Genomic DNA, 62,465 nt, shown 5'->3' on the forward strand with positions numbered 1-62,465 from the left:
TTCAATTAATTAATAATATTAATATGATATTTTTCTTGTAATCACTTGACCGATTTATTACACACATCACTGTCCCCATCACCACTTGAAGTAAGTCTACTTTGCATATGCTGCTTCGGAGTGGAAGATGTGTTCCGTCGAAGCTAGTCAGCTATAGATAGGGACAGTAGTAGCCTAAGGACAATTTATTTTCAAGTGGTATCTTAGAAACTCATGACATTTGTAGCTGCAATTCAGATATTAGTTGTAGTATTTCACCTTTTTAAAGATCTGGATGTAATTGATGTAGGTCTTATTAAATGGATTATAAAACTAAGAAAATAGATGTGCAGGATTTCCCCTCGGCTCCTGAGTGCATTACCGTCATGTGGTCGGCTGTGCTAGGATTCCCTCTCTGCAGATTTTGTTTTCTTCTCTCATCTTCCTTTTAATCTCTCACTGGACATGAACACGGATAGAAGGTACAGTCCCATGTCCTTGAACCTATCCACAAGGAAGGCTCACGTATGTAACAGAATTTTTATGAAATATTACATAATTAATCATTCTAATATTAAATCATGTGATGGGATCACTTCACGTATCACAGAAACTTTACAAAAAGTGAAAACACAGACTCCTTCTGCCTCCCTGGAAGTCTTACCATTTGGAATACCTCACGTAGCACTGCAATCTTTCAACATATAAATGGCTGTCTTTGTTCAAGTCTATCAAAGTATAATCTACATACAACAGAATCCATCCATTTAAAATGTACATTTCAATGAGCGTTGACAAATGTATACTTAAACCTGTGGTTTCTTGTGTTGTTAATTGTAGCCATTCTGATTATTGTAGCCATGAGGGGGTGTCTCATCGTGGTTTTGATTTGTATTTCCCTGATGGTGAGCGACATTGTCTTTTCATGTGTCTGTTAGCCGTATGAATTCCTTCTTTGGAAAATGGTCTATTCATGTCTTGTGTCCATTATCTTGACTGGATCATTAGGTTTTCTGGGGGTCGAGTTTAATAAGTTCTCTATAGATTTTGGATACTAACCCTTTATCAGATATGTCATTTGCAAATATCTTCTATTCGCTAGGCTGCCTTTTAGTTGTGTTGATTGTTTCCTCCACTGTGCAGAAGCTTTTTATCTTGATGAAGTACCAATAGTTTATTTTTGCTTTTGTTTCCCTTGCCTGTGGTGACGTGTCTAGTGAGAAGTTGCTGCAGTCGAGGTCACAGAGGTTGCTGCCTGTGTTTTCCTCTAGGATTTTGATGGATTCCTATCTCACATGAAGGTCTTTGCTGCATTTTGAGTTTATCTTTGTGTAAGGTGTAAGAAAGTGGTCCAGGGGCGCCTGGGTGGCTCGGTCGTTAAGCGTCTGCCTTCGGCTCAGGGCATGATCCTGGAGTTCTGGGATCGACCCCATGTCAGGCTCTTCCGCTGGGAGCCTGCTTCTTCCTCTCCCACTCCTCCTGCTGTGTTCCCTCCCTCACTGGCTGTCTCTCTCTGTCAAATAAATAAATAAAATCTTAAAAAAAGAAAAGAAGGGGGGCGCCTGGGTGGCACAGCGGTTGAGCGTCTGCCTTCGGCTCAGGGCGTGATCCCAGCGTTATGGGATCGAGCCCCACATCAGGCTCCTCCGCTATGAGCCTGCTTCTTCCTCTCCCACTCCCCCTGCTTGTGTTCCCTCTCTCGCTGGCTGTCTCTGTCTCTGTCAAATAAATAAATAAAATCTTTAAAAAAAAAAAAAAAAAAAAAAAGAAAAGAAGGAAAAAAAAGAGAAAGTGGTCCAGTTTCATTCTTCTGCATGTTACTGCCCAGTTTTCCCAACACCGTTTGCTGAAGAGACTGTCAGTTTTCCATTGGCTATTCTTTCCTGCTTTGTTGAAGATGAGTTGACCATAAAGTTGTGGGTCCATTTCTGGGTTGTGTGTTCTGTGCCACTGTTCTACGTGTCTGTTTTTGTGCCAGTACTACACTGTCTTGATCACTACAGCGAACCGTGATGCCTCCAGTTCTGTTTTTCTTTTTCAAGGTTGCTTTGGCTATTTGGGATCTTTTCTGGTTCCATAAATATTTTAGGATTGCTTGTTTTAGTTCTGTGAAAACTGCTGGTGGTGTTTTGGTAGAGATTGCATGAAATGTGCAGATTGCTGTGGGTAGTAGAAACATTGTAACCATGTTTGTTCTTCCAATCCATGAGCACGTAATGTTTTCCTATTTGATTGTGTCCACTTCAGTTTCGTTCATAAGTGTTGTATAATTTTCAGAGTACAGAACTTTTATCTCTTTGGATAGGTTTATTCCTATGAATGTTATCGTTTTTGATGCAATTGCAAATGGGATTGATTCCCCAGTTTAATTTTCTGCTTCTTCATTATTGGTGTATAGAACTGCAACAGATTTCTGCACATTGATTTTATATCCTGCAACTTTGCTGAATTCATATATTAGTTCTAGGAATTTTTTGGTGGAGTTTTTGGGTTTTCTACATAGAGTATCTTGTCATCTGCAAACATGAACGTTTGACTTCTTCTTGCTGATTTGGAGGCCTTTTATTTCTCTGTGTTGTTTGATTGCTGAGGCTAAGATTTCCAGTTATATATTAAATAGTCACGGCGAGAGTGGAAATCCTTGCCTTGTTTTTGACAAGGAAAGACTCTCAGCTTTTCACCATTGAAGGCGATATTCGCTGTGGATCAGAAATGATTGATATAGAGTAAAAAACAAATGAATGAAAAGAGATTAACGAAACTAAAAGCTCATTCTTTGAAAGAATTAATAAAATTGATAAACCCCTAGCCCGACTCATCAAAAAGAAAAGAGAAAGGACTTTTACTTTTTAATGGTGTCTTTCAAAGCATAAGTTTTTAACCTTAATGAAATACAATGTGTTATTTCTACAAAGAAGCCTGCTGACATTTTGAGTGGGATTGCATTGAATTCATAGACCAGTTTGGGAAGAAGTGACATCTTGGCAATATTGAGAATTCTGATCCATGAACATAGAATATATATTTCCAATCTTTTACATCTTAATTTCTCTCAGAAGCGTTTGAAGTTTGTATCATGTAGATCTTGTACGTATTTTGGTAAATTCATCCCTGGTTTTGGATGCCATTGTGATGAGGTCGTAGAATATAAGTGAGGTTTGGTGGGGTGGAGTCTGGAGCCGACGACCAAGAAAGAATTCTTGAGGTGTCTTTGGTCAAAATGGTTTATTAAAGCACAGGGACAGGACCCGTGGGCAGAAAGAGCTGCTGCCCCGGGTTGTGAGGGGGGCTGATTATATACTATGGGGTTGGGGAAGGTGAGGAAAAAGGGAGGCTGGGAAAGCACTTTCATATGTCAAAGAAGACTCGCAGGACACTGGAGGCCTGGCCATTGTCAAGTTAAGGTCGTTGACCCCTTTAGAAGGTGTTAATAGTAACATAGTTGGGAGCTTCCCTGGAAAATGTTACTTTCCTCCTATCACGTGTCCTTATCAATGGGCTGCAGGTCCAAAAGAAATTCTGTTTTATTTACATTTCCTTCTGCCTCAGCTTCCCTCAATTTTACGGAGGGGATGGTAACGTTAGGGCTTCAGGAAACTGAATTGTGGGTCTCTGGAAGTTCGGCTTTGATAAGGAAGCTTCTCCCTTGTGCGTCACTAGGACAGGTGTAAACTGAGGGAGACCCAGGCCTCCCAGGATTGTGATCTCTGTCAGTTAATCATTTGTTTTTCTTTTCCTTAGCTTTAGGGCAGCCAGGGCTTCCTGAGGAATGTCACGTACATCCCATGGTGGGGGGGGGGGGTTGCGGGGTGTCAGTTTCTGCTTGTCTTCAGCCCGCCTTCTGTTCCCTCATCAGTTGTATCCAAATGCCATTACAAATAGCATACAAATAAAATTGAGGGTTTTTAATAACGGCCCTATATCCTATGAGTGTGCTACCGTACAGTTTGTTTGGGGAGCTTTTAAATCAACTACTTCGGATTTTCTGTGTACATGATTATGTCATCCACAAAGACAGACTTTTAGTTCTACTTCTCCAATTGTTATGCCTTTTATTCCCTGTCTTGCCCTGTTGCACGGGCTATGAACTCCAGGTTACAAACAAATGTAAGAATTGGGAAGAGAAATTCTTGTCTTGTTTGCGGTCTCAAGGGAAAAGTATTGAGTCTTTACCAATAATTCTGTTATTAGCTGTATTTTATTCATGTCCTCTATCAAGTTCTATCCTTGGCTTGGTGAGAGCGTTTATCATGAAAGTGTGTGAAATTTTGTCCACTGCTTTTTCTGCATTTCTTGAGCTGACCTGATGGTTTTTCTTCTTTATTCTATTAAATGGTGACATTCACTGATTGATTTTCATAAGTTAAACTAACTTTGCCTCCTGGGAAAAGAAAATCCAACTTGATCATGTCTTCACCGTCCTTTTCGCCTCATGCTAGGTTTCATTTGCTGATCTTTCAGTAAGAATTTTTTCATCTATAATCACTAGTGATGTTAAATCGTATTTTTTTTTCTCATGACGCCCTTGTCTAGGTCTGTACAAATTTAATGCTGGCTTCCTTACATGACGTGGGAAGAATTCCTTTCTCTATTTTCTGAAAGGGTTTATTTAGCGTTGATATTGTGTCTTCTTCAAAATTTAATAGAATTCACCGGTGTAGACATATGGCCCTATAGTTTTCTTTGTGGGAGCATTTTAAATTAAAAATTAAGCTACTTCCATTGGTATCAAAGTATTAACATTTTACATTTCTTTTTGAATATGTTTTCATTATTGATATCTTTCAAAGGATCTCCCAATTTCACCTTAGCTGTCAAATTTATTGTTGATAATATTTCGCTACTATCCTCTTAATCTCTGTAAGATCTATACTGACCCCCTTCATTCTGATCTAGTAGTTTGTATTTCCTCGTCTTAGTTCTTAGTTAGCCTAGCTAGAGATTGTCGGTGCTTCGATCTTTTCTAAGTACCAACTTGTGGTTTCATATGTTATTTTTTAACAGTTTTGTTCTGTATCTCATAGATCTGCTTTTATATTTATTATTCCCTTTATTCTGTATTTCATTTAATCTTATCTTTCTTCTTTAGCCTTTTAAGGTAGAACCTGAGACTACTGATATTAGACATTTCCCTTTTTCAAAAAGCATGAGCGTTTAATGCTAAAAATTTCTGCATCTCACACACGTTGACATTTTTCATTGTCATTTTTATTTTGTTTCAAATATTTTCTCATTTGTGATTTCTTCTTTGGCTGAAGGCCGTGGCACACTGGGTATTGTCATGAAAGACTAATCAGGAACACAGATACGGGGAAATAAGATTCCAGCTGAGCTGATAACTTTACATGAATCTAGAAACACTTCACTGTCGTACATCGTGTCTATCTTCTCTGTAGCTTTTCTATCATTCACACAAACTCAGAGAATTTGTCTTGAGATCAGAGTTTAAACAGAAAAATCTGGTGTTTATGGTAAAGGCAGATTTTTATACGTGCAAGTCATTGCAATTTCCTGAACTAGAGTCCCTTACTGATTGGTGGGTTATTTAGAGTCCCTGGAAGTCGGTCAGGGACAGCCAGCTCAGGAATTCTATGCCTCTTGTAATGGATACACATGCCATCACCTACCCCATTAAGAGCCTTTTATTTGGTCAGTCCTAGAACTGTCTTCACCATTTTAAATCTGGTGAGATATATATATAGTGCATGGATTTTAAAAAAAACAGGCACCTACCCCTTCTCAAGCTTAATCTTCATAGACACCTTTACATCCTTTTTTCTCAATGTATTGATGAGGGTATTGACACTGAGGGTGAGGATTACATAGAAGAGAATAAGGACTCTGCCTGATCTTGGCAATGGAAGTATGTTGTTGGAGAGAGATCTTTGTCTATAATCTGCTCTATTGCTATCTATCTATCTGTCTATCTATCTATCATCTATCATTATCTATCATTTATCATCTATCTAACATCATTATCAATCTACCATTATTTATCACCTCTCAATCACTATCTATATATTTATCATCTACCTACCATTGTTGTCCATCAATCATTGTCTACTGCCTACCATCTATCAATCATCTATCATGTTGTGGTAGCACAGGAGAGACACACGGTAGGGAAATATAAACATTAAAGGTTTTCTTTCCTCTCGCAGCTGTTATAATGAAAGGTCAAGTTACCACATGCCAGCGTACCTATAGGAGATGAGGGTTAGAAGAAGGGGCACAAGGGTAATAAGTGTTGTGAAGACAAAAGCCCCAAGGGCCATAGTGTTCACCAGGAGGACAGTGTCTGGGTCAAGGGCATCCATGAAAGAGCACGGCCAAACATATGGGCATGTGGGGCCAAGTAGTGCAGTGTTTTGCAGCCTGCAGCATAGTTGTCTAGACAGCCACTAGGATTCACCTCCCCCGTTCCATTGCCCAGGAAATATAGTGCTGGATGGCAACCCCAGACAGATGTGGTCTTACCTGCACCCCAGATGAGATTATACAACAATGGAAGGGTGGAGCCTATGGTGAAACTCACATCTGGCAATGAAAAGGTGACTCCCAGAAACCATGTTGATATGAGGAGTAGAAAATCTAGAAATGAAAGCAAGAAAATATTCCTACTTCTCAGGAGGAAACAGGTAAAAGTAGGAAAATCACAAAGGGAATTAGCTCTTGAACCGAAATAGCCATAGAAACTTAGGAGGATAAAGCTTTCTAAGGTCTGATATTGTTCCTTTTCATTTCCTGTAGCCTTGCTTTCCCTCTTGGAGGAAGACAAGTGTCTGTGACAAGGACATAACTGCAGAGTCCAAAATGGAATGACCCTGGGGGAGAAGCGGTTATTTGCCTAGAATATCAGCAAAGGCACATCAAGCAATTGTGAGATCTGAGATGCATAACATTTTGGGGAGGTGATTCTTTGGATAATATGGACATTTTAACAATAATTGTTTTTCCAATTCATGAACATGGAATGTCTTTCCATTTCTTTGTGTCATCTTCATTTTCTTACATCAAAGTTTATAGTTTTCAGACTACAGATCTTTCACCTAAAGAGGCTAGGTTTATTCCTACTTATCTTATTATTTTTGGTGTAACTGTAAATGGGATTGTTTTCTTAATTTCTCTTTCTGCTGTCATTGTGGCTTTGGTTAGCATTTCTCTAAATGATGAGTGATGTTGAGCATCTTTTCTTAAGGATTTTATTAATTAATTAATTAATTTGAGAGACAGAGAGAGAGAGCGCACAAGCAGGGGAAAAGGCAGAGGGAGAGGGAGAAGCAGGCTTCCTGCTGAGCAGGCTGCCAGATGCGGGGCTGGATCCCAGGACCCTGACCTGAGCCAAAGGCAGATGCTTGACCGACTGAGTCACCCAGGTACCCCATTATGACATTTTAAAAAATGTTGAGCTTCTTTTCATGTGTCTGTCAGCCATCCATATGTCTTATTTGGACAAATGCCTGTTCATGTCTTTTAAGTTGGATTATTTGATTTGGGGGAATTGAGTTGCATAAGTTCTTTATGTATTTTGGATATTAACCCTTTATTGAATATATCATTTGCAAATATCTTCTCCCATTCAGTAGGTTGCTGTCTGTTTTGTTGATTCATTCCTTTGCTGTGCAAGCTTTTTAGTGCGATGCGGTCCCGAAGGTTTACTTTTTCCCTTTCATTTCCTTTGCCTCAGGAGATATATCTAGAAACATTTTGCTATGGGCACTGTCAGAGACGTTACTGCCTGTACGATCTTCTAGGATTTTTGTGATTTGGGGCCTCACGTTTACGTCCTTAATCCATTTTGAGTTTACTTTTGTGTATGGCTTAAGAAAGCGGTCCAGTTTCATTCTTTTGCATGTAGCTGTCCAGTTCTCCCCACACCATTTGTTGAAGAGATTCGTCTTTTTCCCATCGTGCGTTCTTGCTTTCCTTGTCAAAGATTAATTTGATCATATAATTGTGGGTTTATTTCTGGGCTTTCTATTCTGTTCCAATGATCGCTGTGTCTATTTCTGTGCCAGCACCATGCTGTTTTGATTACTAATGCTTTGTAGAGTAAGTTGAAATCTGGCATTGTGTTACCTCCAGTTTTGTTTTTCTTTTTAAAGATTGCTTCAGCTATTTTTGCTCTTTGTGGTTCCATACAAGTTTAAAATTGCTTTTTCTCATTCTGTGAAAAATATTGCTCGTTTTGATAGGGATTGCATTAAACGCAGATTGATTTGGGTAGTGTGGACATTTTAACAACATTTGTTTTTCCAATCCATGAACGTGGAATTTCTTTCCATTTTTTTGTGTCATCTTCAATTTCTTTCATCCTGTTTTTTTAAATAGTTTTCAGAGTACAGGTCTTTCATCTCCTTGGTTAAGTTTCCTCCTAGGTATCTTGTAGGATTTGGTGCAGTTGTAAATGGGATTGTTTCCTTAATTTCTCTTCCTGCTGCTTTATCATTAGTGCGTAGAAATGCAACAGATTTCTGTACATTGATTTTGTATTCTGCAACCCTTCTGAATTTATTTATCAGTTCTAGGAGTGTTTTGGTGGAGTCTTTCATGTTTCCTCTATATAAGATCCTTTCATCTGCAAATAATGTAAGTTTTACTACTTCCTCACCAGTTTGGATGCCTTTTTTTTTTCCTTTTTGTTGTCTGATTGCTGTGGCTAGATCTTTCAGTGCTATGTTAAATAAAAGTGGTGAGAGTGGACATCTTTGTCTTGTTCCTGACCTTGGGAGAAAACTGCCCATTTTCCCCCATTGAGTATGATGTTAGCTGTGGGTTTTTCATCTGTGGCCTTTGTTATTTTGAGGTACATTCCCTTCAGACCTACTTTGTTGAGAGTTTTATCATGACAGATGTTGTACTTTGTCAAACGCTTTGTCTTCCTGTTGAAAGGACCACGTGGTTTTTATTCTTTCCCTCATTGATATGACGTATCATGTTGATTGCTTTGTGAACATTGAGCCACCCTTGCATCTCAGGAATAAATCCCACTTGACTGTGGCGAATGACTTTTTAAATGTACTGCTGGACTTGGTTTGCTTATATTTTGTTGAGGATTTTTGCATCTATATGCATCAGAGATATTGGCTGTGGTTCTCTTTTTGGGTAGTGCCGTTATCTGGTTCTGGAATCAGGGTAATGCTGGCCTCGTAGAATGAATTTGGAAGACTCCCTTCCTCTTCTGTTTTTGGGAATAGTTTGAGAAGAATAAGTATTAGGTCTTCTTTAAATGTTTGGTAGAAGTCATCTGTGAAGTCATCTGGACTTTTGTTTTGGGGGAGTGTTTTGATTACTGATTTAATTTATTTAATAAATTTAATTTATTCACTGGTACTCAGTCTGCTCAAATTTTCTCTTTCTTCCTGTTTCAGTTTTTCTCCCGTCTCTGTGCCCGTGGCATCCCTCCCTCCCACAGGCAGTCCTGTGGGTCTGGTTAGCTCTCAACTGTGTCTCTGCCCTCTCCTACCCTCTTTGATTCAGCTTCTTCTCCACATTTCGTTGTTGAGTTTGTTCCACCGGTCTTCAGGTCTTTTTCTGGCTTATTTACACTGATGTAAATGTTATCTAGTTGTATCTGTGGGACAAGGTGAGCTGAAGGGCCTCCTTCCCTGGCATCTTCCCAGAAGCCTAATGATCAACTTCAATAAACAATTTATTTTTGTCAACTTGAAGGATGTACCTATCAAATGTCAACCTAGTAAGCTAGTAAGTGACCAGGCAAGACCTTAGAAAGCAGGCAATGGGATAATTTTTGATATAGCCTTCTAATTTTCATCTGTTTTTCTCTCCCTTTATGTTAACATTTATCCTGGTGAGATGAGAGTGAACAGCCTGTGGCACCCCAGTGACCCCAAGTTGTATTCTATCCCAGCCTCAGTTGTGTTGCTATACCTTACATTGCTGGTGTGTGTTCTTGCCTTTGGTGTGTGTTGTTTTCCTCACACCTATCAAAGTTGAAGGGAAGGAAATCATATCAACAATAAATAAACACCACCGCCTGGAGCCCAGCTACAGCTGACATTCCATCCCTGATGGTACACACTTTATGATCTGTGCTAATTCACATTCTTCTTAAATAAAACACTCCATTGATCAGAATCCTACAGAGAGGAATTAATATCACTTGTCCCTAAAGGGTCTTATTCTTGTGCCCTGTGGTCTACAGTGGTTTTACAATTAAAATGTTTTCCATGGGTTTCTTATCCTTGAGGGTGAGTATGGAGTCAGAACCCATATTTCTGCCAGAAGTTACTTTGAAAGTCACATATGGCTAGTACGTTTCTTCTCTCAAGTGTGTTGAAGGAAAACCAGAAAGTTGAGAACTGCTGCTTTAGAAGTAATTTCCTGTGATTAAGTCGTTTTATAGCAATCATGTTTTCCCAACGAGCTCATAATATTTCACACAAAAGCTTTAAAATCTGATAGAGCCAAGTAGATTGGCAGAGGCAAAAAATTCTGCTACGAATCTGTTGCCTAAGCATGAAGAATAGTGGAGCATGGTGCAGTGTTTTCCCAGGTTTTGGTGACTGAGTGAATTGTGCTAGTACAGGATCACTGTTGAATTCTCCAGTAAAGGAGAGAAAATAAAATATAAGTATGTAACTAGTTAATAATATTGTATATTTAAGTATTTATTATTTAATTTTAATATATATTAAAGTGAGCCCCAATTACACAGGCCAAGCTCCTGACAGTGGTTAATCCTGATGAGAATTGGATGAGATCTCAAGCTACGGTGACATTTGGGCAGAGATAGGCTTAATTTGAATGAGATCATACGAGATTTGGACTCTCATGAGATTTGGAATGAGATCTGAAGAAATTTGGCTAGAAGTCTCGCAAGGTTTGTTGAGATCTAACAGGATTTGGACGGAGATGTGGTGAGGTTTGGACTGAGATCTGGTAGGTCTGAAAGAGATCTCATGAGATTTGGACTGAGAGCTGCTGAGATTCAAAGAGATCTCACAAGATTTGGATGAGTTTTCTTGAGGTTTGTACAGATATTGGTGAGATTTGGATGTGATCTCATGAGATTTGGACTGTGATCTCACGAGATTTCGCTAAAAATCTCTTGAGATGTGTGGGCAATCTCAGGAGAGTTGGGCCCAATTCTCAGGAAAATTGGGCAGAAATCTTGCGAGATGTTCCTGAGATCTCAAGAGATTTGGACAGAGTTCTGAGGAGATTTGGGTAGAAATCTCAGGAGATGTGCATGAGGTTTCATGAGATTTGGACTGAGATCTGGTGAGATTTGTATGAGATTTAATGAGGTTTGGACTGAGTTCTCACGAGATTTGGACTTGGACCTGGCAAGATTTGGACTAAGATCTCACGAGATTTGGGCAGAAATCTCGCTAGATGTGCGTGAGTTCTCACAAGATTTGGATGTAGATCTGGCAGGATTTGGACGAGATCTCATGCGATTTGGTCTGCGTTCTCACCATCTTTGGACTGAGATCTCATGAGATTTGGACTGAGGTCTCAATAGATTTGGCTAGAAATCTCATGAGATATGTGTGAGATCTCATGAGATTTGTACTGAAATGTGGCAAGATTTGGATAAGATCTCACGAGATTTCAAGATTTGGACAGAGATTGGCTTGATCTGAATGAGATCATATGAGATTTGGACTGAGAACTCACGAGATTTTTCTAGAAATCTCAGGAGATGTTCCTGAGATCTCAAGAGATTTGGACAGAGTTCTCACGTGGTTAGAAATCTCACGAGATATGCATGAGTTCTCATGATTTGTATTGAAATCTGGTGAGATTTGGATGAGAGCTCATGAGATCTCAAGATCTGGATAGGAACTGGCTTGATTTGAATGAGATCATAGGAGATTTGGTCTGAGATCTCATGAGATTTTACTAGAAATCTCACAAGATGTTCCTGAGATCTCAAGAGATTTGGACAGAGCTCTCAGGAGATTTTGCTAGAAATCTCAGGAGATGTGCATGAGTTCTCCAGATTTGGACTGAGTTCTCATGAGATTTGGACTGAGAGCTCATGAGATTTGGCTAGAAATCTCGAGAGATTTGCATGAGAGCTCACTGATTTGCACTGAAATCTGGTGAGATTCGGATGAGATCTCACAAGGTCTGGAGATTTGGGCAGAGATTGGCTTGATTTGAATGAGACCATATGAAATTTGGACTGAGATCTCATGAGATTTGGGTAGAAATCTCAGGAGATGTGCATGAGGTCTCACAAGATTTGGACTGAGTTCTGGCAAGATTTGGATGACATCTCACGAGATTTGGACTGAGATCTCATGAGACTTGGACTATGATATCAGAGATTTGAGTAGAAATCTCGTAAGATGTGTGTGAGGTCTCACGAGATTTGGTCTATGATCTCATGAGATTTGGTTGAGATCTCATGACATATGGAGATGTGGACAGAGATTGGCTTGATTTGAATGAGATCATAGGAGATTTGGACTGAGTCTGGCAAGATTTAGAATGAGATCTGACAAGATTTGGCTAGAAATCTCATGATATGTGTGTGAGATCTCATGAGATTTGGAAGAGATCTCATGAAATTTGGACTGAGCTCTCCTGAGATATCGACTGAGATCTGATGGACTTGGAAGAGATCTCACGAGATTTACGTAGAGTTCTCATGAGATTTGGACTGGGATCTGGCGAACTTTGGACTAAGATCTGTTGACATTTGGGTAGAAATCTCCTGAGATGTGCATGAGTTCTCATGAGAATTGGACGTAGACCTGACCAGATTTGGAAGACTGCTCACGAGAAATTTAAACTGTATGTATTTAAGTAGTTAATAATAATTTATATTTAACTATTGATTATTCAACTAATTTTAATGTATGTTAAAGTGAGCTCAAATTATACACGCCAAGCTCATCATACTGGTTATATCTGGGTTGGGTGTCTGGTTAGAGAATGGGAATTAAAGAGGATATGGGGTTTATCTGTGATATTTTCTCTGTTAAAATGTTAGAAATAAATATGGTAAAAGTAATAGTTGGTGATTCTGAGTTGTGGGAATGCAGGTCTCTTGTTTTTAATACATTTAATATCTAAAATAAAGAAAAACAAAGAAATAATGTAGAACTGTTTAAAATATCAATTCAAATTAAAATTCAACGTGACGGCAAGAGCAGCTTACATGTATTGACTGATTATGTATTAGCCCTGTGGGAAATGTTTATGTATTTTTATTATTGAGTTCTCACAATAATTTAGGCCACTGAAACATATACAATTTAAGAAACTTAATTTTGGGGCGCCTGGGTGGCTCAAATGATCTTAAGGTCCTGGACTGAGCCCCACATCAGGCTCTCTGCTCAGCAGAGAGTCAGCTTCTCCCTCCCCTTCTGACTCTCCCCCTGCTTTTACACTCCCTCCCTCTCTTTCTCTCTCTCTCTCTCAATGAATAATTTTAAAAAAATCTTTAAAAGAATAAAAATAAATTCATTTTATCACAACACATGATTTTCATACCAAGATTTTCTTTGGTACAAATGGAATATACTAGCTAGAAACAATATAAAATTCAAAAATATTCATTAATCTATTAACTCATGATATAATTCATTAATCTATTAACTCATGATATAAAATATATAATCTATAACTCATGATATAATCTATTAACTCATGATATAACTCATGATATAATAGCTAGAAACAATATAAAATTCAAAAATATTCATTAATCTATTAACTCATGATATAATTTTGGTATAGTTTTTATGTATTACATTTAAAAAAATGTTTCAAAAACCAAAGCTGGTGGCATCACAATTCTGGACTTCAAGCTCTATTACAAAGCTGTAATCATCAAGACTGAATGGTACTGGCAGAAAAACAGACACATAGGTCAACGGAACAGAATACACAACCCAGAAATAGACCCTCACTCTGTGGTCAACTACTCTTTGATAAAGCAGAAGAGAATATCCAAAGGAAAAAAGACAGTCTCTTCAACATATGGTGTTGGGAAAATTGGGCAGCCCCATGCAGAAGATTGAAACTGGACCACTTTCAAAAACCATACAGACACACAAAAAAATTCAAAATGGATGAAAAACCTCTTTGTGAGACAGGAATCCATCAAAATACTAGAGGAAACGAAGGCAGCAACCTCTCTGACCTTGGCTCCAGCAACTTCTTGATACACATGTCTCCAACAGCAAGGGAACTAGGGCAAAAATGAACTATTATAACTTCATCATGATAAAAAGCTTTTGCACAGCAAAGGAAAGAGTCAACAAAACCAAAAGACAACCGACAGCACGGGAGAAGATTTTTGCAAATGTCTTATCAGACAAAGGGCTAGTATCCAAAATCTATAAAGAACTTATCAAACTACATACCCAAAGAACAGATAATCCAGTGAAGACATGGGCAAAAGACATGAACAGATATTTTTCCAAAGAAGACATCCAAATGGCCAAAAGACACATGAAGGAATGATCCACATCACTTGGCATCAGGGAAATAAAATAAAAACCACAATGAGATACCACTTCACACCAGTCAGAATGGCTACAATTAACAAATCAGGAAATGGCAGATATTGGCGAGGATGTGCAAAAAGGGAAACCTCTCACACTTGGTGGGAATGCAAGCTGCTATAGCCATTCTGGAAAACAGTATGGTGTTCACTCAAGAAGTTAAAAATAAAGCTACTGTATGACCCAGCGATTGCACTCCTATGTATTTAGCCCAAAGATACCAATGTAGTGATCCAAAGGGCCACCTGTACCCCAATGTTTATAGCAGCGATGTCCACAATAGCCAAACTATGGAAAGAGCCCAGATGCCCGTTGACAGATTAATGGATAGGGAAGATGAGGTATATATGTGCAATGGAATATTACTCAGCCATCCAAAAAACCCCGAAATATTGCCATTAGCAACATCATGGATGGAACTGGAGGGTATTATGCAAAGTGATATAAGTCAGTCAGAGAAAGACAATTATCATATGATCTCACTGATATGTGGAATTTAAGAAACAAAACAAAGGATCCCAGAGAAAGAGAGGAAAAAATGAAACAAGAGGAAACCAGAGAAGGATATAAACCATAAGAGACTCTTAATCACAGGAAACAAACTGGGTTGCTGGAGGCAAGAGGGGTGGAGAGATGGGGTAACTGGGTGATGGATATGAAGGAGGGCATGTGATGAAATGAGCACCAGGTATTATATAAGACAGATGAATCACAGACCCGTACCTCTGAAACCAATAATACATTATATGTTAATTAATTGATTTAAAAAATTTTTTAAATGTTAAAAAAAAAGAAACAGGAAAAAAATTGAATTTGAAAACAATGACCTCTTACCAGTTGCAATGATGTGGATGGAATTAGAGGGTATTATGCTAAGTGAAATAAGTCGATCAGAGAAAGACAATTACATGATTTCACTCATGTGAGATTTAAGAAACAAGACAGAGGAGCATAGGGAAGGGAGGGAAAAATAAAAGAGAATGAAATCAGAGAGGGAGACAAACCATAAGACAAACCATTAACTCTAGGAACCAGACTGAAGGTTGCTGGAGGGGAGGTGGGTGGCTGGATGGGGTAACTGGGAGATGGGCACTAAGGAGGGCACGTGATGTCATGAGCACTGGGTGTTATAGGCAACTGATGAATCACTGAACTCTACCTCCAAAACTAAGAATACACTATATGTTAATTAATTGAATTTAAATAAAAACAAATGAATAAAAATTAAGAAAAAATGTTTCAAACTTCCCTTCCTTCCCCAAATTCGACTACCTCTGACAAATGATCCCTCAGGTTTTGCCCTCAGCATAATGAGGTGTTGGAGAAGAAATTTCAGGTAATTCAGGACAGCCCATTCCCTTCCCTCTAAATGCAGATTAAAGCATTTCTATCAGTGATGGGTGCTTTGTAGATTTGTCTTTACCTTAAGTACAACAGTGCGGTATCATGTTAAAGAGATCCCTCAGAAGCTGTTCTAACCAGGACAGCTCCTGGAAGAACATTAATTGCTTCTCTGGGATTTACCCTCCCAATGGCCCCAGTCAGGAGAAGCAAGTCATATTCTTTTGTTTTCATAAAGGCTCCAGTTGCTCTAGGAAAAGGGTCTATCCCTCGGTACGCTGAAGGCTCTAATCAGTTCTTCCTTCAGCTAAAACGAAACCTGTATGGTAAACGCAGGACTCTTTTATAGCAATGATAATCACAGTAATTTCCAGACTCCGTTTGCCTAATATGATATAGTGGATTAGAGCATGTGGTGTGGTCGGCCATCTGTGTTGGCAGTTTCATGGAGGTGAACGCCGAAGGTCAGATAGGTCCACAGGGAAGGCGGGCATAGATCATGAAGACAGATGCAGGGAATGTGGACACACGCAGGAGGGACAAGTAGTATTTAAGCAGTAGCTAAGAGCATAAAAAGACTCACCTAAGAAAAAAGTAAGCTGGCCAGTGATTTGCACATGTGCAAAGACTTGTGTCCACCATTTTCCCTCCGTAGTGCCTTAGTTCAAAAAAAGAGAGGAGAGGAGATATTTCATCCCATAGCCTACAGAAGCAACTAGTGGTGAAGCCTTTCTCTCTCTTCCAGTAGGAAGAAAATTAAATGATAAAGTTCCTACCGTTTCTCTCGTTATGCCTGGTGTCCTTTGGTCCCTCACGTCCTACCGCTTTCTAACTTCTGTAGAATGCTAAGGGCGAGCGAGGCGATACATAAAGACACCTCACAGCTCCACTTTCAGTTAATGCACCAAGTTGTTCGGGTACCTGTGTAAAGAAGAAGAACATTATATCTGCATTGGGAGGAGCAATGGCAGTGGGATCGTGTTTCTCATGATGTATTATCGCCCATTCTAGGGAGGTTGAAAGAGAATCTCAGCATTTTTCCATCATCCCTCGAATGGAAGTGACCTGAAAGTGAAATAATCTTCATGGTTTCCTGTCCGTTGCTGTTGCTTGGTTCAGCCAGATCAGGCTTCTTCACCCAGCGGGCTGCAGCCACTCCTGCTTCGGTGAGGTCTGACCCTCAGCCGTGGAGAGGGAGCCCCCCTTCCAGGTTTGGATTCTCTTGGGTACTGTCCCTTGGCCCAAGATATCCTTTACAGCTCTATTTCCATCCTTATCCTCTCCTTCCATGGTTTAATAATTCTCTGTATTAAACTTGTGTTTAATTACCAGAGAATTTCTTTTTAAGCCTTGCACTTGTGTGATTATCCTGGATGGTTTCGGAGCTATAGAACATGGTCTAGATTCACATAACCGCTAGTTACTGGTGAAGAGTGATAAAGCCTGCATAAGTCCTACAGCCTTGGGCCAAACTGTTTATCACTTTCCTGCTGAAACTCAATCAGGTAGCTATTTCTAATATCTTATAGAAAGAGCTGCATTTGTAGAAGGTAAGCAATTGGTGGCTCTGCTGTGGCTCCTTTCTTTCTTTCTCTTTTTATTGTATGTGATTATTCTCTTTGAATTTTAATTTAAATTCAATTTAATTAACATATAGTGTATTACTCCTTTCAGAGGTAGAGTTTAGGGATTCATCAGTTGGCTACGACACCCAGTGTTCATTACATCAAGTGCCTTCCTGAATGCCTATCACCCAGTTACCCCATCCCCCCCCCAGCAACCCTCAGTTTGTTTCCTAGAGTTAAGAGTCTCTTATGGTTTGTCTCCCTCTCTGCTTTCTTCTTTCTTTCTTCTTTCTTTCTTTCTTTCTTTCTTTCTTTCTTTCTTTCTTTCTTTCTTTCTTTCTTTCTTTCTTTCTTTCTTTCTTTCTTTCTTTCTTTGCTGTAGCTTATTAGGAAGTGTGAGGGAGAATCAGCTATGAGAGGGGGGAAGGGAACTGCAAAGCTGAATGAGGCAGAACCTTGTCATACCAACCACGGAACAAAAGGTAACATCAAGTCTCTCCTATGAACGACTGAAAACCCACAAGAGAAAAAGGATCACCTAAGAGATATAGAATTGTTGTGATGTACTTAATTCTTTAACCAAAAAGGTAAGATTCACTGGGCACAGTATATAAATGATAGCTATTCAGTAGTTTCAATAAATATTCAGAATGCTTCTTGAAGTTAGAGAATAAAAATACATGTAGAAATTATAAATTATGGCCAGAATTCAAATACTGCCTCAGTTACTGTCCTGGACCGGAGGGAATAATGTGGACACCTTCCTCAGGCCTGTGACAGACACACATTCAGCTTCAAGCCCTACAGTCAGGGTGCTTTCTATTTCCCTCTGTCCTCATGCTCGTCCTCCTTTGCTCTTTGAAAAAATGTATATCTTCCTTTCCTAGAAATCCCTCTTTTCAAATTCAGTTCCATTTACAGGTCCTCTGTGAAGCATTCTGTCTCTTTCTCCCCGCTCCATGTCACAGGTCTGTTCATAGGAACTAAGTATTCCAGCTTTGTTCATGTCGTGAGTTGATGTATGTCCGTGTGTCTTTTTTGTGTCTCTGTTGGTACCTTAGTTTTCAGCTTAGAAACAAGCTCTTAGTGCAAGCAAACCATCAGAAGATACAGTTGTTTCTACAAGAATATTTAACTGGAACTCTGGACTTTTCACCCTGTGTACCTAGCGCCCTTATCCGAGGTTTCACGTTTTGCAGTTTCCGTGACCCTGTGATCAACCGTGGCCTTAGAAGCAGGTGGTCCCAGTGACCTTCATCAGAAGGTCACCGGCAGCCCAAAGCTACTTCACATGCCTGCGTCATTCATGTCACTTCATCTCATCAGGTGGACATTTCATCATCTCACAGCATCACAAGGAGGAGAAGGGTGAGTTCTGCACAATATTTGAGGAGACACCACACTCACATAACTCTTACAGTGCATTGTTATCATTGTTGTATTACTAGCTATTGTTAACCTCCACTGAGCCTAATTTATAAATTAAACTTTATCATGGGCGTGTATATGTAGGAAAACATAGTGTATATGGGGCTTCAGGCATCCACTGGGGGTCTTGGAACATACCGCCTGCAGATACGGGGGTTTACAGAAAACAGTTTGAAATCAATATTGTTCATCCTGGGGTTTTAACCCTGAGAGATCATGGGGATTACAATTGTTCTGTGTGTTTTAATTATTATTATGTTATGTTAGTCACCATACAGTACATCATTAGTTTTTGATGTAAAGTTCCATGATTCATTATTTGCATATAACACCCAGGGCTCCATGCAATACATGCCCTCCTTAATACCCATCACCAGCTTATCCCATTCCCCCACCCCCCCTGAAACCCTCAGTTTGTTTTCCAGAGTCCATAGTCTCTCGTGGTTCATGGAAATAGACTGAAAATGTTGAAAGAGAACTGAAACAATTCATCTAAAAAAGATAATTTCTTCCATGGGAATTTTCTTCTGTTAGGAATGTTAGGAGTTTTCAAATTACTATTTACCCAGATGTCACCCTAGGATGGAATGAGTCTTTGAGTTAAAAAGCTATTTTTCCATTACATGGTAAATATCTTGATAAAATATAAATGTGAGAAAATTTTATTTTATATTTATTTTTGTAATTTTAATTCTGGTGAAATTTCAAATTTACATAGGAATTGCAAACTAGGTACAAAGAACTACTATAAACCCTAACCAGATCCAGCAATAGTGTATTTTGTACCTAAAAAGATGTTTTTTGTCCATGTACCTACCTACCTGCCTACTTACCTATCATCATCTTTTCTGCTGGACCGTCTGGGAGGAAGTTGAAGATGTCGTGTTTGCTCAATGTTTATTTCCTAACCACAGGGACTTTATTTTACATAACCACTGTAGAGTTGAGAAAACAGAAAATACAATATGGATACAATATTGCAATCTAATTCATAGTTCATTGTCATATTTCTCCATAGCTCTCAGTAATGTTAATAGCTGTTTTCCCAGTCCAGGGCCACACACTTAGATAACATGTCTCTTTGGTTTCCTTGAATGCGGACCAGTTCCTCAGCCTTTATTTATGTTCATTTAACTGAACATGTTTGAAGAGTACAGGCGAGCTATTTTGTCCAACTTGCCTCAATTTGAGTTTGGCTTATGCATATTCGTTATTAGAATCAGGCTGTAAATTTTGGCAGGAATGTCACTGAAGTGACATTATGTCCTGCTCAGAGCATCATGTCGGTAGGTACCTCATGTTGCTTTGTCTCAACCCTGGTGATGTAAACATTGAGTAGTCTTGGCTATGATCATGTACACCACCATTTTCTATTATAAAGTTTACTATGTCTTATTTTGTAATTAATGAGCAATTAGGAAGAAGGTATTTTAGGCCATAGAAATATCCTGTTTCTCAAGACATTTTCATTCACTAGTTTTTAGCATCTATTTATCTTCTTTAATCTACCATTCCTTCTACACATACTATTAGGATCCTACTGACAGGAATAATTTTTTTCTCCACTAATTAATTAACTTACATATTTTTGATATCTCACTATGAGCTTGTGGATTCTTTTTTTTTTCTTTCAATTCATTAGTATCATGGTTAATGTCAAACTCTCCCAGAGTTGAACAGTGGTAGGCCTTTCAAACTGGCTTCTGATTCTTTTTCTAGCGTGCCTGTGATACTTGGGGCATTTTCTTACCTTTTTGGATGAATGTGTTTCTTTCCTCAGGTAACAAGAAATGAATGATGATGGGAAAAATGCAAGTTCTGAACGCTACTTGGTTCTACTGGGTTTTTCCAAGTGGCCTCATCTGGAAGTAGCTCTCTTTGTGGTTATCTTGATGTTCTACTTGATGACATTGATAGGCAACCTGTCCATCATTACCTTGTCGTACCTGGACGCCCATCTCCACACTCCCATGTACTTCTTCCTCTCAAACCTCTCTTTTCTGGATCTCTGCTACACCACCAGCTCCATCCCTCAGATGCTGGCCAACCTCTGGGGCCCAGAAAAGACCATCTCCTACACCGGTTGCATGATTCAACTTTACTTTGTCCTTGCATTGGGAACCACAGAGTGTGTCCTCCTGGTGGTGATGTCCTATGACCGTTATGCAGCTGTCTGTAGACCCTTGCATTATGCTGTCCTCATGAACCCTCGTTTCTGCCACCTGTTGGCTGTGGCTTCCTGGGTCAGTGGCTTCACCAACTCAGCACTTCATTCTTCCTTTACCTTCTGGGTACCCCTATGTGGACATCGCCGAGTGGACCATTTCTTCTGTGAAGTCCCAGCACTGCTGCGATTATCGTGTGTTGATACCCGTGTTAATGAGCTGACCCTCCTGATCACGAGCTCCATTTTTGTTCTCATACCCCTCATCCTCATTCTCAGCTCATATGCTGCCATTGCCCGGGCTGTGCTGAGGATGCAGTCAACAGCCAGACTTCAGAGAGCCTTTGGGACATGTGGAGCCCATCTTATGGTTGTGTCCCTCTTTTTCATTCCAGTCATCTGCATATATCTGCAGCCACCATCAGGAGAGTCTCAAGATCAAGGCAAATTCATTGCCCTCTTTTATACTGTTGTCACACCTAGCCTCAACCCTCTAATCTACACTCTGAGAAACAAAGATGTAAGAGGGGCAGTAAGGAGACTCGTAGGGCGGGAGAGGTCCACACATTCATGACCTTCACGAGACAGTGGAGCCTCTTCAGCAGGGGCTCATCTGCATCCATCCATCGCCACTGTCCTCTTTACTCACACTGTCAGCACCAGTGAAGCATGTGTCTTGCGAGGGCACAGAGCTCTTGCTCACAGATATGAATTAAACAGTTTGCATGTTTGTACCATTTACTGGAGAAAACAGCCATGTAAAATCAAGATTAAACATCAATATTAAATTTTTTACAGTGGCACAATAAATCAAAGGTATCCTTTTCTTTTTTTTTTAAACGATTTTTATATTATGTTAGTCACCATACAGTACATCCCCGGTTTTCGATGTAAAGTTCGATGATTCATTATTTGCGTATAACACCCAGTGCACCATGCAATATGTGCCCTCCTTACTACCCATCACCAGCCTATCCCATTTCCCCAACCACCTCCCCTCTGAGGCCCCCAGTTTGTTTCTCATAGTCCATAGTCTGTCATGGTTCATTCCCCCTTCTGATCACCCCCCTTTCTTTATCCTTTTCTTCTCCTACCGATCTTCCCAGTTCTTATATTCCATAGATGAGAGAAATCATATAATATTGTCTTTCTCTGCTTGACTTATTTCACTTAGCATTATCTCCTCCAGTGCCGTCCATGTTGCAACAAATGTTGAGAAATCGATCTTTCTGATAGCTGAGTAATATTTCATTGTATATATGGACCACAACTTCTTAATCCATTCATCTGTTGAAGGGCATCTCGGTTCCTTCCACAATTTGGCTACTGTGGACAATGCTGCTATGAACATTGGGGTGCATATGGCCCTTCTCTTCACTACGTCTGTATTTTTGGGGAAAATAGACAGCATTGCAATGGCTAGTTCATAGGGTAGCTCAATTTTTAACTTTTTAAGGGACCTCCACACTGTTTTCCAGAGTGGCTGTACCAACTTGCATTTCCACCAACAATGTAGGAGGGATCCCCTTTCTCCACATCATCTCCAGCAATTGTTGTTGGTGCTATTATAAAAGGGATAGATTCCCTAATTTCTCTTTCTTCAGTCTCATTATTTGTGTATAGAAATGCAACTGATTTCTAAGCATTGGTTTTGTATCCCGCCACATTACTGAATCGCTCTATAACTTCTAATACTTTGGGAGTGGATTCTTTTGGGTTTCCCATATAGAGTATCATGTCATCTGCGAAGAGAGACAGTTTGACTTCTTCTCTGCTGATTTGGATGCCTTTATACCTTTTTGTTGTCTGATTGCTGTTGCAAGGACTTCTAGTACTATGTTGAATAGTAGTGGCTAGAGTGGGCATCCTTGTCGAGTTCCTGATCTTAAGGGAAAGGCTTCCAGCTTTTCCCCATTGAGAATGATATTTGCTGTATGCTTTTCATAGATGATTTTTATGAGATTGAGGAATGTACCCTCTATCCCTACACTCTGAAGGGTTTTAATCAGGAAAGGATGCTGTATTTTGTCAAATGCTTTTTCTGAATCTATTGAGAGAATCATATGATTTTTGAATTTTTCTTTCTGGATAAAATCTAAGACACTGATCGATTTGCGAATGTTGAACCACCCTTGCATCCCAGGGATGAATCCCACTTGGTCATGATGGATAATCCTTTTAATGTACTTTTGGATTCTATTAGCCAGGATCTTGTTGTGGATTTTGGCGTCCATATTCATTAGGGAAATCATCTGTAATTCTCCTTTTGGATGGTGTCTTTGCCTGGTTTGGAGATCAAGGTAATATTGGCCTCATAGAATGAGTGTGGTAGCTTTCCTTCTGTTTCTATTTTTTGAAATAGCTTTAGGAGAATAGGTATTATTTCTTCTTTGAATGTTCGGTGGAATTCCCCAGGAATACCATCCGGGCCTGGAGTTTTGTTATTTCGAAGGTTGTTTATCACTGACTCAATCTCTTCATAATTAATTGGCCTGTTTAAAAAACCAATTTCTTCCTGTTTCAGTCTTGGTAGTTTATGGGTTTCCAGGAAGGCCTCCATCTCTTCCAGATTGCTTAATTTATTGGCATAAAGCTGTTGATAAAAGTTTCTAATAATCCTTCCAATTTCATTGGTGTTGGTTGTGACCTCTCCTTTTTCATTCATAATTTTATTAATTTGGGTCCTTTCTCTATTCTTTTGTAGAGTCTTGCCAGGGGTTTGTCAATTTTATTAATTCTCTCAAAGAACCAGCTTCTAGTTCTGTTGATCTGCACTACTGTACTCCTGGTTTCTAATTCATTGATTTCTGCTCTAATCTTGGTCAAATGATTCCTTGTGCGTGGATTAAGCCTGTCCCTCTGTTGCTGTTCCAGCTTCTTGAGGTGAGAATATAAAAACTACATTTTAGATTTTTCTATTCTTTTGAGTGAGGCTTGGATGGCTATGTATTTCTCCCTTAGGACTGCCTTTGCAGTATCCCATAGGTTTTAGACCGTTGTGTTTTCATTCTCGTTGGTCTCCATAAATTGTTTAAATTGATTTTTAATTTCCTGGTTTATTGAATCATTCCTGAGCAGGATGGTTCTTAGTCTCCAAGTGTTTGAGTTTCTTCCAAATTTTTCCTTGTGGTTGAGTTCCAATTTCAAAGCCTTGTGGTCTGAGAATATGCAGGGAATAATTTCAGTCTTTTGGTATCAGTTGAGACCTGTTTTGTGTCGCAGAACATGGTCTATTCTTGAGAATGTTCCATGGGCATTAGAATAGAATGAGTATTCTTTGGTTCTGGGGTGTAGTGTTCTTTATATATCTATGAGGTCCAACTCGTCGAGTATGGCATTCAAAGCTCTTGTTTCTATGTTGGTTTTCTGCTCCGGTGCTCTGTCTATTGCTGTTAGTGGAGTGTTGAGGTCCCCTACTATTAATGTATTTTTATCCATATGTCTCTTTATTCTGGTTAAGAGTTGGGTTGTGTATCTTTCTGCTCCCCTGTTTGGGGCATATATATTTATAATTGTCATCTCCACTTGTTGGATACATCCTTTAAGAATAATATAGTGCCCTTCTGTGTCTCTAACTATAGTCTTTAGTTTAAAATCCAATCTGTGTGATATGAGAATTGCTACCCCAGCTTTCTTTTGAGGTTCATTGGCGTGAAAGATGGTATTCCATCCCTTTACTTTCAGTCTGGATGTATCTTTAGGTTCAAAATGAGTCTATTGTAGACAATAAAAGGATGGGTCATGTCTTTTTATCCAATCTGCACCCCTGTGGTGTTTTATGGGAGCATTTAGGCCATTTACATTGAGACTGATTATTGAGAGATATGATTTTAATGATGACATGTTGCCTGTAAAGTCTTTGTTTCTATAGATTGTGACTTTCTGTTCCGTATCACTCTTGGGCCTTTTTACTTTTATAGAACCCCCCTTAATATCTCCTGTAGGGCTGGTTTCATGGTTATGAAATTGGTCAATGACTGGCGATTCTGGAAGGTCTTTATTTCTCCATCAATTCTGAATGACAGCCTTGCTGGATAAAGGATCCTTGGTTGCATGTTTTTCTCTGAAAGAACTTTAAAAATGCCCCCCCCACTACCCTTTCTCTCATTCCAGGTCTGTGTAGACAGGTCTGACATAATTCTGATACCTTTGCCTTGGTACGTGAGAAATTTCTTTGCCCTGGCCTCTTTCAATACTGTATCCTTGGATCTAATATTTGCGAATTGCACCATGACGTGGCGTGTTAGGTCTGTCGTGGTTCAGCTTGGGAGGGGTCCTCTCTGCCTCTTGGACACGAATGTTTGTTTCCCTTGCTAGATTAGGGAAGTTTTCAGCTACAATTTGTTCAAATATCTCTTCTAGATCTCTGTTTTTCTCCACCCCCCTCGGGGATGCCGAGGATTCTGACATTGGAACATTTCATTGAGTCAGTAATCTCCCTTAACCTACATTCCTGAGCATGGATTTTTTTGAGTCCAGATTCTATGCTAGCTTTCTCTTCTACTAACCCATCCTCCAATTCACTGATACATTCTTCAGCCTCATTCACCCTGGCCGTCAGAGCCTCTAGTTTTGCCTGCATTTGGCTCATAGTTTTTTAATTTCTTCCAGATTCGTTCTCATTTCCGCCCTTAGAGATTCTATATTCTCATTAACATTTTCGTTAATACTTTTTTCAAGTCTACACATCATCTTGACCATTGTTACTCTGAATTCCATTTCTGATAATTTGGTTATATCCATATCCATTAGTTCTGTGGCAGAGGCCACAGACTCATTGTTTTTTCTTTGCTGGGGGGGACTTCTCCTTCTCGTCATTCTGATGAGGAGAGGTTGCGGGGCTGTCCAGAGCCCAAATTATTGACCGGGACCCAGGCCATGCACCCTTGTTTTATAGGGATCTTAGGGATGTGGGCTTCTTGATTTTTCAGCCTGCCTTCTGGGGGAGGGGTCTGCCGCGCCAATACTCAGGCAACCCTGTTTGGGTAGAGACTCCGTGTCCCCTGTGAGGGGGGATGGGGATGGGCACATTGTGAGCCGGTATTTCCAGACTTTTGTTCTCTGGCGGCTTTCACTGGCAGTTTGCTGTGCCTCTTCTGAGAGTCAGAGCAGCAGTGGCCGAATCTCAGCCTCTGTCTCAGAACAGAGGGATCGCGACCGTTCTCCACTGATGTTCTGGCCACTTTAACTCTGTTTCTGTTGGTGCTGCTCAACCCTGCAGTGTCCCGGGATGTGTACCACACACCTGGCATCCCAGCCCTTACTTCCAGGGCCAGCGTGTCTCTGTCCTTTGTGTTTCTAACACCGCCAGCCGCAAGCCGCCATCTGCCCTGAGCTCCCTGGCTCACGGTCTCAGACTGCTCTCTCGCGGGTGCTGGTCCGCGAGTCCGCCCGATCCCCCATGCAGGTGGCTACCGCTTCCCAGCGCCCGAACGCGGTGGCTCCCTCCCCCTTCCGTTTATCTTCCGATATCTGTGCTCAGTTTCACGGCTCCCCGCTTCGTACCTCAATACTCAGCAATGGAGATGTTCATTTGTAGAGATCCAGATGTATCTTCCTGCATCTCAGGCTGACACCGTGGATGTTCAGGCTGGTCTTGTACCTATCCAACTCGACTCAGGGGACCAGCTGAAAATGGGGTCCCCTACTCCTCCACCATCTTAAATCCCCTCTCCGCCATATCAACATCTTGATTTTGGACTTTTACCCTCCAGAACAAGTGCCACAGTCACTTCCCCAAGGTAGAGAGAAGAGAAGGATGAATGAATTGAAACAAGTTGAGGATTGAGTCCTCACAGAGCTCGGCTTCCTCTTCTCTTTCTCTGGGTCTTTTTCCTGGTCCCTCTCTCATCTCTCTCCATCATTAGTTTTTGTTATAATGTTCAATGATTCATTAGTTGAGTATATTACCCAATGCTCATCATACCAAAGCTACCCTAATTTATTAGCACCATGCCCAGTGACAAATTAAGTCATATAAAGATAGTTCATTTTTCATCTTACATTGTCATTTCTTCCACCAGAAAATGAGTTCTACTTAGATTTTAAAAAAGAGTCCTTTATTCATCTATGTTAACAAAAATGCCAAAAGTAGAAGACATTTAGCTACAAAGTAAATAAATGAATGAATGAGCAGGTGAACATATGGACGGGAGAACAAATGAACCATTTGAACAGGTATTTCTTTATACTCTTCAATGCAACTAGTGTATAGACCCATAGGATAAAACACTCATATAATTTAGTATCTTGAAAAAAGTATGCTTCAGCCAAAGAACTGACATATATCTTTTGACCATTTAGCTAAATCAAATGCCTGTTAATGACGAAAGACTCGATTCATTTATATCTTTGCCTTATTGTTCCCCTCTCTGTAGATATTAATGCTCAGTCCATAAATTAGTGTATTATCTTTAAAACCCAGTCTCTACAATTATCATATGATTTCTCTCATCTATGGAACATAAGAACTAGGAAGATCAGTAGGGGAAGAAAGGGATAAAGAAAGGGGGGGTAATCAGAAGGGGGAATGAAGCATGAGAGACTATGGACTCTGAGAAACAAACTGAGGGCTTCAGAGGGGAGGGGGTGAGGGAATGGGATAGGCTGGTGATGGGTAGTAAGGAGGGCACATATTGCATGGTGCACTGGGTGTGATACGCAACTAATGAATCATTGAACTTTACATCAAAAACCAGGGATGAACTGTATGGTGACTAACATAATAAAAAATAATAATAATTTAAAAAAATAAAAATAAATAAAAATAAAACCCAGTCTCTAGTTTCCATGGACACTAAATAGGGAATTATTAAAGATTAAAATGGTACAAATCAAAAAGTTACCTTTAGATAATATTTTCAGAATAAGCCAATCAAAAGAACCCAAAATTAGGGCCGAAATTTTCTGTTATGCTTCCTGGGTTGTAGACCAAAAGAAGTATCAAAGAAGCAGGGAAAACAAGCTCCAAGATGGACAAGACTCTGAACAAAGATTGCAGGACAAAAATTGTAATCTCTCTGTCACATCTCCCTCTCCCGCCCTACGAGTCTCCTTACTGCCCCTCTTACATCTTTGTTTCTCAGAGTGTAGATTAGAGGGTTGAGGCTAGGTGTGACAACAGTATAAAAGAGGGCAATGAACTTGCCTTGATCTTGAGACTCTCCTGATGGTGGCTGCAGATATATGCAGATGACTGGAATGAAAAAGAGGGACACAACCATAAGATGGGCTCCACATGTCCCAAAGGCTCTCTGAAGTCTGGCTGTTGACTGCATCCTCAGCACAGCCCGGGCAATGGCAGCATATGAGCTGAGAATGAGGATGAGGGGTATGAGAACAAAAATGGAGCTCGTGATCAGGAGGGTCAGCTCATTAACACGGGTATCAACACACGATAATCGCAGCAGTGCTGGGACTTCACAGAAGAAATGGTCCACTCGGCGATGTCCACATAGGGGTACCCAGAAGGTAAAGGAAGAATGAAGTGCTGAGGTGGTGAAGCCACTGACCCAGGAAGCCACAGCCAACAGGTGGCAGAAACGAGGGTTCATGAGGACAGCATAATGCAAGGGTCTACAGACAGCTGCATAACGGTCATAGGACATCACCACCAGGAGGACACACTCTGTGGTTCCCAGTGCAAGGACAAAGTAAAGTTGAATCATGCAACCGGTGTAGGAGATGGTCTTTTCTGGGCCCCAGAGGTTGGCCAGCATCTGAGGGATGGAGCTGGTGGCGTAGCAGAGGTCCAGAAAAGAGAGGTTTGAGAGGAAGAAGTACATGGGAGTGTGGAGATGGGCGTCCATGTACGACAAGATAATGATGGGACAGGTTGCCTATCAATGTCATCAAGTAGAACATCAAGATAACCAGACAGAGAGCGACTTCCAGACGAGGCCACTTGGGACAACCCAGTAGAACCAAGTAGCCTTCAGAACTTGCGTTTTCCCCTCATCATTCATTTTTTCCTGGACCTGAAGGAAGAGTCATAAACTAATACTACACTGTATGTTAACTGACTCTGGAATTTAAAGAAAAACTTCTGAAAAATGGAAAAGAATCCAAATATCACTCAATCTTTTTTATGCTGAACATTAAGGTGATCTTTGTCAATTTTTATTATTTAGACTAACATAACATAATAAAAAATTATTAGAAAAAAATTATATTATTTCAAAAATCTTCCATTAACAACCTCCCTTGACTGCCCATTAAAATCTGTATCCAGGAAGGGATTTTTGTTTCCTCATAATGAATCACACTGCTAATGCAGTGGCCTGTTTTCTATATTGCATGTCTTCTACTCGTCTGAGTCTAGCAGGAGCCACAGACGTTAATTAGAAAGTCTTAAGCTTCTATCTCCCTTATTCCCTCCAAACTCTAACAGTGGTTTGGTTCTACAATGAGCCCAACTCCTCTCACTTACCTTTCACTCTTGAACTCTGTCTGGGTGCCTTTGGCTTTACATACTAGCTTCCAATTTTACACTGGTTCTGACATGCCCTCCCTAATAATAATAGCAAATACTTCTAATGCACTTAATAAGCGCTAGACTATTTTAAACACTGCATGTGTTAGCCCTTTTAATCCCCGCCAGTACCCTATGTGGAAGGCTAGTCTAATTACCAACTTGTCCAAATGAGAAAATTGAGGTGCAGAGAACTTAAGCCACTCACCCTTTGCCACAATGTTCGTGGTGGCAGCAGGATATGAAATCAAGCATGCTGGCTCCAGAACTGGAGCTCTTTGTCACTCCGATGTAATGTTAAAATTCAGCCACACGTATTTTGCAAATATACATGAGAGAGAAATCATTGCTATACCAAGCCATGTTCCATTAATGTAAACCATTAAAGTCTCCTGCAATTTTATAGAGAAAAGGATGTAATATTCTGTTTGTACAAGGATAGAAAAGTGCAAAACATTTTCTTATGTATATTACATTAAGATTACCCAATACTATCTTAAAATCTAATTTAATTTAGAATTTAATCAATTTTAGAAATATTTATATAGTTTTATATACAAATATAACATTATATATAATGTTACAGAAACATAATATATATGCATCATATAATAAATGCTACATATAATTATATATGTATATAAATGTATATATAAACATTATATAATTCTATATGCATAAATATATAACATATATGTAAACATTATATAATATGTAATATAAAGATTATAGGAGTAAGGGGGCAGATGGCGAAGGAGTGGGGGATTCCGATTCACCTGGTCCCCTGAATTTAGCTGAATATCTACCAAGCCTGTCTGAACACCAATGAAATCATCCTGAGATGTAAGATTATACCTCTGGATCTCTATGGGAGCAGAGGATCACAGCTGAGCGGTATGAAGGACGGAGCTGTGACTGCATGGACAGATATAGGAGGACAAACAGAAGGGGGAGGGAGCCACCAGAAGCTAGCCACTGGAAAGTAGTGTAATACCCCAGTGAAAAAGTGTCCTGCACCTGGGGACCAGAGATAGCTTGCAGAGTGGTGGCCGTGGGTCAGGAAAGGCCTGAAAACAGTGTTCAAATAGAATCCAGGAGCTTAAGAGGCAAATGCTGGGAGGTGGGCAGCCACTTGCACAGACCTGTGCTGGTGGACCCTGGGGGCTGGCCAGCCACCATCATGGCCTATGGCCCACGCCCACCTGGACCAGGATCGCTGTGGGTTTTGGAGGCACAGGGGGCAGAGACAAGCGGGGGCCTGAGTTGTTGCTGACAGATCGCTGGGGACGAGCACCACCTGTGTGAGGCTGCGGTGTTCAGCAGAACTTAGGGAGGGGGAGGCTGTTCTGGAAGATTCAGAGAAGAGCAGACTGTGGATTCTCTCCTCGGGGGGCAGAGGTCTGGAGTGGACATTTTCCTTCCCTCTGACCCTCTGAAAAGACGTGAAAAGCTGCCAGAGAACAAAAGCCTAAAAAACCAGTTTCCACAGACCCCAGCCCCTTGATAGGGGCAGGGCAAGTCCGCCAAATCAGGGTTGCCTGAAAAACAAGGCGACAGGCCTCTACCCCAGAAGACAAGCTCAGAGAACAAGAGGATGACAACCCTAGGGTCCCATGAAACTGTAAAAGCTCAAAACCATGGGAAAATAGTATGTTGAGCTCCTGGTGTTCCCTTACGGTCTGTGGATTTCTTAGATACAACTTTTTTTTTTTTTAATTCTGTCTAATGTTTCTTCTGTTTTTCTTTTTACCTATTTATATTGCAACTAGATGCTTAATACAACATATTCCACAGTAACTTTTTAACTTGTACTTTTTCACACCTATACTTTTTTCTTTTTCTTTTTATATATAGATAGATATAAGCTTCAATGTAGTCCTTTTTTCCCTATTCAATACTACCTTTATATTTATACCAGTTTTAATTTCCCTGTAACCCCTGGAAGCAGTGTTCTCTAACAAAGAGAACAAAATACACTCAGGAAGAACTGAAACACCCTTACATCGCTCACATTGAGAGATTACAGCCCCCCTCCCCTCACCCCTCCTTTTTTTTAACTTTATAAATCTTACTCTTGGGCTTCATTTCGGCTGGGTTTTTTGGTGGTGGCTTCCGATTGCTCCGAACTTTCCCGGGTGCACCTTGCATGGATTGTGGTTGATATTTTTGACTCTGTACATTCCCTCAACCACCCCTCAACAGAATAACTAGGAGGAGGAATTCCAAATCAAGAAAAGAACCGAGGCAATGGACCCTCCTGCAGACCTAATGGATATGGATATAACCACGATGTCAGAAATAGACTTCAGGGTAACAATTATGAAGACAATAGCTAGACTTCAGAAAATGATCAACAGCAATCCCTAAGGAATCTATGAGAACTAATCAGGCCAACCTTAAAAATGCTATGAATGAGATGCAGTCTAAACTAGATACTCTAACAGCTAGGGTAAATGAGGCAGAGGATGAAATAGTGATCTAGAAGATAAACTAATAGAAAGGAAGGAGCAGGAGGAGCCTGGAACAAACAGCCTAAAATCCATGAAAACAAACATAAAGAAATCAACAACGCCATGAAACGTTCCAATGGCTGAATCATTGGGATCCTAGGGGGGATGAAGAGACAGAGAAAGAACTAGAAGATATATTTGAGCAAATCATAGCTGAGAACATCCTTAATCTGGGGAAGAAAATAAGCATTTGTGTCCAAGAGGCAAAGAGGACCCCTCCAAAGATCAATGAGAACAGACCAACACCATGACATATAATAGTACAATTTGCAAATCGTAGATCCAAGGAAACAATCTTGAAAGCGGCGGGGGGAAGAGATTCCTTACGCACAGAGGGAGGAACATCAGAATAACGTCAGACCTGTCCAAGGAGCCCTCACAAGCCAGAAAGGGCTGGCAAGACATATTCAGGGTACTAAATGAGAAGAACATGCAGTCAAGGATTACATAACTGGCAAGGCTGTCATTCAGAATGGATGGAGACACAAGGATATTCCAATACCAGCAGAAACTGAAAGAATATGTGACCACCAAGCCAACCCATAAGAAATATTAAGGGGGGTTCTATAAAAGGAGAAAGACCCCAAGGGAGATACAGAACAGAAATTTACAGACACAATCTATAGAAACAAGGACTTCACAGGCAGCATGATGACATTAAAATCATATCTCTCAATAATCACTATCAACGTGAATGGCCTAAATACTCCCATAAAACACCACAGGGCTGCAGATTGGATAAAAAGACATGACCCATCCATATGCTGTCTACAAGAGACTCACTTTGAACCTAAAGATATATCCAGACTGAAAATGAAGAGATGGAATACCATTTTTCATGCCAACAGACCTCAAAAGAAAGCTGGGGTAGCAATTCTCATAACGGACAAATTAGATTTTAAGCTAAAGACCGTAGTTAAAGATACAGAAAGACACTATATTATTCTTAAACACTATGTCATCCTTAAAGGGTCTATCCAACAAGAGGATGTAACAATTATAAAAATCTACGCCACCAACAGGGGAGCAGCCAACTACGCAAGCCAACTGTTAACCAAATAAAGAGACATACAGATAATAATACGTTAATAGTAGGGGACCTCAACACTCCACTCTCAGCAACAGACAGATCATCTAAGCAGAAAATCAACAAAGACACAAGAGCTTTGAATGACACACTGGACTAGATAGATCTCATACACATATACAGAACATTCCACCCTAAAACAACAGAATATTCATTCTTCTCAAAAGCACATGGAACTTGCTCTAGAATAGATCACATACTGGGTCACAAATCAGGTCTCAACCAATACCAAAAGGTTGAGATTATTTCCTGCATGTTCTTAGACCACAGTGCTTTGAACCTGGAACTCAATCACAAGAAAAATTTGGAAGAAAATCAACATTTGGAAGCTAAAGACCATTCTGCTTCAGGATGTTTGGGTCAACCAGGAAATTAAAGAAGAACTTAAACAATTTATGGAAACCAATGAGAATGAAAACACATCAGTCCAAAATCTGTGGGATACTGCAAAGGCAGTCCTAAGGTGGAAATACATAGCCATCCAAGCCTCACTCAAAAGAATAGCAAAATCTAGAATACCGACTCTATATTTACAACTTAAACAGCTGGAGAAGGAACAACAAAGGAGGCCTAAGCCACGCACAAGAAGAGAAGTAATTATTATTAGAGCAGAGACCAATGAATTAATAACCAGAAATACAGTAGAGCAGATCAATGAAACTAGAAGCTGGTTCTTTGAAAGAATTAATAACATCGATAAATCACTGGCTAGACTTACCCAAAAGAAATGAGAAAGGACCCAAATTAATAAAATTATGAATGAAAAGGGAGAGATCACAACTAACACCAAAGAAATAGAAACAAATATTAAAAATTATTATCAACAACTATATGCCAAAAATTAAGCTACCTGGAAGAAACAGATGCCTTCCTGGAAACCTATAAACTACCAAGACTGAAACAGGAAGTAATTGACAACCTAAATAGACCAATAACCAGTAAGGAGGTTGAAGCAGTGATCAAAAATCTCCCAAAAACCAGGAGTCCAGGGCCTGATGGCTTCCCAGGAGAATTCTACCAAACATTTAAAGAAGAATTAATACCTATTCTCCTGAAGCTGTTTCAAAAAATAGAAACAGAAGGAAAACTTCCAAACTCTTCATTTATGAGGCCAGCATTACCTTGATCCCAAAACCAAGCAAAGACCCCATCAAAAAGAATTACAGACCAATATCCCTGATGAACATGGATGCCAAAATACTCAACAAGATCCTAGCTAATAGGATCCAACTGCACATTAAAAGGATTATCCATCACGATCAGGTGGGATTTATTCCTGGAATGTAAGGATGGTTCAACACGCGCAAATCAATCAGGGTGATAGAACACATTAATAAGAGAAGAGACAAGAATCATATGATCCTCTCAATTGATGCAGAAAAAGCATTTCACAAAATATAGCCTCCTTTCCTGATTAAAAATCTTCAGAGTGTAGGGATAGAGGGTACATTCCTCCATTTCATAAAAACCATCTATGAAGAGCCCACAGTGAATGTCATTCTCAGTGGGGAAAAGCTGAGAGCCTTTCCCTTAAGATTGAACATGACACGGATGCCCACTCTCACCACTATTGCTCAACACAGTACTAGAAGTCCTAACCTCAGCATTCAGACAACAAAAAGAAATAAAGGGATTGGCAAAGAAAAAGTCAAACACTCTCTCTCGTTGTAGATGACATGACACTTTATGTGGAAAACCCAAACGACTCCACCTGAAAAATGGTAGAACTCATACAGCAATTCCGTAATGTCCCAGGGTACAAAATTAATGCACAGAAATCAGTTTCATATCTATACACTAACAATGTAACTGTCGAAAGACAAATTAGGGGATGGAGTCCATTTACAATAGCACCAAAACCCATAAGATACCTAGGAATAAACCTAACCAAAGAGGTAAAGGATCTATACTCTAGAAACTAGAGAACACTTATGAAAGAAATTGAAAGACACAAAAAGATGGAAAAACATTCCATGCTCATATATTGAGAGAATAAACATTGTTAAAATGTCTGTGCTACCCAGAGCAATTAATATGTTCAAAACCATCCCAATCAAAATAAAAACGCCATTTTCAAAGTGCTGGAATAAAAAAATCCTCAAACTCATATGGAACCAGAAAAGACACCAAATCACCAAGGATTTGTTGAAAAAGAAAAAAAAATCCGCGGGGCATCACGTTGCCTGATTTCAAGCTATATTAGAGAGCTGTGATCACCAAGACAGCATGGTACTGTCACAAAAACAGACACATAGATCAATGGAACAAAATATAGAGATTCCAGAAATGGACCCTAACTCTATGGTCAACTAATCTTTGACAAAGCAAGAAAAAATATCCATTGGAAAAAAGACAGTCTCTTCAATAAATAGTGTGGGGGAAATTGGACAGCCACATGCAGAAGCATGAAACTGGATCATTCTCTTACACTATACAAAAAGATAAACTCTAAATGGATGAAAGACCTCCATGTGAGACAGGAATCCATCAAAATCCTAGAGGAGAACATAAGCAGTAACCTCTTCATCAGCTAAAGTTTTTATTTCAATTCCAGTGAGTCTACGGGCAGTAGCGTAATGTTAGCTCAGGTGTAAAATATGGTCATTCAGCACTTCCATACACCCAGTGCTCATCACAACAAGTGCATTACTTAATCCCTATCATCCATTTAACCCATCCCCCAACACCTCCTCTCTGGTGCCATCTGTTTTCTATGCTGAAGAGTCTGTTCTTTGTCTCTCTCTTGTCTTTCTTTGATTCTTTTGTATCTTGAATTCCACATATGAGTGAAATCCTATAGTATTTATCCTTCTTTGATGGACTTATTTCACCTGGCATTAGATTTCAAACGGCCCCCACAAGTAGAACTAAAACCAGCAAAAAAAAAAAAAAAACGCAAATAAAAGGGGACAGAAAAACATTTTGATTTAACCAAAGAGGTTCAAAAGACATTATATTATTCATGTAAGGCAAAAGCTCCTGCTTCACAGTCAAGGTTTGCTCATTCCTGGGTAACCAGTGAGAAATTTTTCAAAAATTAAACAATGCAGATGATTTGTCTCATGTGTCCAGTGTAGCAAATCTATGGACTATAATCACAGGATAAACAGTGAGGGACAAGGAAATCACTGTGTGGGAATGTAATATATATATAAATTACATATATCTAATATATGTATCTATGTATACATGTATGTGATATATGTATTTATGTATACATTTATAATATATGTATCTATGTATACATTATGTATACATAAGTATATGGATGTATACGTGTATACATTATATGTGTATATATATACATTTACATATATATAATACATGATATACATCTTTGTTTTTCCTCTTATGAAATTTAATTATAACTTTTACAGAAGTTTTTTTAAAAAACTAACAAGGAGAGCTATAGAAAACTTAACTAAAAGGGAAAAGAAGAAAACATGAGATTGAAAATTGAGATCTTTAGTCAACGTGAATATTTTCAAGTATCCGTATGTGAAAATTTTGATAGATAAAAATGGGCCATTGGCTGACTTTGTATTTCTTATTATCATCATTAATGACAGTATTTATACAGAATCTGTACACAAATATACATATACTCGCTCTATATATAATCCTAAAAGAAGTGTCTGAGAGGGGGAAAGTGTTTACCAGATATTTTGTCAAATACCAGTAGGAGCTCTCCCAAAACTGGTAAAAGTATCTTTACATCGTACAGACCCCCAAATCGACTGCAATAGTAATAGTTAATACTAATTTGAATGCTTACTGTGTGCCAGCCAATACTGCAATATTTTACATATGTTAAATTTATTTACTCCCCATACTAACCCCTGAAAATATGTATCATTTCCCATCCCCCTATTGTAGACAAGAAATCTGAGGCACTGAAAAGTTAAGTAATTTTCCCAAGTTCACACCAGCTGATAACTGGAATCACCAGGATTTCAGCCCAAAACATCTGGCTCCATCGACATCATACTGTACTCTATCTCACATGTAGAATTCTATGCTTACTATCGTAACAGATACTTAAAATTATTGTGTTATTCAGAGATGAGAATTCATCGGACTTAAAGATGTATCATGAGTCAGCTTATGCTTACGTACTTCATGAGGTATGCAACTTTAACTTACGATCATAAAGCAACTCAAACATCTTCAGACACATACTCGATTCAGGGTCTTGGGTTTAGATAGTGACCTCAGCCCGACGAAACTAACTGTCGTAGACACGGAAGTGTGTGAGTTACTTATCGTGGTCATCAAGACAAAGGCAACCTAGAACTGAATAAAGATACAAATCTCGTGATCCTCAACTTATTATTTAGGGCTGTGCAGATTGAACATCTTCTCTTTCACACACAACTGTTTCAACTTGGCTATCAGAGATAACTATTATAGGTTCCTTAAACGATACTTGCTTCAGCCGCATCAGTTCCAAATATGTGCCTTTAATAGTAAGAGTATTTATAGATTAATATATAGTTCTAGAGTCTGACACGCACGTTTAAACGTACATTTTATTTGTAGCATATTCACTACCAGAGAAAAACTTCTAAATATACATTTTCTCCCCACCCCACTCCCACCGCCCACCTTACAGTTTTCCCTCATATTGGCACGACTTCTGTGTCTATGACATGTGTCCTAGTGAAACATCGGGATACGGTCTAATTGTCCAACCTTTTAATGAGCTGACATTTTCAATGGCACTTTATGGACATCAGCTGGATGCAGGTCAATGGGTTAGAAAATCTTTCTTGAGGATCCGGGTTTTCAGGCAACATCGGGAAATTTGGTTCAATTCTTATTCTGAATTACCTGTTGCTTTTATAAGGTGTCTCTAGGACTAAGATCTATTGGCAGGTTAATTTAAAGTCAGAACAAGTAGTAAGAATCTGTGATAGGTTTCATCCCCTTATGTGAAGTCACATGTTCAGGAAGGAGGAGTCCTGTCCAGAATCAGTTCCTTAACCCACTTGGGGAGCAGCAAAAGTCACAGATGCATTGCGGCAAAGACGTGAAGGAGCCACAGTGCCGGACAGCAAGTGCTTAACTTTTCCATACGTTGTGGGATCCTCACTAGTCGAGAAGCAGAATATCGGGGGAACTCTCTCTGGATCACAGTAATGTTAATCTTTAATATCTCTTGGAAAATAATGTGCCTGGCTTGGTAAAACATCTTGTGGGCGGTAAAAGGAAAAAAAAAACACCTTATGCTTATATGGACTGATTCTTCTGGTTTTCTGTTAGAATTCTTAGACTAAGTATTGTAAATCTCTGCAGAGAAATTCTCCTTTTTATCTCTCTTATGAAAGATTAAATGTATTGTCTGTTATAAGAGGAGGACATGAACCTATTTCTTGATTTGTGATTTCAGACATTTTGATCCAGCAGAAATACAAGAGGGAAATGTAGATTAAATTGCAAATGAAGAACTGAAAGACAATATTTTAATCATGAAGACTGTGGAGCTGGGAAGGAATAGGATATTTTTAATCTGTCTGTAAATCTCATGATGTGCATGAAAAATTATCTGAAGACTTCCTATGTCAGGTTTTTAATAGGCAGAAGAAGGATTTTTCCTTTCCTGAATTAATCTTTGAAGGCTATAGTGATGATGGAAATAGCGAAGGAATTAACAGCATGGCAATGGCTTTCATTTTAAAAGAATTTTCGTTTTTGTTTTCATGTAATTTTAACTGAAGTTTGTCTTCATCAGAAGTTAGCCGCTATCACACACGCCAACCTGTCTGTCAAAACATAAATAAGTGTTGGGTGTTAGATGCAACTAATGAATAATTGGACAGTACATCAAAAACGAATGATGTACGTTGGCTAATTGAACATCGTAACAAAAGCTTTTTAAAAAAGAAGAGTAAAAACAAATAAACAAAAAATAAATAAGTATTAATTATGTATTTGTCCCCCTGCTCAGACATTGCATACCTCTCACGGTGTGTGACAGTGTGTAATACATTTCAGAGTTTTTTTTTCTCTTATCCAACTTGGTCAGTGGCAGAATCGAGACTCAAATCATGATTCTGGAAAAGCTAGTTCTGAGGAAATCACCAAACGACTCTCTCAAAACAACTCTCTTAACCGGTATATTCAGTTGGTCTTCTAAACGGTCCACTTTTGAATCATGGCCGCAGTTTGAAGTAATTTCTCATAATATCCAGGAAACATATTTGAAATGGCATAACGAACATAAAGCATAACCTTTTGTACTATATCTACACAGAGAAAGAGAGAGAGAGAGAGTCACCAGTTTGACCTTTAACTGTTATTTTTCGATCATGGTTTTTGTCTTAGTTATTTTTAACAGAAGTTTTCTGGATGTTTCTACGGCTTCAGGTGGCAGGAAGTTACCATTTTATACTCAGTGATAGGAAACTGCGGAGGACTACTGACAATCTGTTCAACTGTTAAAAATTTGGGCAGTTCTGATGTCCTCATCCATGACTGTGGGAACTCTACCTGTGTCACACTACTGAATAAAGCTGAGCTGCTTATTCCGTAGAATAGAAACCGATGTCTTCCACTCCTTTTCATCAAACTGAATAGATCTATGTAAACCGTGTAGATTTAACCACACATGTCGTCCATTTGTCCGCCACCTTCCATCATCCCATCCAGGTAATTTCAGAAACACCAGCGTAAGTTCTCAATGTAAACAAAATGCTAACAACAACAGGAAAGGGCTAACTAACCATTTTAAGTGATTTTTCACCATTATTCATACTGTGATATTTTGTTTTTTTTTCAAAAATCATGTGCAAATCAGGGGTTAAGGTAGAGGGTAGATGAGATCTAGGCACACAGAGGGACAGATGCATAGATACACAGATACATGGTTAGATAGGTATGGGGGGTACTTTAGGTGACATGGATAGAGTGGAGAGCAACAGACATCAGGCCCACTTTCTCAAAGCTTACAAACCACCATGGAGGGCCGTAAAACAAATTTTTACCAAAGAATACATGATTATAATCGGCTCACTTTTTCCGTTTTTCAAGTTCTTATTTAAGTTTCAGTTAGTTAATATGCAGTGTGATGTTAGTTTCCGGTGTACAATTTAGTGATTCAAGACGTCTGTACACCGCTCGGTGCTCATCACAAGTGCACCCTTTAATCCCCTTCACCTGTTTCTCCCAACCTACCCACCTCCCCTCTACCAACCATCAGTTCGTTCTCTAGTTAAGAGTGTATTTCCTGGTCTTCCTCTCTTCCCCACGATGCCCCACCAGATTCCTCTGCTTTGTTTCTTAAATTCTGCATGTGACTGAAATCGTATGGTATTTGTCTTTCTCCAGCAGACTTATTTTGCTGAGCATACTACCTAGTTCCACAACACTGCAAACAGCAAGACTCAGTTCTTTTTTATGGCTGAGTAATATTATATTATATATGTAAATATGTATATTTATTTATACACATTATGTACACGTTATATATGTAAATATATAATGTAAAAGTATATTTGAATATACTGTAATATTGCCTTATGTATATAGATATATATCATGTTTTCATTGTCCATTCATCAACTCATGGACATTTGGGCTCTTTCCTAATTAGGCTATTGTTGATAATGCTGCTGTCAACATCGGGGGGCATGTATCTCTTCAAATTAGCATTTCTGTATCTTTTGGGTAAATACATCCTAGCGCAATTGCTGGATCGGAGGGTGGTTCTATTTTTAACTTTTTGAGGAACCTCCGCACTGTTTTCCGGAGTGGCTGCACTAGGCTGCAATCCCACCAACAGTGTCCGAGGGTTCCTCTTCCTCCGCAGCCTCTCCAACACCTGTTTCCTGTGTGTTCATTTTAGACATTCTGACCGGTGTGAGGTGGTATCTCATGGTACTTTTGATTTGTATTTCCCTGGTGATAAATGATGACGAGCACCTTTCATGAGTTTGTTAGCCATCTGAATGTCTTCTCTGGTGAAATGTCTATACGTGTTTTCTGCCCTTTTCTTTCTTTACTGGACTCTTTGTGTCTTGGGGGTTGAGCTTTATAAGTTCTTTATGTATTTTGGATACTACCCCTTATCAGATGTGTCATTTGCAGATATCTTCTCTCATGTCATAGGTTGCCTTTTAATTTGGTTCACTGTGCCGTTCACCATGCAGAAGCTTTTTATCTTGACAGAGTCTCAATAGTTCATTCTTGCTTTGGTTCGCTGGCCACGGGAGACATATCTAGTAAGAAGACGCTGTGGCTGATGTCAAACAGGTTACCGCCTGTGTTCTCCTCCAGGATTTTAATGGTTTCCTGACTCATAGTTAGGTGTTTGATCTGAATTGAATTTATTTTTTCTGTCTGGTATAAGTAAGTGGTCCAGTATCATTCTTTTGCATGTTGCTGTCCAGTTTTCCCATCACCAATTTTGAGACACTCTCTTGTTTCCACTGGGGATTCTTTCCTGTTTTGTTGGAGACTAATTGACACTACAGTTGTGGGTTATTTCTGGGTTTTCTATTTTGCACTACTAGGTGTTTAGCTGAAGGATACAAAAACACTACTATGAAGGAATACACGCACCCCAGTGTGGATAACGGCTTTATCAATGATAGCCAAATTTTGGAAACAACCTAAATTCCCATCGACTAGTGAAAGGATAAAGAAGATGTGGTGTATATATTTGCGATGACATGGACGGAGCTAGAGAGTATTATACTAAACAAAATAAGTCAGTCAGAGAGAGACAAAGCCATATCATTTTATTCATATGTGGAATTTAAGAAACAAAAAGAAATGAACATGATGGGGGAAAATAAAAACAAAACAGAGAGGCAAACCAAGAAACAGACTCTTCACTAGAGAGAACAAACTGATGGTTACCAGAAGGGAGGTGGGTAGGGGGATAGGATGACTAGGTGATGGGACTATGGAGGGCACTTCCTTTTTTCTTTCCTTTTTTTTTTTTTTTCCACTTCACTCCTTGGTACTTCATTTTCTTTTTTCTTCTCCTTTCTTTTATTATGATATGTTAGTCACCATACAGTACATCGTTAGCTTTTGAAGTAGTGTTCCATGATTCCTTGTTTGCGTATGACATGAGGAGGGCACTTCTGATGAGCGCTGGGTGTTGTATGGACGATTGAATCACTAAATTCTACACCTGAAACTAATATTACATTGTATATTCACTAATATTACATTGCATATTCACTAACTAATATTGTTTAAACAATGAAAAAATTTTAAAAAGAATTTAAAAAGTCAGGATAAGGAATGAAGACAGTTGCCAGAATCTAGAAAGGAGACGATAGTGCTTTGGATTATGGTAGAGATTGTGGAAGCTTTTTAAAAGTGAGAGGATAGTTAAAGTGTAATTTGCATTCAAGCTTCCCAGTTTGGGTGACAAGTTAGGTATTGGGATGAGAGAGATAAATGTGCCCAAGATAAATGCCTTATCCCCCACACAAGAAACCGGACATCAACAGTGCTACTCACCAAGATTTGAAAAGAGAGGAACACTCTTTGCCTCGTTCTGACATTCACAAAATAAGTACATTTTATAGGTGAATTTGCTGACCAATAAAAGAGTGTGTTCACTATTTCAAGCCAAGAAGATTTGTACAGAATCGGAGGGTCCCATCATGTTAGAAACAGATCTATCCCAAAGTTCCAAACTTAAATATGAGAAATTTCAGAACTTGAGTTTAAGAGTAACCTCGCCAAGCTCACCTAGATAAAAATATAATGTTAAACGTCACTATAAAAGGATCTACAACAAAGACCAGTTTACTTGGCTCTTACATTTACTTTTACCCATTATTTTTGAAGTATTAACATAAATTATTTCCCTTTAATATTCTGTATTTAATTAAACCATGTAGATAGTCTGTACTGACATATTTCTCTTCCTTCTCCTCCTCTCCCTCCTCCCCCCTTCTTGCTCCTCCTGCTCCTCTTCTTCCTCATCTTCATCCCCATCCTCCTTCACCTCCTTCTACTCTTCTCGTTCTAGGACTTGGTCACTGAGGGGCTATGGACCAAAACAATTGCACTTCTCTACACGGTTTTGTTCTGCTTGGTTTCTCTGACCATCCCAAACTGGAGATGGTCCTCTCAGGAGTTGTCACTATCTTCTACTTCGTTACCTGGGTGGGTAACACAGCCATCATCCTTGCATCTCTCCTGGATCCCCATCTCCACACGCCAATGTATTTTTTCCTCAGGAATTTATCTTTCCTGGATCTCTGCTTCACAACTAGCGTCGTCCCTCAAATGCTGGTTAACTTGTGGGGACCTGACAAGACCATCAGTTATGAGGGCTGTGTCACTCAACTCTACGTTTATATGTGGTTGGGGTCCACTGAGTGCCTCCTCCTAGGTGTTATGTGCTATGATCGTTTCACAGCTATCTGTAAGCCCTTGCATTACTTCGTCATCATGAACCCCCATCTCTGTCTCAGGATGGTAATCACAGTCTGGAGCATTAGTTTGGCCAACTCTGTGATATTATGTACACTCACCCTGAATTTGCCTCGATGTGGAAACAACCTCGTGGACCATTTCTTGTGCGAGTTGCCAGCTATGGTCAAAATAGCTTGTATAGACACCACAAGAGTTGAAATGTCTGTTTTTGCTTTAGGCATCGTCATTGTCCTTACGCCCCTCAGCCTTATTCTTATATCCTATGGCTACATCGCCAAAGCTGTGCTGAGAATAAAGTCAAACGCAGGCCGACAAAAAGCAATTAATACCTGTGGATCCCATCTCACTGTTGTGTCCATATTCTATGGAACTATTATCTACATGTACCTACAACCAGGTAACAGTGCCTCTCAAGACCAGGGCAAGTTCCTCACGGTCTTTTACACAATCATCACTCCAAGTCTCAACCCTCTTGTTTATACCCTACGGAATAAGGACATGAAGAATGCACTGAGGAAGCTGGTGAGACTTGACCACGAATCTACAAAATTGAAGAGGAGCCAGGTGTCATAGCAAAATATTACCCTGGATAAGGCAATGAAATATGTTTTCTAATCGTCTTTACTTTTTGCATTCGATTATAATTGACACAGCGTGTTCTGTTAGTTCCAGGTGCACACTATAACGATTGAGCGATTCTGTCCATTTTTCAGTGTCCCACTTGAGAAGGGTACTCTATATCCCCTTTATCTATATCACCCATCAGCGATCCTCCTCCCCTCTCGTAACCACTTACTTGTTCTGTGTTTAAGTGTCTATGTTTTTTGTTTGTCTCCTGTTTTGTTTGTTCATTTGTTTTGTTTCCTAAATTCCACAGATGTGTGAACTCGTATGGTGTTTGTCTTTCCTGCCTGCCTTAGTTCACTTAGCGTTACTCCCTCTAGATCCATCCCTGGTGTTGCCAACGGCGAGGTTTTGTTCTTTTTATGGCTCAGTAGTATTCCATCGTGTGTATACGTACACCATGTCTTCTTTAGCCATTCATCCAGGAATGGTCACTAGGTTGCTTCTGTATCTTGGCTGTTATAAGTAAGGCTGCAATAGACACGAGGGTGTGTACATCTTTTCAGATTAGTTTTTATGCTTGTTTGTTTTCTTTGGGTAACTCAGCATTGGAATTACTGGATCATATGGTAAATCCATTTTTTTATCTTTCAAAGAACCTTCATAGTCTTTCCCATGGTGGTGCACCAATTTGTATCTCACCGATGGTGCAAGAAAACAGTAATTTTTTGACATCGGCCATAGGTACATTTTTCTAACTGTATCTCCTCTGATAAGGGAAACAAAGGAAAATTTAACTGTTAGGCCTACACCAAAATAAAAAGGTTTTGCAGAGCAAGGAAACCATCCACAAAACAAAAACTCCACCTCCTGAATGGGAGAAGATGTTTGCAAATGATACATCCAATAAGGAGCTCATATGCAAAATATATAGAGAACTTATACAACTCAATACCAAACAACAACAACAAACTCCAGTTTAAAACATGGGCAGAGGATCTAAATAGACTTTTTTCCAAAAAAGATACAGATGGTCAACGAGTGTATGAAAGGATGCTCAAGATCACTAATCATCAGGGAAATGTGAATTAAAATACCAATAAGATATCACTTTCCACTTGTCAGAATGGCTAAAATCCATAACAGAAGAAGTAACAAGTGTTGGCAAGGATGTGGAGGAAAAGAAACCCTTGTGCTCTATGGTGAGTCTGTCTTTAATTTCTACTGAAGCAACCATGGTCCCTAGACCATGGACACAATTAATAGCATAGTTCCTGTGCAGGAACATTCTGTGGATGCAACAATACTGTAACCATCCTACTTAGCTCTATTATCACTCTAATCATCGGCATACCTTTAGAGAAAAAAGCTCATTAGGAATTTGTAATTTTGTTTGTAATATAACACAAAGAGGATGTAAACATAAATCTGAATGCATTTAATTTATTCTAAAGACCCACAGAACTGTTTTGATATCTAGCTTTCTTTTTTCTAAGCTAATGCTTGGATCTTCAGAAAAATAAACTTGAATGAATGGATACATATACAGTATGGTTTGTATATTAAATAATAATATAGAAATCATGATCTTGCATATTAAATCTCTTGTGATGACATACAAACATTTATCAATATCTTGAGTAAAGGATCTTTGTTATTTAAGTTATTTCTTCATTAATTGTATACAAAGTGAGAAGACACAAATTAGAGGGATTAAAAGGTGATAAGACAGTCTTATGCATTATGTATATTCTTTCATGAAACATTCATTCCATGACTGTCTCAACTTCAATGGAGAAAATAATATGATCCCCTTGACATTAATTAGGATTTGGCTTTGATCTACCTATAGATCTTGGAATTTATGGAAATATTCAGAAATGTAGATTTGTACATTTTTATGTAGTGGAATTTTTTAAAATGATAAAATCTTTTCATTTCCATTTATCATGCCATAATATCAAGTTTTTTTTATGGGGAAATGTGAATTAAACTCTGATATTTTCTGTGATGGGATACCTCTCTCTAAAAAACCCTATTATTTAATAATTGTAATCAATCAGATATAAAATATTGTCTCCTGTCACTCATAATTCTTGAGAATTGAAGAGGGGGAGTCACTGGATAATTTTTACTTTCCAACTCAGAACTACACAGAAATGCCTCACATAATATATATTGAATGTGATGTAGCATATTGCCAATGTCCTTTCATCCACACAATACTTCCTTCACACTTGCCTGAAACAGGAAGAGGTAGAGCATCTGAACAGACAAATAACCAGCAAGGAAATGGAAGAATCTGTAGTCTAGAAACTATAGAAAACTTATGAAAGAAATTAAGGAAGATACAAAGAGATGGAAAACATTCCATGGTCATGGATTGGAAGAATAAACATTGATAAATATCTATGCTACCAAGAGCAGTCTACACATTCAATGCAATCCCTATTAAAATACCATTGACAAGAGAAACCAAGATGGCAGAGGAGTAGGGGAATCCCATTTCAACTGGCCCCCTGAACTTAGCTGTATATCTACCAAACCATTCTGAACACCCATGAAATCAGCCTGAGATATAAGAATATGTATCTGGATCTCTATGAGCTGAAAAGCACTGCCTGTCACAAGGCAGGAAGGGCAGAATCGTGAATTGGGGAGATATCAGAAAATAAACAGAAGGGGGAGGGAGCCTCCATTAGCTGGTTCCTGAAAAGTGATATAAGACCAGAGCACAAAAGAGTCCTGGGACTGGGCAAAAACTCGCAGAGCAGTACAGCCTGGAAAGGGCTTTATTTATTTATTTTTTTATAATAATATTTTTTTTATTATGTTGGTCACCATACAGTACATCCCTAGTTTTTGATGTAAAGTTCCATGATTCATTACTTGCGTATAACACCCAGTGCACCATGCAATATGTACCCTCCTTAATACCCATCACCAGCCTATCCCATTGCAGCACCCAGAGAGGACCCAGAAGCTGCACATGTGCATGCGAGCCAAACGCCACTCTCTGTTTTAGAAGAACAAAGGGCAGGGATACACTCGGACCCTGGGATGACCTCTGAGAGAGTTGTGGGCCCATACCATGGGAGGCTGCGGTTTCTGGCAGCGCATACATAAACAGAGACTGTTGGTCCTGGAGGTTTTATTGAAGAAAGCAGACTGCGATTTCTCTGCGCAGGGACAGAGGTTTGGGTGTGGCTATTTTTGCTCTTACCCTCTGAAGAGGCAGGAAAGCCGCCAGAGAACAAAAGTTCAAAAGAATGGTATCCACTGAGCCCATTCACCCTACAGGGGGCAGGGCAACTCTGCCCAAGCAGGGTTGCCTGAGAGTGCGGCAGGCCCCTTCCCCAAAAGACAGGCTGGAAGAACAAAAGGCCCACAACACTATGGTCCCCATAAAACGGTAAAATACCAACACCAGGGGAAAATAGTATATTGAGCTCCAGGCATTGCATCACGGCTGGTTTATTTTTCAGATACAACTCTCTTTTTCTTTTTATTCTTTCTCTTATGCGTCTTCTTTTTCTTTTTACATTTTTCTCATTTGAACTAGATGTTTAATATAACAACTTATATTTCATAGTAGCTTTTAACTTGTACTTTTTCACACCTATATTTTTTATAGACGCAGGCTTCATTGTAGTCTTTTTTTCCTATTCAATATTACCTTTACATATATACAAGTTTTACTTTCCCTGTAATTTTGGAAAGTAGGGTCCTCTAACAGACCAAAACATACCCAGGAACAATTGAAACACCCTACTTTGTCCACACTGAGATATTATAGCCCCCATCCACTCACCCCTTTTTTTTTAATTTTAAATTTTTTTTACTTTTTATTTTTTTTTATTTATTTTTTTTAAAAGATTTTATTTATTTATTTGACAGCGATAGAGACAGCCAGCGAGAGAGGGAACACAGCAGGGGGAGTGGGAGAGGAAGAAGCAGGCTCATAGCGGAGGAGCCTGATGTGGGGCTCGATCCCAGAACGCTGGGATCACGCCCTGAGCCGAAGGCAGACGCTTAACCGCTGTGCCACCCAGGCGCCCCCCTATGTCCACTTTTAATCCAGAACTTCTCACACCACAGGGAATGTCTCCTGAGGCTGTGTGTGAGGGTTGAGGGAGCCGGAGCCTGGCACATGCATTTCACTTGTGTCTAAAAGTGGGTTGGAACCTCACCCTCAAATGGATTACATATTGTCTTCTGTCCTAGTCAGGCCTGGTCCTGTAGGGGACATTTATATGTAAACATGGAATGTCACATAGCATGTCCAATGTTATGATTTAGTCGATCAGATAATTCTCATTTCATGATAGGCAGCTCCAGTTATCTAGTTCCTTTGTGGTCTACAAGCAGCTTCTTAGTCTGACCGGAGATCAACAGCAAGCTAGAAGCCCCTCTTCACGTAGAGATGGTTGTCAGCTTGCCCTCACATTGCCCACGGGAGCTTAACAGATCCTCCACACGGCATTCTTATCTTCTACAGACGTGTCATGGGCCTTGTATCTTCTAGGGCACAGACAGGGCGATCATATAATTTATAGCTGTATCAGGACACTTCTGAGTCGAAGGCAGACGCTTAACGACTGCTCTACCCAGGCGCCCTAAATTTTTTTTTACTTTTTAATTTTATAAATTTTATTCTTGTGTTTCATTTTGGCTTTGGTTTTTTTGTTTGTTTGTTTTTTGTTTGTTTGTTTGTTTGTTTGGTGGTGGCTTCCAACCACTCTGGATTTTCCTAGAGTGCATCTTGCTTGGGTGGTGGTTGATATTTTGCAATCTGTACATTCCTTCAACACCCCCTCAACAGAATGACTAGGAGGAGAAACTCCCAACAAAGAAAAGAACCAGAGAAGATGGCCACTGCCACAAACCTATTGGATATGGATATAAGCAAGATCTCAGAGATAGACTTCAGGGTATCAATTATGAAGCCAATATACAGGCTTGAGAAAAACACTAGTGGCAATATAGAATCTCTGAGCACAGAAATGAGATCTAATCAGGCCAAACTTATAAATGCTATGAATGAGATATAGTCTAAACTGGATACTCTAACAGCCAGGGGTAAATGAGGCAGAAGAACAATTAGTGATCTAGAAGATAAGCTGATAGGAAGGAAGGAAGCCGAGTAGGATAGGGATAAGCAGTGAGAAGCCATGAGAACACATTTAGGGAGATCAATGATGCCATGAAACATTCCAATGTCAGAACTATTGGGATACCTGAGGGGGTGGAGAGAGAGGACTAGAGGTATATTTGAACAACTCATAGCTGAGAACTTCCCTAATCTGGGGAAGGAAACAAGCATTCGTGTTCAAGAGGCAGAGAGGACCCCTCCCAAGATCAATAAAAATAGAAAAACACCCCAGCATATAATACTAAGACTTGCTACTCTTAGATCCAAGGAAGCTATCCTGAGAGCAGCTAGGGGAGGAGATTTCTCAGGTATGGAGGGAGGAACATCAGAATAACATCAGACCTGGCAAACCAGAAAGAGCTGGCAAGACATATTCAGGGTACTAAATGAGAAGAACATGCAGACAAGAATACTTTATCCAGCAAGGCTGTCATTCAGAAAGGATGGAGAGACAAAGAGCTTCCAGAACTGGCAGGAACTGAAAAAACAAGTGACCACCAAGCCAGCCCTGCTGAAATACTAAGGGGGATTCTATAAAAGAAGAAAAACCCCAAGAGTAATATAGGCGAGAAATTTACAAAGGTAATCTATAAAACCAGGGACTTTACAGGCAATATGATGGCAGTAAATTCATATCTTTCAATAGTTACTCTCAACATGAATGGCGTAAATACTCCCATGAAATGGCACGGTGTTGAAGATTGGAGAAAAAGACAGGACCCATCCTCATGCTGTCTACAAGAGACTCATTTTGAACCTAAAGACACCTCCAGATTGAAAGTGAGGGGATGGAGAACCATTTATCATGCCAACGGACCTCAAAAGAAAGCTGGGGATGGACGTTCAACTTTATGGGCAACTAATTTTTTACAAAGCAGGAAAAAACATCCAGTGGAAAAAAGACAGTCCCCTCAATAAATGGTGCTGGGAAAATTGGACAGCTACATGCAAAAGAATGAAACTTGACCACTCTCTCACACCATACACAAAGATAAACTCCAAATGGATGAAAGACCTCAATGTGAGACAGGAATACATCAAAATCATAGAGGAGAACATAGGCAGTAGCCTATTCGACATTGGCCACAGCAATTTCTTTTTGACACGTCTCCTAAGGCAAGAGAAACAAAGGAAAAAATGAACTTGTGGGACTTCATCGAGATAAAAAGCTTCTGCACGGCCAACGAAACAGTCAAAAAACTAAGAGGTAGCCCACGGAATGGGAGAGGATATTTGCAAATGACACTACAGATAAAAGACTGGAATCCAAGATCTACAAAGAACTTCTCAAACTCGATACACAAAAAACAAATAAATCATAAAATGGGCAGAAGATATGGACAGACACTTTTCCAATGAAGACATACAAATGGCTAACAGACACATGAAAAAAATGTTCAAAATCATTAGCCATCAGGGAAATTCAAATCAAAACCACACTGAGATACCACCTTATGCCAGTTAGAATGGCAAAAATTAACAAGGCAAGAAACAACAATTGTTGGAGAGGATGTGGAGAAAGGGGATCCCTCCTACATTGTTGGTGGGAATGCAAATTGGTACAGCCACTCTGGAAGACAGTGTGGAGGTCCCTTAAAAAGTTAAAAATTGAGGTACCCTATGACCCAGCCATTGCACTACTGGGTATTTACCCCGAAGATACAGACATAGTGAAGAGAAGGGCCATATGCACCCCAATGTTCATAGCAGCAATGTCCACAATAGCTAAATCATGGAAGGAGCCAAGATGCCCTTCAACAGATGACTGGATTAAGAAGATGCAGTACAGGGGGGCGCCTGGGTGGCACAGCGGTTAAACGTCTGCCTTCGGCTCAGGGCGTGATCCCGGCGCTATGGGATCGAGCCCCACATCAGGCTCCTCTGCTATGAGCCTGCTTCTTCCTCTCCCACTCCCCCTGCTTGTGTTCCCTCTCTCGCTGGCTGTCTCTCTCTGTCAAATAAATAAATAAAATCTTAAAAAAAAAAAAAGGGGCGCCTGGGTGGCACAGCGGTTAAGCGTCTGCCTTCGGCTCAGGGCGTTATCCCGGCGTTCTGGGATCGAGCCCCACATCAGGCTCCTTCGCTATGAGCCTGCTTCTTCCTCTCCCACTCCCCCTGCTTGTGTTCCCTCTCTCGCTGGCTGTCTCTACCTCTGTCGAATAAATAAATAAAATTAAAAAAAAAAAAAGATGCAGTACAGGGGCGCCTGGGTAGTGCAGTCATTAAAGCATCTGCCTTTGGCTCAGGGCGTGATCCTGGTGTTCCGGGATCGAGTCCCACATCAGGCTCCTCCGCTGGGAGCCTGCTTCTTCCTCTCCCACTCCCCCTGCTGTGTTCCCTCTCTCGCTGGCTGTCTCTCTGTCACATAAATAAATAAAATCTTAAACAACAACAACAAAAAAGAAGATGTGGTCCATATATACAATGGAATATTACTCAGCTATCAAAAAGAATGATTTCTCAACATTTGCTGCAACATGGATGGCACTGGAGGAGGTTATGCTAAGTGAAATAAGTCAAGCAGAGAAAGACAATTATCATATGGTTTCACTCATTTATGGAACATAAGAAGTAGGAAGATTGGTAGGAGAAGAAAGAGATAAAGGGGGGGGGTAAACAGAAGGGGGAATGAAGCATGAGAGACTATGGACTCTGAGAAACAAACTGAGGGCTTCAGAGGGGAGGGGGATGGGGGAATGGGATAGGCTGGTGATGGATAGTAAGGAGGACACGTATTGCATGGTGCACTGGGTGTTATACACAACTAATGAATCATGGAACTTTACATCAAAAACCAGGGATGTACTGTATGGTGCCTAACATAATATAATAAAAATATATTACTGTAAAAAAAAAGAACTCAAACTCAATACATGAGAAACAAATAATCAAATCAAAAAATGGGCAGAAATGAACACTATGGACTCTGAGAAACAAACTGAGGGCTTCAGAGGGGAGGAGGTGGGGGAATGGGATAGGCTGGTGATGGGTGGTAAGGAGGGCACGTATTGCATGGTGCACTGGGTGTTATACGCAACTAATGAATCATCGAACTTTACATTAAAAAAATAAAAATTAAAAATTTAAAAAAAAAGATATGAACAGACACTTTTCCAATGAAGACATACAAATGGCTGACACATGAAAAAATGTTCAAAATCACTAGCCATCAGGGAAATTCAAATCAAAACCATACTGAGATACCACCTTACGCCAGTTAGAATGGCAAAAATTGACAAGGCAAGAAACAACAAATGTTGGAGAGGATGTGGAGAAAGGGGATTCCTCTTACACTATTGGTGGGAACGCAAGTTGGTACAGCCACTCTGGAAAACAGTGTGGAGGTCCCTTAAAAAGTTAAAAATTGAGCTACCCTATGATCCAGCAATTGCACTACTGGGTATTTACCCCAAAGATACAGACGTAGTGAAGAGAAGGGCAATATGCACCCCAATGTTCATAGCAGCATTGTCCACAATAGCTAAATTGTGGGAGGAGCCGAGATGCCCTTCAACAGATGACTGGATTAAGAAGTTGTGGTCCATATAGACAATGAAATATTACTCAGCCATCAGAAAAAACGATTACCCAACATTTGCAGCAACATGGACGGCACTGGAGGAGATAATGCTAAGTGAAATAAATCAAGCAGAGAAAGACAATTATCATATGCTTTCACTCATTTATGGAACATAAGAAATAGCAGGAAGATCGGTAGGAGAAGGAAGGGAAGAATGAAGGGGGGGTAAACAGAAGGGGGAATGAACCATGAGAGACTATGGACTCTGGGAAACAGACTGAGGGCTTCAGAGGGGCGGGGGGGGGGGTGGGGGATTGGGATAGGCCGGTGATGGGTATTAAGGAGGGCACATATTGCATGGAGCACTGGGTGTTATATGCAAATAATGAATAACTACATCAAAAACTAAGGATGTACTGTATGGTGACTAACATAATGAAAAATTATTACAATAAAAAAATAAAAACACTAAAAAAAAAAAAAGCTGAGGTAGCAATTCTCATCCAGACAAATTAGATTTTAAACCAGAGTCTGTAGTAAGAGATGTAGAAGGACACTGTATCATACGTAAAGGGTCTATCCAACAAGAAAATCTAACAATTGTAAATATCTATGCCCCCAACACGGGAGCAGGCACCTACTACATAAATCAACTTTTAACCAAAATAAAGAATCATATTGATAATAATACTTTAATAGTAGGATACCTCTACACTCCACTCTCGGCAATAGACACATCATCTAAGCAGAAGATCAACAAAGAAACAAGAGCTTTGAATGACACATTGCACCAGATGGACTTTGTAGATATATAGACAACATTCCATCCCCAAAAACAGAATACTCATTCTTCTTTAAGCACATGGAACTTTTCCCAGAATAGACCACATACTGGGCCACAAATCAGATCTCAACTGATACCAAAAGGTTGAGATTATTCCCCGCGTGTTTTCAGACCACAATGCTTTGAAACTGGAACTCAGTCAAGAAAAAATTTGGAAAGAATTCAAACACTTGGAAGATAAAGACCATCCTGTTCATGACTGATTGAGTCAACCAGAAAATTAAAGAAGAACTTAAACAATTCATGGAAACTAATGAGAATAAAAACACATCGGTCCAAAACCTATGGGCTATTGCATAAAGATTTTTTTCTTTTTCTTTTTTTTTAAAGATTTTATTTATTTATTTGACAGAGAGAGAGACAGCCAGCGAGAGAGGGAACACAAGCAGGGGGAGTGGGAGAGGAAGAAGCAGGCTCCCAGCGGAGGAGCCTGATGTGGGACTCGATCCCAGAACGCCGGGATCACGCCCTGAGCCGAAGGCAGATGCTTAACCGCTGTGCCACCCAGGCGCCCCCTTAAGATTTTTTTCTTTATCACTATATTTTGCGCATTTAATTAGACTATGTCTTAGTGTTGCCCTGCTTTTGTTGGTTTTGATGGGAGTTCTATGTGCCTCCTGGATTTGAATATCTGTTTCTTTCCCCCGATTAATAGGAAGTTTTCCACTATTATTCCTTGAAATACATTTCCTACTCCCTGTTTCTCTCTTCTTCTGGGTCTCTTGTACTATGAATATAATTACATTTGTTATAGTCACTGAGTTCCCTAAGTCTGTTCTCACGATCTGTAAGTCTTCTTCATGTCCTTTGTTGAGCTCCCTTATTTTCCAGTACTTTGTCTTCCATATCACTTAGGCATTTTCCTGCTCCTTCCTGCATGCTGTTCATTTCATCAAGCTTATTTCCTCTCTAGTTTATTGCATTCTTTATCTCTGATTGATTCTTTTTAAACTCTTTCATGTCTGTGGTAAGGGTCTCCCTGGTGTCTTCCATTTTTTTCTCAAGCCCAGTGTGTATCCTTATGATTGCTGCTTTAAATTCTCCATTCGGCATGTTACTTATATATGTTTCACTTAGAATCTGGCCGTGACCTTATCTTGTTCCTTCATTTGGTATAAATTCCTGTCTCTTGGCGTTTTGTCTAAGTCTCTGCCTTCTTCTCTGTGTTAGAAAAGCCACAGTTATGTCTCTTCCTCCCAAAAGGAATGGCCTTATGAAGAAGAGGTCATGTAGTGCCCAGGGTCTGGGGCTTCAGGGAGTGTCTCCAGCACGTGCAGCCTGTGCTCCACTGCTGTGTTTTGGCTGCTCTGTCCTTCAGGGTGGTCATCTGCAGAGGCTCTCCTTGCCTGCCATTGGCAGTGTTTGGACCCTGGCCTGAATGTGGTGAGTTTTGACTAGGTGTGCTGTGGTCTTCTGAAATGAGACCTGACACCAACTCCACCAGAACTGATGCCCTGTGAAATTCTCTGTTCTGGAGATGTGTTGTGGGCAGTAGGTTTTGCTGGTCTTCTGGGAGAAGGGGCCTGCCATGCTGGGACTGAGGCATGCTTGACTGAGAAGGGCCATCCCCGCCCAGAGCACAGGGCGGTGGGGCTTGGTGAGGCAAGTTAGGCAGCCAGTGTGGGTGCTGCCCTGCTTCCCACAGGTGGCTCTGTGTTTATGCTGAGGGCTGCAGGAAAGAAATGGCACTGGCCAGGTCCTTTGTTCCTGGAGAGGCTTCTCCCTGAATTCTGCCTCTCAGGGAAGCACCCCTAGAATAGAAAATTATCTCTCTACTGTGTCCCCAGATGATTTTCAGATTGCTGTTTCCATGCTGTCTACACCCAGGGTATTTGACTGCCTTCTCTCCAGGAGCAGAGCACTGACCCCTTGGCTCTATCCCAGCCAAGCCTGCTGACCTTTAAAACTCCAGGGTTTAGAGACATGGTATGCACAGAGGCCTTGGCTGGTCTTCGGGGGGCGGGCGGGGCACTATACTGGGAATGGGGTGAGCTTGAGAGAGAAGGGCAGTCCTGCCAGAGTGCCAGGGTAGGGGCTTGGTGTAAGCAAGTGGGGCAACCAGTGTAAGCAGTGTGCTGCCTCCTGCAGAGGGCTCTGTTTATGCTGAGGGGTGGGGGAGGGGCATGGCGCTGGTCAGCTTCCCTGTTCCCAGAGAGGTGTCTCTGTGAGTATTGCCTCCCAGGGCAGAACGATTCATCTCCCGCTGTGTGCCTCAGGCATTCTTCAGACCACTTTTATCCCTGCCCTATCCCTGAGGGTTGTTTGCCTGCCTTCTCTCCAAGAGCAGCACAGTGCACTCAGGGCTCTACCCCAGCCAAGGCTGTCCACCTTCAAACCTCCAGGCTTTAGGCCCCACTGGTTGCAAGAACTCATGAACATCAACCCTTCTCATTTTCCAAGCCAATGATGTTGGGGAAATGTTCTCCTTGTGCATTCCTCTGTGCTCCTCTCTCTCTTGCCCTTTGCTGTGACCAGGGCGCCCTGCCCTCTCTAGCACCCATGATCTGTTTCTTCTCCAAACCACATCTCCACACTTCCTCCCTTCCTTGATGTGGCCTCGCTTTCCCTCTAGTTGTGGAGTTTGTTCTCTCAGTCCTCAGGTCAATTTCTGGGGTATTTAGGATGATGTGATAGTTATCTAGCTGTGTTCATGGGACGGGAGGAAGGTAGAGTCCTCCTACTATGCTGTCGTCTTCGATTGCTAATAATCATTTTAAACGTAAGATAACACCAGTTCAGAAATATTAAGTGATTTTTCTTCCTGGGTAAATTGAGATTCAGAAAATAAAAACTAGATCATCAAAACAATTCTGTGGGTCCTTAGAATGAATTAAATGCAGTAGGTTTATGTTTACATCCTCTGTGTGTTATATTACAAACAAAATTACAAATTCCTAGTGAGCTATTTTCTCTGAAGGTATGTCAGTGATTAGAGTGATAATAGAGCTAAGTAGGATGGTTATGAAATTGTTTGCATCCAGAGAATGTTTACAAACAGGAATTATGCTATTAATTGTGTCCATGGTCTAGGGACTGGTTGCTTCAGTAGACATTAAAGACAGGCTCACAATACAGCACAAGGGTATCTTTTCCTTGCCAACAACTTTTACATCTTCTGTTTTTTAATTTAGCCATTCTGACAGGTGAAAAGTGATACTTTTTTGGTATTTTAATTCACATTTCCCTGATGATTAGTGATCTTGAGCATCCTTTCATACACTCGTTGACCATCTGTATCTTTTTTGGAAAAAAGTCTATTTAGATCCTCTGCCCATGTTTTAAACTGGAGTTTGTTGTTGTTGTTTGGTATTGAGTTGTATAAGTTCTCTATATATTTTGCATATGAGCTCCTTATTGGATGTATCATTTGCAAACATCTTCTCCCATTCAGGAGGTGGAGTTTTTGTTTTGTGGATGGTTTCCTTGCTCTGCAAAACCTTTTTATTTTGGTGTAGGCCTAACAGTTAAATTTTCCTTTGTTTCCCTTATCAGAGGAGATACAGTTAGAAAAATGTACCTATGGCCGATGTCAAAAAATTACTGTTTTCTTGCACCATCGGTGAGATACAAATTGGTGCACCACCATGGGAAAGACTATGAAGGTTCTTTGAAAGATAAAAAAATGGATTTACCATATGATCCAGTAATTCCAATGCTGAGTTACCCAAAGAAAACAAACAAGCATAAAAACTAATCTGAAAAGATGTACACACCCTCGTGTCTATTGCAGCCTTACTTATAACAGCCAAGATACAGAAGCAACCTAGTGACCATTCCTGGATGAATCGCTAAAGAAGACATGGTGTACGTATACACACGATGGAATACTACTGAGCCATAAAAAGAACAAAACCTCGCCGTTGGCAACACCAGGGATGGATCTAGAGGGAGTAACGCTAAGTGAACTAAGGCAGGCAGGAAAGACAAACACCATACGAGTTCACACATCTGTGGAATTTAGGAAACAAAACAAATGAACAAACAAAACAGGAGACAAACAAAAAACATAGACACTTAAACACAGAACAAGTAAGTGGTTACGAGAGGGGAGGAGGATCGCTGATGGGTGATATAGATAAAGGGGATATAGAGTACCCTTCTCAAGTGGGACACTGAAAAATGGACAGAATCGCTCAATCGTTATAGTGTGCACCTGGAACTAACAGAACACGCTGTGTCAATTATAATCGAATGCAAAAAGTAAAGACGATTAGAAAACATATTTCATTGCCTTATCCAGGGTAATATTTTGCTATGACACCTGGCTCCTCTTCAATTTTGTAGATTCGTGGTCAAGTCTCACCAGCTTCCTCAGTGCATTCTTCATGTCCTTATTCCGTAGGGTATAAACAAGAGGGTTGAGACTTGGAGTGATGATTGTGTAAAAGACCGTGAGGAACTTGCCCTGGTCTTGAGAGGCACTGTTACCTGGTTGTAGGTACATGTAGATAATAGTTCCATAGAATATGGACACAACAGTGAGATGGGATCCACAGGTATTAATTGCTTTTTGTCGGCCTGCGTTTGACTTTATTCTCAGCACAGCTTTGGCGATGTAGCCATAGGATATAAGAATAAGGCTGAGGGGCGTAAGGACAATGACGATGCCTAAAGCAAAAACAGACATTTCAACTCTTGTGGTGTCTATACAAGCTATTTTGACCATAGCTGGCAACTCGCACAAGAAATGGTCCACGAGGTTGTTTCCACATCGAGGCAAATTCAGGGTGAGTGTACATAATATCACAGAGTTGGCCAAACTAATGCTCCAGACTGTGATTACCATCCTGAGACAGAGATGGGGGTTCATGATGACGAAGTAATGCAAGGGCTTACAGATAGCTGTGAAACGATCATAGCACATAACACCTAGGAGGAGGCACTCAGTGGACCCCAACCACATATAAACGTAGAGTTGAGTGACACAGCCCTCATAACTGATGGTCTTGTCAGGTCCCCACAAGTTAACCAGCATTTGAGGGACGACGCTAGTTGTGAAGCAGAGATCCAGGAAAGATAAATTCCTGAGGAAAAAATACATTGGCGTGTGGAGATGGGGATCCAGGAGAGATGCAAGGATGATGGCTGTGTTACCCACCCAGGTAACGAAGTAGAAGATAGTGACAACTCCTGAGAGGACCATCTCCAGTTTGGGATGGTCAGAGAAACCAAGCAGAACAAAACCGTGTAGAGAAGTGCAATTGTTTTGGTCCATAGCCCCTCAGTGACCAAGTCCTAGAACGAGAAGAGTAGAAGGAGGTGAAGGAGGATGGGGATGAAGATGAGGAAGAAGAGGAGCAGGAGGAGCAAGAAGGGGGGAGGAGGGAGAGGAGGAGAAGGAAGAGAAATATGTCAGTACAGACTATCTACATGGTTTAATTAAATACAGAATATTAAAGGGAAATAATTTATGTTAATACTTCAAAAATAATGGGTAAAAGTAAATGTAAGAGCCAAGTAAACTGGTCTTTGTTGTAGATCCTTTTATAGTGACGTTTAACATTATATTTTTATCTAGGTGAGCTTGGCGAGGTTACTCTTAAACTCAAGTTCTGAAATTTCTCATATTTAAGTTTGGAACTTTGGGATAGATCTGTTTCTAACATGATGGGACCCTCCGATTCTGTACAAATCTTCTTGGCTTGAAATAGTGAACACACTCTTTTATTGGTCAGCAAATTCACCTATAAAATGTACTTATTTTGTGAATGTCAGAACGAGGCAAAGAGTGTTCCTCTCTTTTCAAATCTTGGTGAGTAGCACTGTTGATGTCCGGTTTCTTGTGTGGGGGATAAGGCATTTATCTTGGGCACATTTATCTCTCTCATCCCAATACCTAACTTGTCACCCAAACTGGGAAGCTTGAATGCAAATTACACTTTAACTATCCTCTCACTTTTAAAAAGCTTCCACAATCTCTACCATAATCCAAAGCACTATCGTCTCCTTTCTAGATTCTGGCAACTGTCTTCATTCCTTATCCTGACTTTTTAAATTCTTTTTAAAATTTTTTCATTGTTTAAACAATATTAGTTAGTGAATATGCAATGTAATATTAGTGAATATACAATGTAATATTAGTTTCAGGTGTAGAATTTAGTGATTCAATCGTCCATACAACACCCAGCGCTCATCAGAAGTGCCCTCCTCATGTCATACGCAAACAAGGAATCATGGAACACTACTTCAAAAGCTAACGATGTACTGTATGGTGACTAACATATCATAATAAAAGAAAGGAGAAGAAAAAAGAAAATGAAGTACCAAGGAGTGAAGTGGAAAAAAAAAAAAAAAGGAAAGAAAAAAGGAAGTGCCCTCCATAGTCCCATCACCTAGTCATCCTATCCCCCTACCCACCTCCCTTCTGGTAACCATCAGTTTGTTCTCTCTAGTGAAGAGTCTGTTTCTTGGTTTGCCTCTCTGTTTTGTTTTTATTTTCCCCCATCATGTTCATTTCTTTTTGTTTCTTAAATTCCACATATGAATAAAATGATATGGCTTTGTCTCTCTCTGACTGACTTATTTTGTTTAGTATAATACTCTCTAGCTCCGTCCATGTCATCGCAAATATATACACCACATCTTCTTTATCCTTTCACTAGTCGATGGGAATTTAGGTTGTTTCCAAAATTTGGCTATCATTGATAAAGCCGTTATCCACACTGGGGTGCGTGTATTCCTTCATAGTAGTGTTTTTGTATCCTTCAGCTAAACACCTAGTAGTGCAAAATAGAAAACCCAGAAATAACCCACAACTGTAGTGTCAATTAGTCTCCAACAAAACAGGAAAGAATCCCCAGTGGAAACAAGAGAGTGTCTCAAAATTGGTGATGGGAAAACTGGACAGCAACATGCAAAAGAATGATACTGGACCACTTACTTATACCAGACAGAAAAAATAAATTCAATTCAGATCAAACACCTAACTATGAGTCAGGAAACCATTAAAATCCTGGAGGAGAACACAGGCGGTAACCTGTTTGACATCAGCCACAGCGTCTTCTTACTAGATATGTCTCCCGTGGCCAGCGAACCAAAGCAAGAATGAACTATTGAGACTCTGTCAAGATAAAAAGCTTCTGCATGGTGAACGGCACAGTGAACCAAATTAAAAGGCAACCTATGACATGAGAGAAGATATCTGCAAATGACACATCTGATAAGGGGTAGTATCCAAAATACATAAAGAACTTATAAAGCTCAACCCCCAAGACACAAAGAGTCCAGTAAAGAAAGAAAAGGGCAGAAAACACGTATAGACATTTCACCAGAGAAGACATTCAGATGGCTAACAAACTCATGAAAGGTGCTCGTCATCATTTATCACCAGGGAAATACAAATCAAAAGTACCATGAGATACCACCTCACACCGGTCAGAATGTCTAAAATGAACACACAGGAAACAGGTGTTGGAGAGGCTGCGGAGGAAGAGGAACCCTTGGACACTGTTGGTGGGATTGCAGCCTAGTGCAGCCACTCCGGAAAACAGTGCGGAGGTTCCTCAAAAAGTTAAAAATAGAACCACCCTCCGATCCAGCAATTGCGCTAGGATGTATTTACCCAAAAGATACAGAAATGCTAATTTGAAGAGATACATGCCCCCCGATGTTGACAGCAGCATTATCAACAATAGCCTAATTAGGAAAGAGCCCAAATGTCCATGAGTTGATGAATGGACAATGAAAACATGATATATATCTATATACATAAGGCAATATTACAGTATATTCAAATATACTTTTACATTATATATTTACATATATAACGTGTACATAATGTGTATAAATAAATATACATATTTACATATATAATATAATATTACTCAGCCATAAAAAAGAACTGAGTCTTGCTGTTTGCAGTGTTGTGGAACTAGGTAGTATGCTCAGCAAAATAAGTCTGCCGGAGAAAGACAAATACCATACGATTTCAGTCACATGCAGAATTTAAGAAACAAAGCAGAGGAATCTGGTGGGGCATCATGGGGAAGAGAGGAAGACCAGGAAATACACTCTTAACTAGAGAACGAACTGATGGTTGGTAGAGGGGAGGTGGGTAGGTTGGGAGAAACAGGTGAAGGGGATTAAAGGGTGCACTTGTGATGAGCACCGAGCGGTGTACAGACGTCTTGAATCACTAAATTGTACACCGGAAACTAACATCACACTGCATATTAACTAACTGAAACTTAAATAAGAACTTGAAAAACGGAAAAAGTGAGCCGATTATAATCATGTATTCTTTGGTAAAAATTTGTTTTACGGCCCTCCATGGTGGTTTGTAAGCTTTGAGAAAGTGGGCCTGATGTCTGTTGCTCTCCACTCTATCCATGTCACCTAAAGTACCCCCCATACCTATCTAACCATGTATCTGTGTATCTATGCATCTGTCCCTCTGTGTGCCTAGATCTCATCTACCCTCTACCTTAACCCCTGATTTGCACATGATTTTTGAAAAAAAGACAAAATATCACAGTATGAATAATGGTGAAAAATCACTTAAAATGGTTAGTTAGCCCTTTCCTGTTGTTGTTAGCATTTTGTTTACATTGAGAACTTACGCTGGTGTTTCTGAAATTACCTGGATGGGATGATGGAAGGTGGCGGACAAATGGACGACATGTGTGGTTAAATCTACACGGTTTACATAGATCTATTCAGTTTGATGAAAAGGAGTGGAAGACATCGGTTTCTATTCTACGGAATAAGCAGCTCAGCTTTATTCAGTAGTGTGACACAGGTAGAGTTCCCACAGTCATGGATGAGGACATCAGAACTGCCCAAATTTTTAACAGTTGAACAGATTGTCAGTAGTCCTCCGCAGTTTCCTATCACTGAGTATAAAATGGTAACTTCCTGCCACCTGAAGCCGTAGAAACATCCAGAAAACTTCTGTTAAAAATAACTAAGACAAAAACCATGATCGAAAAATAACAGTTAAAGGTCAAACTGGTGAC

General features: G+C 40.0%; 3 protein-coding genes and 1 pseudogene across 3 annotated transcripts; 2 read left to right on the plus strand and 2 right to left on the minus strand.

Annotated features, from left to right (window-relative positions):
• The first annotated feature begins 20,589 nt into the window (after positions 1-20,589).
• Positions 20,590-21,537, plus strand: LOC123796454 (olfactory receptor 2J3-like). The gene has a single exon (XM_045803935.2). The coding sequence runs from the start codon at positions 20,590-20,592 to the stop codon at positions 21,535-21,537; it is 948 nt and encodes a 315-aa protein (XP_045659891.2).
• A 6,448-nt stretch (positions 21,538-27,985) lies between these two features.
• LOC123796446 (olfactory receptor 2J3-like) lies at positions 27,986-37,235 on the minus strand (annotated as a pseudogene).
• A 5,755-nt stretch (positions 37,236-42,990) lies between these two features.
• LOC123794513 (olfactory receptor 2W1) lies at positions 42,991-44,126 on the plus strand. Its single transcript, XM_045800678.2, has one exon. It carries the CDS (start codon positions 43,042-43,044, stop codon positions 44,002-44,004), a length of 963 nt encoding a protein of 320 aa, XP_045656634.2. The 5' UTR covers positions 42,991-43,041; the 3' UTR covers positions 44,005-44,126.
• Positions 44,127-57,641: 13,515 nt separating this feature from the next.
• LOC123794512 (olfactory receptor 2W1) lies at positions 57,642-58,777 on the minus strand. The gene has a single exon (XM_045800677.2). The coding sequence runs from the start codon at positions 58,724-58,726 to the stop codon at positions 57,764-57,766; it is 963 nt and encodes a 320-aa protein (XP_045656633.1). The 5' UTR covers positions 58,727-58,777; the 3' UTR covers positions 57,642-57,763.
• Between the last annotated feature and the right edge of the window lie 3,688 nt (positions 58,778-62,465).

Source organism: Ursus americanus, chromosome 32, assembly GCF_024610735.1.
Source record: "Ursus americanus isolate L20-20 chromosome 32, mUrsAme1.1.p, whole genome shotgun sequence".
NCBI lineage: Eukaryota > Metazoa > Chordata > Mammalia > Carnivora > Ursidae > Ursus > Ursus americanus.

What these genes read in the sequence shown, in the direction of transcription:
- LOC123796454 (XM_045803935.2), top strand. Translation starts at nt 20,590, where the DNA reads ATGAATGATGATGGGAAAAATGCAAGTTCTGAACGCTACTTGGTTCTA.
- LOC123794513 (XM_045800678.2), top strand. Translation starts at nt 43,042, where the DNA reads ATGGACCAAAACAATTGCACTTCTCTACACGGTTTTGTTCTGCTTGGT.
- LOC123794512 (XM_045800677.2), bottom strand. Translation starts at nt 58,726, where the DNA reads ATGGACCAAAACAATTGCACTTCTCTACACGGTTTTGTTCTGCTTGGT.